This window comes from Aristolochia californica, unplaced genomic scaffold (assembly GCF_029961685.1).
Source record: "Aristolochia californica isolate CCGP_79_NKW_82.1479 unplaced genomic scaffold, dmAriCali1.0.hap1 SCAF_6, whole genome shotgun sequence".
Lineage (NCBI taxonomy): Eukaryota > Viridiplantae > Streptophyta > Magnoliopsida > Piperales > Aristolochiaceae > Aristolochia > Aristolochia californica.
In genome coordinates, this window is record NW_027182257.1 from 1468727 (window position 1) to 1538256 (window position 69530).

At 38.3% G+C, this 69530-nt stretch overlaps 8 protein-coding genes across 14 annotated transcripts in view; 1 reads left to right on the forward strand and 7 right to left on the reverse strand.

Annotated features, from left to right (window-relative positions):
- LOC137934247 (geraniol 8-hydroxylase-like) overlaps positions 1 to 907 on the reverse strand; it is a 1660-nt gene extending 753 nt beyond the window's left edge. Inside the window, exon 1 of the mRNA XM_068778524.1 lies at positions 1 to 907. This exon is cut by the window's left edge and continues 23 nt beyond it. Within this exon, the coding sequence (XP_068634625.1) occupies positions 1 to 907 (907 nt within the window).
- Positions 908 to 18973: 18066 nt separating this feature from the next.
- On the reverse strand, positions 18974 to 21296 carry LOC137967176 (geraniol 8-hydroxylase-like). The gene is made up of 2 exons (XM_068813650.1): positions 20162 to 21296; positions 18974 to 19699 (listed from the first exon to the last, which is right to left on the reverse strand). The coding sequence occupies exons 1-2, from the start codon at positions 21086 to 21088 to the stop codon at positions 19073 to 19075; spliced, it is 1554 nt and encodes a 517-aa protein (XP_068669751.1). The 5' UTR covers positions 21089 to 21296; the 3' UTR covers positions 18974 to 19072.
- Positions 21297 to 21571: 275 nt separating this feature from the next.
- Positions 21572 to 25908, reverse strand: LOC137967175 (uncharacterized). 3 transcript variants are annotated; one of them, XM_068813648.1, is made up of 3 exons: positions 25790 to 25908; positions 22254 to 23926; positions 21572 to 22119 (listed from the first exon to the last, which is right to left on the reverse strand). In XM_068813648.1, the coding sequence occupies exons 2-3, from the start codon at positions 23920 to 23922 to the stop codon at positions 21752 to 21754; spliced, it is 2037 nt and encodes a 678-aa protein (XP_068669749.1). In that variant the 5' UTR covers positions 23923 to 23926; positions 25790 to 25908; the 3' UTR covers positions 21572 to 21751. The 3 variants fall into 3 exon arrangements, with proteins under 3 accessions (XP_068669749.1, XP_068669748.1, XP_068669750.1); XM_068813647.1 differs by having other exon boundaries at positions 25134 to 25908; XM_068813649.1 differs by lacking the exon at positions 25790 to 25908 and adding an exon at positions 24012 to 24050.
- A 3089-nt stretch (positions 25909 to 28997) lies between these two features.
- Positions 28998 to 32341, reverse strand: LOC137934250 (protein NRT1/ PTR FAMILY 7.2-like). Its single transcript, XM_068778527.1, has 6 exons — positions 32282 to 32341; positions 31982 to 32073; positions 31825 to 31889; positions 31304 to 31521; positions 30146 to 30708; positions 28998 to 30041 (listed from the first exon to the last, which is right to left on the reverse strand). The coding sequence occupies exons 1-6, from the start codon at positions 32339 to 32341 to the stop codon at positions 29180 to 29182; spliced, it is 1860 nt and encodes a 619-aa protein (XP_068634628.1). The 3' UTR covers positions 28998 to 29179.
- Positions 32342 to 36225: 3884 nt separating this feature from the next.
- LOC137934414 (mitochondrial intermediate peptidase, mitochondrial) lies at positions 36226 to 50114 on the forward strand. The gene is made up of 17 exons (XM_068778727.1): positions 36226 to 36449; positions 36540 to 36621; positions 36710 to 36762; positions 36870 to 36924; positions 37287 to 37425; positions 37522 to 37576; positions 37719 to 37923; positions 44459 to 44554; positions 44727 to 44846; positions 44988 to 45113; positions 45226 to 45381; positions 47302 to 47418; positions 48153 to 48278; positions 48366 to 48433; positions 48907 to 49042; positions 49481 to 49646; positions 49752 to 50114. The coding sequence occupies exons 1-17, from the start codon at positions 36262 to 36264 to the stop codon at positions 49988 to 49990; spliced, it is 2127 nt and encodes a 708-aa protein (XP_068634828.1). The 5' UTR covers positions 36226 to 36261; the 3' UTR covers positions 49991 to 50114.
- A 1674-nt stretch (positions 50115 to 51788) lies between these two features.
- On the reverse strand, positions 51789 to 57225 carry LOC137934590 (arginase 1, mitochondrial). Of its 5 annotated transcripts, none has more exons than XM_068779022.1 (8): positions 57128 to 57225; positions 56919 to 56990; positions 55954 to 56194; positions 55309 to 55468; positions 53865 to 53998; positions 53258 to 53467; positions 52634 to 52744; positions 51789 to 52231 (listed from the first exon to the last, which is right to left on the reverse strand). In XM_068779022.1, the coding sequence occupies exons 3-8, from the start codon at positions 56092 to 56094 to the stop codon at positions 51971 to 51973; spliced, it is 1017 nt and encodes a 338-aa protein (XP_068635123.1). In that variant the 5' UTR covers positions 56095 to 56194; positions 56919 to 56990; positions 57128 to 57225; the 3' UTR covers positions 51789 to 51970. The 5 variants fall into 5 exon arrangements, with proteins under 5 accessions (XP_068635123.1, XP_068635125.1, XP_068635124.1 ...); XM_068779024.1 differs by having other exon boundaries at positions 57139 to 57210; XM_068779023.1 differs by having other exon boundaries at positions 57108 to 57209.
- Positions 57226 to 62091: 4866 nt separating this feature from the next.
- LOC137935105 (MYB-like transcription factor ODO1) lies at positions 62092 to 64128 on the reverse strand. Its single transcript, XM_068779766.1, has 2 exons — positions 63026 to 64128; positions 62092 to 62936 (listed from the first exon to the last, which is right to left on the reverse strand). Exons 1-2 carry the CDS (start codon positions 63286 to 63288, stop codon positions 62432 to 62434), a joined length of 768 nt encoding a protein of 255 aa, XP_068635867.1. The 5' UTR covers positions 63289 to 64128; the 3' UTR covers positions 62092 to 62431.
- A 1210-nt stretch (positions 64129 to 65338) lies between these two features.
- Positions 65339 to 69530, reverse strand: part of LOC137935104 (FAM10 family protein At4g22670) — a 4801-nt gene continuing 609 nt past the window's right edge. The window contains exons 3-11 of the mRNA XM_068779765.1: positions 68537 to 68701; positions 68350 to 68437; positions 68020 to 68100; positions 67813 to 67877; positions 67340 to 67480; positions 67143 to 67259; positions 66824 to 67063; positions 66620 to 66677; positions 65339 to 65741 (exon numbers count right to left, since the gene is read on the reverse strand). Of these exons, the coding sequence (XP_068635866.1) occupies positions 65644 to 65741; positions 66620 to 66677; positions 66824 to 67063; positions 67143 to 67259; positions 67340 to 67480; positions 67813 to 67877; positions 68020 to 68100; positions 68350 to 68437; positions 68537 to 68701 (1053 nt within the window). The 3' untranslated portion in view covers positions 65339 to 65643. The remainder of the gene's footprint in view (positions 65742 to 66619; positions 66678 to 66823; positions 67064 to 67142; positions 67260 to 67339; positions 67481 to 67812; positions 67878 to 68019; positions 68101 to 68349; positions 68438 to 68536; positions 68702 to 69530) is intronic.

A 69530-nucleotide genomic window follows, 5' to 3' on the forward strand; every position in this document is an offset into this window, starting at 1 on the left:
TTAAACTCAAAGCCGTGTCAGCATCTCCTCCCTCTTTGTAGGTCCTTAAAAGCGTTTGCAGAATATCTTCGTTTCCTCGGCTCTTGCTGTCGCCCTCGTCGGTCTTCAACCTCTCATTTATCATTGGATCAAAGATCCTATCGAACCACTGTAGATTACCCTTTGCTTTCAAAGAAAAACCCTGCAAATCGAACCTGGCTAGCAGTGGAAAAAAATCTGAAACATTGGGCTTCCCCAGCTGCTCTACCACGTCATCTACTACCCGTCGAAACTCGGCACCGATTCGATCCTTCTCCTCTCCGTGAAGCTTACCACCCCATATCGTGCTGGATATCACGTTGAGAGCCGCAACAAATGCCTTCTCTGCAACATCAACTCGAGTCCCTACCTTGAGATACACATCATGGACCAACTCACGAACCTCTAGTCTTCTAATACCGGAGGTGGCATTGAGTTTGGAAGTAGCCATTACTTCCCGGACGCAAGTCTTTCTCACGAGACGCCATAGTGGGCCGTTTGGGGACCAAACCATATCTGAACCTCCAGAAGCCATGATCCAGCCGAACTGCGGGGGGTCGTGGTTGGCGAAGATGGTGTCCTGGTCTTTAAAAATCTCTTTGGCCAGAGATGGAGACGACAACACGACGCAGAGTTTACTACCAAGTCGAAGAGAAAAGATGGGTCCGTAGGTCCGTGCAAGCTCCGCATAGAAGCGATGGAGGTCCGGACGAACAAAAGGAAGGTAGCCAACCAGAGGCAAGCCTCGTGGTCCTGGAGGCAACGGCAAGATCCCCTTCTCCCGTTTCTTCCACGCCCAAGCGAACCACCACCAGATCACGAGGCTGAGCATGGAGATCATGAGTTCATATTTTACGATTGTAATGACAGAACCATGATCTGCAGCCATAGTCACCAGGATGGATTCAGAACGCTCTCGTATGTTATGTATATATAAGCAATCTAGTAAACGGCACGACGTCCTCAGGGATGAAAATTCCTTTTCTTTCTTCTGAAATCCTCCTAGTAGTCGTCGATAGCTGCTAAGGATAACTCGAAATTCCTCCCGCCGGTGGAAATTTATCATTGCAGGCCCAGATTTTCCTATATGAGATTTTTTAGTTGACTTCCAAGGAAGAGCAACTCCGTAGATCCTCTGATTTTCTCCTGCCAAAATTCCTTTTTGAAAGTTCTTCCGTGGAACTTTTTTTTTTTTCCCACTATGTCATTATCAATCGCAATACTACACCTGCTTTATAGACGGAATTTAAGACCTGATGCAACGTAAAGGCTGCTCGATTGTTTATCAATATTTACTGTAGACAGTCAAAATAAGTTTTGATAGAAGGAAAGGAGAATGATAGAATACCAAAATCAATTGTGGATAGTTTTTCTCTCCTAGGTTGAATCTGTTTACATGATGAGGTATTTATACATTGCAGAGTGTATTCTAGACCCTTCTGGAATACATGGTAGGGAATACAGTATTCTAGACTTTTCTAGGAATACATTACCCATTGACACCTTCTGGATTCTTCTGGAGGTGCTGCTGAGGTGTGGAAGTCTCTTTACTGCTGATACCCCCCGGCGAGCCCAGCAGGCCTGGCAGGACTGTGAGGCTCGATCGAAGTGTGCAAAACCTGGTGATGGATAGGGGCTTGGTGAAGACATCGGCGATCTGATCTTTACTGGAAAGGAAGGAAACTTGAAGAGTCTTGTTATGGACACGATCGCGAACAAAATGATAATCAATGTCGACATGTTTGGTTCGAGAATGCATCACAGGATTCACAGATAAGTAAGTGGCCCCCAGATTATCACAATAGAGAATGGGTGGCTGAGATAAGTAGATTCCCAATTCAGACAATAAGGATTGGACCCAAACTAGCTCACACGTAGCATGAGCCAAGGCCTTGTATTCAGCCTCCGTGCTGGACCGAGCGATAGTAGTTTGTTTTTTTGAACTCCAGCAGATGAGATTTGTGCCATAGAATAAACAATAGCCACTGGTAGATTTTCGGTCGTCGGGGCATCCTGCCCAGTCGGCATCAGAGAAGGCAGCCAAAACAGGGGCCGGAGAAGAAGTGAGAGTCAGACCATAATCCAGAGTCTGTTTCAAATACCGTAAGATCCGTTTCACAGATTGCCAATGAGAAAGACAAGGAGCATGCATAAATTGACAGACACGATTGACTGAGAAGGCTAAATCAGGTCGAGTGAAGAGAAGATATTGGAGGCTGCCCACCACACTCCTGTACAGAGAAGGATCTTCCATAGATGTAGAATCAAAAGCAGAAAGTTTAGTGGAGGGAGACATAGGAGTGCCAACAGGATTACAATTAGTCATATTGGTCTTGTGCAGTAAATCAAGGATATATTTTCGTTGGGACAGAAAAATCCCATGCGGAGTTCTGTGACACTCAATACCCAGGAAATAATGAAGATCACCAAGATCTTTGACGGGAAAATCAACACTGAGCAATTGAACAAGTTGAGTAATGGTAAAGCTATCGGAGCCAGTAAGGAGAATGTCATCAACATAAACTAAGAGATACAAGACAATAGACTGATGGCGGTAGATGAATAAAGAAGTGTCAGATTTGGAGATGACAAAGCCAAATTCAAGGAGTTTGCTGCTCAAACGGGCATACCACGCACGAGGGGCCTGTTTAAGGCCATAGAGAGCACGATTGAGCTTGCAGACATAAGTGGGAAATTGAGGGTGAACAAAGCCACTGGGCTGAGACATAAAGACCGTTTCATCCAACGTGCCATGAAGAAAAACATTTTGAATATCTAATTGATGAACCGACCAACTGTTAGAGAGGGCAATGGAAAGAACTAACCTGATGGTTGTCGGTTTGACAACTGGACTGAAAGTTTCAGAATAGTCCAAACCCTCGAGTTGACTGTATCCCTTGGCAACAAGTCGCGCTTTCCGCCGCTCGACCGAGCCATTTGAGAGGTATTTTGTTTTGAAGATCCAGCGGCAGCCCACAACATGCTGAGAGGGGGAGGGAGGAACTAAGGTCCAGGTATTGTTGGAGAGAAGGGCTTCGAATTCGAGTTGCATCGCACGACGCCATTCTGGGTATTTTGAGGCTTCAGTGACAGAGGAGGGTTCATCGGGAGTGACACGGGATGTGAGGAGGGCTTGAGGGGGTGGCCAGGCAACAGTACCGTCGGTCCGGATTTTGGGAAAATGGAGGTTGGATTTGGATCGGGTTTGCATGGGATGAGGACGGGAAATGGGGGAAGAGGAGATGACGGAAGACTCGGGAAGTGCAGGCTCACGAGGGGGAGATGAGGGCAATGGTAATAGTGGGGAAGAGGGTCTAGTGGGTGGGGTCAGAGGCGGAGGGGAAGGTGCAGTGGAACCAGGGGAGGAAGGAGGAGTAATGGGAGTGGGGATGGTAGTGGTAGAGGGTTGTAGAGGGAGAGACGAGGAGGGCAGAGGAGTAGTTACTGGAGAAGAGGGGAGGGATGGGGAGGATTGAAAGGGAAAAACAGTTTCATCAAACAGAACATCACGGGAGACATACATACGAGAGGTAGGGATATGATAGCATAAGTAGCCATGATGATTAGGGCTGTAACCAAGAAAGACACAAGGAAGAGACCGATAATCCATTTTATGCCGATTATAAGGACGAAGATTAGGCCAACAGAGACAGCCAAAAGTTTTCAAGAAATTGTAATCGGGCTGACGGTTCCACAATTTTTCAAACGGAGATTTGTGGTCTAACACCAAAGTGGGTAAGCGATTAATTAGGTAGGCAGCAGTAAGGAAGGCATCAGACCAATATTTCTGAGGGGCGAAGGAATGGGCAAGAAGAGCAAGACCGGTTTCGACAATGTGTCGATGCTTCCTCTCAACAGAACCATTTTGAGAGTGGGCATAAGGACAAGCCAAGCGATGAGAAATTCCAAGAGACTGTAGCACAGTATGAAGGGAACGAAATTCGCCACCCCAATCAGATTGTAGGGCACGTATTTTGGTATGAAATGAATTTTCGACTTGAGACTTGAAGGATAAAAATACATTAACAACATCGGATTTACACTGTAATGGAAAAATCCACGTAAATCGACTGTAATCATCAACAAAAGAGAGGTAGTATCGAAAACCACCCCTGGACACAGTGGGGGCAGGACCCCATACATCAGCAAACAAAAGTTGGAGAGGGGCGGTGGTCCAAGACGGAGAGGATGAATATGGTAGTTGATGAAGTTTAGCTTGACAGCAGGAAGAGCATAACCCAGGTTGTGGAAAGCGCTTGACTGGGAGAGAGAGCTTGGAGATGATGCGGTGGACTAATTGCATGGAAGGATGACCCAAACGAGCGTGCCACTGGAATGGAGAGACTCTGGACCCAGTATGAGCTTGATAGGAAGAGGTGGCGGGAGGGAAGACATACAAGCCTTGACTAGTAGGACCGCGCAGAAGTGTTTTCTTGGTACGGCAATCCTTCACAAAGAAACAAGATGAATGAAATTCAAAAAATACAGAATTATCTTCACAAAATTTTCTAACAGAAATTAAATTCTTAGAAATAGACGGAACATGATAAAGTTGAGGAAGGAGAAGATTGCCAGAAGTTGAAGGAAGAACAGAACTGCCAACATGATGAATAGGGAGAGAATTACCGTCACCAACACGAACTTGATCATCGCCTTTATACTCAGTAGGATTGATGGATAAGTTGGAAAAATTATGAGTAAAGTGATGAGTCGCAGCCGAGTCAGGATACCAGTTAGGGTCACCAGGAGGACTAGGAGCAGGGGATGGAGGAGCGTGAGAAAAAGGGGCAGAAGTGAGATGGGCAGCTAAGGAAGGAGGTGGGGCCGCCTGGTAGGAATGATCAAACCGGTGGTAGCATTGAAGGGCCATATGGCCGGGACGGTGACAAATTTGACAAGGAGGGCGATTTGGGGAAAAAGGGGAAGAAGGGGCTCGACCGCCGAAGCGACCACGCCCATGACTGCGGGTGCCCCCTCTGTCGCGATACCCTTGCCTGTCGAAACCCCTGCCTCTGGTGCTGGGGTTTGATGGGAGAGAGGCAGTGGTGTTTGCCAAAAATTCGGGGGAGGCCGGGAGGAGGGTTTGGTGATGGAGGAGTCGGGATTCGTGGCTGAGGAGGTGGCTGTAGACCTGGGAGGGCGAAAGAGGAGCTATACAGGTGGTGAGGGAGGTCACGACCGAATCGAAATCGGTTCCGAGACCAGCGAGCAGGTAGGCGATGAAATCCGAGGAGGAGAGGACCTTGCCTGCCGCCGCGAGCGTATCGCAAAGGATTTTAGCTTTTTGATAATAGTCGGTGATCCTTTTTTCAGGGTCGTGAGTTGGTATTGTAGCTGCATCACGCGAGCTTGGGATTTGGAGGCGAAAAGGCTTTCGAGGATGAGCCAGATTTCTCTGGAGGTCGAGGCTTCGACGACATGGGCGATGAGAGGCTCGGTGAGGGAAGAAATGAGGACGGACATGAGGGCTTGATCTTGTTGTTTCCAAATGGAATAGGGGGAAAGGTGATCGGTGGGGGTGTCGACGAGAGATTTGGGGGCAACGATGGAATCGTCGATGTAACCGAAAGCATTCTGACTGTGGAGGTAAGGCAGGAGTTGAGCCTTCCACAGCAGATAGCTTTCGTGATTGAGTTTGACAGTGAGGAAATGGGAGGGAGATGGGAGGGAGAATGTGGGGAGGTTTGAGGATTCAGCCATTGGTGAAGACGGACGTGAGTCCTTACACGGCTCTGGATACCATGATAGAAGGAAAGGAGAATGATAGAATACCAAAATCAATTGTGGATAGTTTTTCTCTCCTAGGTTGAATCTGTTTACATGATGAGGTATTTATACATTGCAGAGTGTATTCTAGACCCTTCTGGAATACATGGTAGGGAATACAGTATTCTAGACTTTTCTAGGAATACATTACCCATTGACACCTTCTGGATTCTTCTGGAGGTGCTGCAGAGGTGTGGAAGTCTCTTTACTGCTGATAAGTTTAAATAAGTTCTTTTAAAAATGGATAATTTAGTAAAAAACCTTTTATTATACGAACCCATCCTTGACTCTAAAAAAATAAAAATTAAAACCATCCTCATAACCTTCATTCTCATCCGACCTTTTCCGGCATTTTGAAGGGAGAAGAGTGGGAGGAAGTCCTCCCCTACCCCATATTCTTTGTCTTCAACGTTAAGGAATAAAGGATCACTGGAGAGTCATCACCCCTCCTTCCAATTTCTTTCTTGTAAAAGGAAAAGGGAGAGGACAGGAATGGGTCCTCCCCCTCTCATCTCTGTCCACGTATTTGAAGCAAACAGAGGTCGGAGACGTACCTATCCCCCTCTATCGACAACTTTGTTGTTAATAATCCATGTTCTTGTAGCGTTTCAGTCATTTACGCCCACTTAGTTGCTTAACTAGAATTTGACTCCTCTGATTGTTAAGCCCTACCACTCTATTCTTTATTATTCACTGTAATAAATTTTGACATATTATTGATTTTGTATTATGTTATGCTGGAATTTTTCATATATTTACTCAATCATAGAGCTTTGTGTCGGAAAGCCATGGTGTGGATGTTATGCTTAATTCCCTGTGGTAGTTGCCAATCAAAAGTATATAGTAGGGAAGCCAATTATACTCAAGAGGAATCTAAATGTCAAATGTCAAAGAGGAATTTAAAAATTGTTGATTTCAGGATTTCATGCTATTAAGATCTTCAACTTAAGGTAATGGAAAAGAGAAGGAAGAAGGAGAAGAGAAGAGGAGGAGAGAAGAAAGGACGGCTGAGAGACAAAGGGAGAGAAGAGATCATGTTGGGAAGAAAATAGTGGAATAGAATTAAGGTTGTAGACTTATGTCATAATGCTCCCCCTTAAGCTATATTTATAAGTTATATTTATAGATGTCAATAATACAAAAATTACAAGTGTACCCTTCTCTCTAGTAGGAGTGAATAAGGGACACAGATAATATAATAATTACATCAATTATACTCAAGCTTATCTATATCTTCTAACAAAAATTCCTTGAATTTTTTTATCACACAAATCACTTATACTAAAGAGATTGTAACTTAGTCCTTCAAAAGATAGAACATCATGTATAGTAGGGTGGGGGATCATACCTATAGTCCCCTAACTTTGATATAGTCTTTCCCACTTCCAAAATTGATTATTCCTCCTTCCTTGATGTCTAGGTGGATGCATAGGCTCTTATCCTCAGTGACATACCTTGAACATCCATTATCTAGAAACCATTTCCCTTGTTTCCCATGATTCTTGAGATATTAACTTGGCTTACATTCGTAACTTCTCTAGGTTGGTGTGATATCCTTTGAGATGGTTCAAAAACGTTAGCCTTTTTCTCTAGCCATGAACGTTGGCTGTCATCTTTTCTTCCAATAACAACAATTTAGATTTGTGTGCCCTTTTTTTTCCACCATAGAAGCACATAACAGGTTTAATCTTGGTAAATTTTGTACCACTTGGTGATGTCTTAGAGCCTTGTGGGGTTGTCCAAGGGTTCTTGAATCCTTTTGTTGCCTATTTTAGGAGTTGGGTTCCTCATTTGGGTCACCACATATATCAAAGACCTCTATAATGTTAAATCATATAAAATAATTATTTAAATTTCCAAGAATGACATTTTCATCATAACCTAAGCCCTTTCTGTTTTGGTCAACCTTTTGTGATTGGATGAGGGTATCTGATCTATCATGACTAAAGGAAAACTTCTCGAGATCCCTCCTTAAACAATCCTTTTCACTTTCTAGAGAGGCATAATTGGCCTCAAGGCCTCAAGGCCTCATACTCATCCGTGCTAACACATGCATTGAGCAGATTTCTATACATAGGTACTCATTTCCTTTTATGCTATTATTGTGTACTTTGACCAAGATTTCATGCTCGACACATAAGGCATCTAGTCTAAAGACTACCTCAACGTGAATTACATTCAGATTCAACCTTTAGTGTTTCCCAATAAGATATTTACGTTTCTCAATTAAATTGTCTACATCAAATTCATTATTTTCAACTTCTAACAGCACCTCATCTTCGAAAGCCATGAGAGCAAGGTTGGCAACTTCTACAACTTCACTAAAATTTTTAGATCAAGAAAGAGTGTCATCCCATGTCTCAACTCTTAGTGTCTTCTTTTTGGGTTTTTTTAGCTTCTTTCTTCTTGATTAGACAATTTACAATGGAATGATCTTTGCTCCTACATATGAATCATTTTTTCTTGTCCTTATGATTTGCCCTCCTTTTATTTGTTGCCATTTTCCTTTTCCTTTCATATACCTAATATTTTTTTGGATTTTTCTAACAAACAAGGCTACTACTTCATCATCCAAATTTGAGTTATGAATTATGAATATCATTTATAAGCAAGGTATTACCTATTTTCTTTTGTTTGATATTTTCTTTCTCAAATACACAAAGGCTCATTTTTTATTCAAGAAGATTTCCAATTAATTCATCAACGGTCAAAGATTTTGTGGCTCTAGCTTCATTTGTGGTTGTGACCTTGGACATCCATTCTTTGGTTAAAGCCCCTAAAAAAATTATTTACTTTTTTTTATCGGTGAAAGTAGTATCTAATAGTGCAAGTTTTCTAAGAATTCCATTAAATCTTTATCAAAGACTTTCAATTGATCCCTTAGGCTTCGTCCTAAAGTTTTCATATTCATTTGTAAGGATGTTTAATTTGGCTTATTTTTCTTAATCGCTTCATCGGTTACACGAAACTTGTTCAAAACTTCCTTACTCTAGTTGCATCAGTAACTCTTAAATGCTCGATAGAACTTAGAGAACATACAAGCAAGTTTAAGACGTTGTGATTCAAGGATACTCACTTTTTCTCTTCATTGGTGCATTCCTTTGGAGATTTATTTATTTATTTCTTTGTCACTTTCCCAATAGGAATGTAGGACCTAGAGTAGTGATTTTTCATAAATCAAACACATATCCTAGAAGAAAATTGTTTCATTCTAAATCAAATAGATGAAGTTTTATCAAAAGTTTGGGAGGAGGTGTTACTAGCCATTTTGTGGATCTTTGACACTCCACCTGAAATTCGACCAGGCTTAAAGAGTACATGTTCTCTGATACCACTTGAAGGTCCTATAAGGATAAACCTATAAGGAAGGGGGGAGATTGGGTTCGAATAGGTTTATCAAATTCAAATGGTTAAATTAAAATTGATGCATTCAAAACAAAAAAAAACAAAAAAATAGAGAAAAAATAATCAACCCTACACCAAGAATTTTTGTAGTGGTTCACAATTAATTTTTTAAATTGCTACTGGACTACAAGAGAGTCCTTTCCCTAGAGTTAAAATTTCCACTATGATCAACCAAATGATATCTATAGTAAAGAGCCTTAAGAGACTCAATTACAACATATCTCAAACACTTCGGGACTTATAGTCCGCAACTCCTAGGTACATGCTCCTAGACCAAATTAAAGGAATTTTCACAACTTCCAATCAGTGTATACAAGTCTAGACTAGTTTATATGCAAGGTTGGCTTGTGTTTCTAGTTAAAGCACAAATAAGCACAATCAAGCATATAAAAATGATACCTAATCCTAAGGTGAATCTATCGACAATTCATTAGCTCTACTAATTTAAATTTTAAACCAATATAATTGAGAACTTTGCTCAAGCAGGTTATACGAAAGGTTTCCAAATCTAACCAATAATGTGAAAGTAAAAGCTTTTAATGATATGTCAATGTAAGAACAAACTTTCACAAATCAAAAACAAAATATTCTATATTGGTATTAAAATCAATGCTCATAAATACTTAGTTCTGAATGAGAATTTTTGCCAAAAGTACTTCCTCGTGAACTCTTAATAGCACTATCACTAGAGAAACACTTTAGCAACGCTTAGAAGTTTTAAATTTCATGTGAACAAGTATGTCTTGAAGTTTAGGTCAAGTTTAATATATGTATCACATTTTCCAATATTTTGAAAACTAGTGGTTATGGCAGGATAAGATTGTTTCTAGTATTTTAAAAAATAGGTAATTATAAGTTTCAAAAATAATAAATAAATCCTAATTTTTTTTTTATCAAGTTAGTAGGTCATTTAAAAAAAATTGAAGACCAATAGCCTCTAGATATGCCTATAACATTCTAAAAAGTTGAATTTATGTTGTTTGGGGTCAACTTATTTTCCTAAGGTTAAATCTCTTTTGCTTCCAACAGCTCTTTCTATGGTTGAATCTTTCTCTTTGCTCAACCACTGGCTTCTACTTTCTATGGGGGTCAACTTCTTATTTTAATCCAAAACTTACTATTAGCTGGATTAGACTCCATTTTTTTGCTCTCCTCGTATGGGGTTGATTCCTTCCTATGTGGTCGACTCCTATTGTTTCCTCCTCCCTATAGGGATCAACCCCTTTATGAGGTTGACTCCTTTCGTAAATTCAATTAGGGATTGACTCCTCCCTTAAGTACTCAAATCTTTCATTTTTTATTGGCAAGGTTTGATATTTTTTTCTTCATATGATGGGGTCGATCCCTTCTTTGTGTGGTCAACTCCTTCAGTAGCTTCAGTACAAGGGTCGACTCCTTATTTAAATTCAAAACTTACTATAAGCAGGGTTTGACTCCTTTCTTTGTATTTGCTTGTTGTTGTGCTCGACTTCTTATTAAGGAATCATATCCTTTTTCAAAAATTACTCACTTGCTTTGGTTTTCTACAAATATTTCACTCAAAGACCAAGGTTAAGTATCTTGGTTTGTTATCATCAAAATTTGGGGTCTTAGAAGAATCTTGAGCCACAATTCCCACGTTCCTTCAATCACAAAACCCTTAGGCTAATGCATCTAAATCTATTCTTCCAATTCATCATGCAGGAATTTAGTTTTAGCTCAAGTTTCTCTAAATTTAAATCAAGCATAGCTACACATGTAAGTAAAATGTATATGGATGAATGTTTAACAACAGATGAAAAAACATCATTATAATCAACATTAGGTACTTGACTACTAACCATGCTTGATAACCTGCATCTTCTTCTTCTTCTTCTTCTTCTTCTTCTTCTTCTTCTTCTTCTTCATCATCATCATCATCAAAAGAAACATCTCTACTAATATAAAATCTTGATGATTTCGGATTAGAACACTACAACCTGTTGATAGGAAATAAGTTTATTTATGAAATTTTTAAATTTTATTTGAATGTTCATGTAAGGAAGCTAAGCTTTGAAAGCTGGCTATGTTTTTAATGAACTCTATAAGTAATGAGAATGCAAGTAAGAGGGGCACATTAGATAGCCCCTCCTCTCTTTCTCATTTTTCATCTGCTCTAACTCTCTCACTCCTTCTCCTTTTTGTTCTCTTTTTTTCCTCCTCCCTACTCTTGATTTCCTAACCCCCTCTCAATTTGATCTACTTCATTTCTTCAAGTTAGGATGAACGTCAAGGTTCTTATCATAGGTATCAAAGCAGTTCCCTCTTGGAAAAATTTCGTTGTTCCATACCATGTTCAACACACAAGCAATGGAAAGGGAACAAGAAGAAATTGAAGTTTGATAGGAAATCTCTCGTGAGCATTGGGAGGCTCTTTGTGTTAATCAATTTCCCCAGTTGTACCTCCATCTTTCCAACCTTACATTCCACGTTATTACCACTTTGAAATCCCCCACTCCACATCATTCATACCCATACTCATCTATGATGCCTCCTACAATTCCAAATTTATAGCCTTCGCTCCACAATCCTAACCATTATGTGAGCCCACCAATTGTTCATGAAAATGCCAATCGCCAAGGAACCATTGGACCTCGCATGGCCAAGCTAGATATTCCTCAATACAAAATTGAGGATGATCCTACAAAGTGGACTTACATGGCGGAGCAATTTTTTGCCTACCATGGACTGGAGAAGACCAAAAAACTCTCTTGGCCTCATTCCATCAAGAATGAGATGCATGTAGGTGGTTTCAATGGCATAATCGGACCAAACCCTTCCTATCTTGGTTGAGCTTTATTCAAGCTTTTTGTGTCATATTCAAACCTACTAAATATCAGGACTTTGATTCCCTTCTTGCAAAGTTGAACCAAACCTGGTTTGTAAAGGAGTACCAAGCCGAGTTTGAAAGAATTGCCAATTGAGTATAATGGCCGGAACACATCCAGGTGGGCAATTTAATTGGTAGTCTCAAACCAGAATTGGCTACAGTAGTACAAGTATTTCATCCAAAATTTCTTGTGGATGCTATTTACCATGCTCCGGTACAAGAGGAAAAGTTAGTATTGCTTCGGCATCTCATCCTATAGACAGTGCCTCCACTCCAGTGAAACCTGCTCCATGGATGGATCAACTTCTAGACAACCTTTCAAGAAGCTCACACTCGAGAAGATGGATAAATGCTGAAATAAAGGAATGTGTTTTAACAGTGACGAAATTTTTTCTCTGAACCATGTTGTAGAGGTATTCAAATGCACTCATATGAGGAGGAGGAAGAAGATGAGGAAGCATTACCATGCCTTGTAGCTGAGCATTCGAGCACTCAGGTAGGCGTGGCATCGAACCTAGCCGGTTAGTGAGCGACTCGAGCTCGGCTTGGTTTGATTCGATTTACCTGGATCTCAAACATGTAAGGATTGTTTGAGTTAACGAGACGAATTTGACTGAACCATGGTTTTGTTCGAAAACTTGCAACCGGCTTGTTAACCTAACAAGGGCTCGAGATTCGAAGAGTCGAGGAGGGACTTGGGGTCCTGAGACATGGTGACCGGATCGACAAAGCGGAACCTCTCTGGGTAGCCAACGCCACCCGTCCCTGGGACCCTCCCCTCACCGACGCTGGCAAGATACGAGCTTGGTGCACCGGAAAAAAGATTCGGAGACTCAATTTCTGCATCTCCAGAGTCTTCGTCTCTCTTTTTCGGTGTATACAGACCGCCTCGGAGGCCGTTGCTGCTCTCTGTGCAGTTGATGACGATAGTAAGGCTGAGACTAGCCAGAACGCCGTCATCGACCCGTCCAAAGTTAAGGTACTTATTGGTGTGGGATCCTTCTTTTCTTTTTTCTTTTCCTCCTCTGCGACATGCAAGTAGTTGTCTTCTTCTTTCCCTTCAATCTGATATGAGATCTGTATGCGTAGTCTAGATTGAAGATTCTTTAGTCGCTGTGAAGCTGGTGTCTAAATCTTAAACCAAATGATTGGGTTATTTGGATTCCCCTTTAGTCTCCATGAATTTGAGAGAATTTAGTAATTATATAAGAAATTTAGTGTGGGTGCTAGGTGAGGCAATTTGTTTGATGGTCATCGTTCTTAACTCGATCTAGTCAATGATGGGTGCATGGAGTGATTAAGAAAAGTTCGTTGCTTTATCATTTCGCTTACTGACTAACTTCACTCTATCATCTTCTTCATCCTTGAAGATAAGCTGTGAACTAGAGCGGAATTGTTGATCTAATCATCGTCTTCACCATCACTAGGGGATTGCCCCAACTTTACTGTTGTCTTATGATTGCCTTATATGCTTGAACTTTAGTTTCTTCATCCTTTTAAAGATGTTTTAAGCAGGGGGAAATTTAATCAGTTTTGGGAATCGTTTCAGATACCTAAAATCCAATACGCTGGCCGGTACAATCCATATATGAAGATGTGTCGAGCCTGTATTGTCTTTCAGGGCTGTAATGTTAATATGAAATCTAACATGGATATCCCGATATGTGACATATATTGGTGATTCCACCACCCCTATTTTTAGATTGTGTTATAGACTATTCATACCATCATGTAAAGGTCACAGGTGAAGGAGTTGGAGTTGCAATCTCTTCACTTCTCAAGAATGTCTTCGTTTATGATGTGGAATACTGCGCCTACTTTCTTGAGAAATTGTGCATTTATGCATTAGTTCGAGCATAAGGAAAGTAAACATCCGGGACATTTCAATTTTGGTTCAAATCTATGGCCAAGATATAGCATCATGCCTCTTTACAGTCAAACTTTCTTTATATAAAGTGAAATCACCTTTTGTTGAGTTGCTCACTTTACTTTAGCACAAGAGAGAAAAACAGAAGGAGAGAGAGAGAGAGAGAGGTGAATTCCCTCTCACTCCCCATGGCAAACTCATTTTTACCCAATTCTCTAAAGAAAGTGAATCCCCTAGTAGGCAGGAAAGGTAGGAGAGGAGTCCACTTGAGTTAGAGTATTTAGTGTCTTTTCAAGTCTAAATGAAGGGAAGCGACAAATACCATATAAAGACATTGTTTACCATCTCCAGATATTAGAAATTAAGGGATTGCTTCAAGTACTAACTCTATGGGTGTTTCCATTAGTTGTAAGTCATATTCTTCATCAAGTTTAGGTTGGTCAAAGTTAATGACTTATGTGAAACAAGTGGAAATAGTTTATTCACCAAGGTCATAATTGGAAAATTATCTTGAAGAAAGTGTATATATTTGTGAAGAAACTTCACAATATGATTTTAATGTTTTAGAATGGTGGAAAGTGAATCATATGAAATTTAGGGTATTATTTAAGATGGTAGCAGACATCATTAAAATTCTTATATCCATAGTAGTTTAAGAGTCTACCTTTAGTACTAGTGGTGGAGTAATACTCATATTGTTCTTCCTTGGCACCAAATACAGTTCAAGCTTTGATTTGTCGCAGTGATTGGGTTTGGGCTCTTCAAGGTGTCAAGAAAAATCAAAAGGTGAATTTCTTTTGAATAGCTATTTATTATGATATTTTTTAGTATATTTTTTAGTTTTGTTTATTAAAATTTTATTTTATGATTAGAGCATGTGAAGAAGACTGTGGAGATAATGCTACCAATTACATGATTTTTTATGTTTTCTCATCATGGTAATTTTAATATTTTTAACTACATTAAGTAACTAGTAGTGGAAGGGTATTTTTTTATCTAACAATAATAAGTTTTATTTTTTTTGTTTTTGTCATAGATGGAGATTTTGCTCTTGCGGGGACTTAGTATATTGTTTTCTAGCATGAAGAGAAAGAGTTATAGTTTATAAATTTATACTGGATTTATAGTTTTTATTTGGGTGATTGTAAATTGATATTGATATTTAATTTAATTTTTTTGTGTTTGATTATTGTATAAAGTTTATTCATAATATTATGCAGTGTTTAAGGAGTATATAGACAATTTTATGCAGGAATTATGTACATTAGGTTATGCATAATTTTTAAGTAGAGGTCATGCCCAATTTTATGTAAAATGTATACATAATTTTATATACAATTTATTTGAAAAGTTTTAAATGTATGTTGGAGCTCGAGTTCAAGCTAGAACTCGATTAAAATTATTGGGCTCGAGCTCTATAACAATTTTAGGCTCGAGGTTGGGCTCTGCTCGGCTCGAGATCAAGTTTAAAATATTTCAATCAAGCTCGGCTTGAACATAGGAAGGTTCGGGCTCAGTTCGGCTCAATGTCACCCCTTACTCTCAATTGTCGCTCCATGCTCCCTTTGGAGTCCTTCAACCACGTACATTATGATTTGAAGGGTAGTGATAGACCACAAGGTGTGCAATCTCATGATGGTGGCAGAATGCACAATTTTATATGTGGTAAGATAGCCAAGACTGTGGGTTTCCTTTGTGTCAGATTGCTAATTTCTCAGTCATGGTGGGAAAAGGGACAAAAATTCAATGTTCCTCCCAGACAATAGACATTTCAATCATGAGACAAGGATCGCAAAAAACCTCAGACTTCTTTGTCTTACCTATAGAAGATGTCGACATGGTGCTAGGCATGCAGTTGGTGCACACAATTGGCCACGTGAAATGGGATTTTAATAAGATGACCAATATGGAGTTCATGAATAACTAGTAGGTTGTTCGGCAACTCGTATGGCTGGAGAATTATAGATGCTTACCGATAGCTCTGCTAGTAAATGGATAGGTTGTGTTATTCTAGATGCTTAGTCCCACTATGAATGCCATGGAACATTGGATCCACCATGGCTTCCCATGAAGTTATGGATGCAATGAACTACTAGCCAATTGAAGAAGCTACATGGGCACCTAAAGATGCAATTTTCCAACAGTTTTGTTTTTTTAACATTGAGGACAAGGTTGTTTTTCTAAAGAGGGTGGAATGATACAAAATAGGTTTACTTATGGAATTGTTAATTTTATTTGAATGTTCATGTAAGGGAGTTAAGCTTTGAATGCTAAGATATGTTTGTAATAAACTCTATAAGTAATGAGTACACAAATGAGAGGGGCACATTGGATAGCACTCTCTTTCTCATTTTTTGTCTCTAACTCTCCCACTCCCTCTCCTTCTCATTCTATTCTTTGCCTCCTTCCTACTCTCAATTACCTAACCCCTTCTCAATTTGATCCACTGCCTTCCTTCAAATTTGGATGAACTTCAAGATTCTTATCACTTGTATCCCTTAACTCGAGAAACATAACATCTTTCCTCTAGGTTCTAACTTTCCTTCACTAAGATGCATATATAGAGGGCAACCAAATTTTTCAAATTTTAATAATCAACAGGAGTCCAGACCATTCTTCTTTCGGAGTTTTATACTCAATGGCTATAGATGCAGACTGGTTTACTAAAACAGCATGTCATGCTAGTAGCCTCTCCCCAAAACTCCTTCCCAATCCTACATTAGACAACATGCATCATGCTTTCTCAATAAGAGTTTTATTCATGCTCTCTGCAACTCCATTCTATTGTGGTGTATGATGAATTGTATGATGCCTCACAATGCTTTCATCTTCACAAAAGTTATTGTACTTCCCACTACAACACTCAAGGTCATTGTTATTTCTAAGCCTCTTAATAAGCTTTTCTATTTACTTCTCAATGATGCACTTCTAGTGCTTAAAGATAGAAAATACATCACTTTTTTCCTTTCAGAAAATAAACTCATACTTTCCTTGAGGAATCATCAATGAAAATTAAGCATATGCCTCCCTTAGAGACAACTTGTGAGGATCCCAAAAGATCTGAATCCATATAATCTAAAGCGTCTTTACTTGGATGTATTGTTGTGCTATATGCAACTCTATTCTATTTGCCAAAGACACAATGCTCACAAAAGTCCATTTTTCATGAACTTTACCCACATAACAGACCTCTTTTCAAAATATATTCAACCCTCTCTCACTCATATGGCCCAATCTCATGGGTCATAATTTGGTGGTTCACTCTCTGCAATAGATGATGAAGCAACATCTGCAGAACCTATAATTGTGATATTGTCAAGAACATAAAAAGTTGCAACCTTCTTTCCGATCCCTTCTTCACAAAAAAGAGCGCATGTATTGATTTTCATAACTTCACCTTCAATTGTATACTTGCACCCAACATCATATGTGGTACCTCAAGAGATAAGATCTCACTTCAATTCAAGAATATATTCCACATTTGTCAATGTTTTTACAACACTATCTTGCATCTTCAAGTGGATTGTACCTATTCCAATGACTTTACAAGTCACATTGTTGGCCATCATGACTACTCCACCCTCAATGATGAACCGGTCTCTATTGCAACACATGATAGGAAAACCCAAACCCATAATTCATTCATCCTTTCATTTGGCTCTAATTTCACCATAATTGAAGAAAATACTTTCATCAAATTCTGCAATAGTTGCCTCTACAGAATTCTAATTCATTTTATTTTGATCTTTACCATCATTCTTTTATTACTTGCTTTTCAATTTTTAGCAATCAACCTTAATATGCTCTTGTTTCTTAGAATATTTACAAATCAGGTTCTTATGTCTCGATTTTGATCTAGACCTTTGTTTGTTTCTATGAAATTCTTCTCCTTGGACCTTCCGCTCGCAAGTAAAGCATCTCTTTGACTAGAGTTCTCAGTCTCAAGCACAAATCATATCCTTGTTCAATAAAAGAGTCTTAACACCTTCAAGGAAAATTGTTTCTCTGCCGTAAAGAATTATTTATCTAAAGTGTGTATAGGACAAAGGTAATGAACACGGCATCAATAAAGTCTGATCTTTGTCTTTAATATCAACCTCTATGGTTGAAAGATAAAAAATAATTGAATTAAACTCACTAATATGAGATTTAATTGATGTACCTTCTATCATACGAAGTGTACATAGTCACTCCCTCAAAGTCAAAAGGTTTGTGAGTGATTTGGTTACATATAGTGTTCCCAATGTAAGCCACAAACTCACAAAAATCTTATGTACCAGAATTTCCTTCGAGATAACATCAATCAAATACAATTAACCGTCAAAGTTTTTTTGTCCAACAAATCCCAATCGCGTCACTCATATCTGTTGGTTTCTTCTCCTCACCCTTCAAAGCAATTTTTCACTTGTTTTGTGTCAACACGGCAAGCATCTTGATACACCATAGGCCAAAACTAATGTTGTCATCGAATTTCTCAATTTAAACTTGGTAACAGTCATCCTTGTTCTAAAACCGGTAATTTGGTACGATAATAGGATCAAGCACACATGCAAAGTAGAACAAATAAAAGCCACACACAAAATAGGAAACCAGATATTTAACATGGTTTGGCCATTTGTGACTACTTCCACATGTGAGGAGAGAGGAAGAGTTTCCACAATGCAAAGAGTCAAAGTTATAGGGAACAAATAAAAGCCACACAAAAATTAGGAACCAAGATATTTAACATGGTTCGGCCATTTGTGGCTACTTTCACATGTGAGGAGAGGGCTAGTTTCCACAATGCAAAGAGTCAAAGTTATAGCAGTATGGCCTGTTGGGCATTGTTTTCACACCGGATATAAAACCCTAGCTACCACCCAAGATCAAAATTACATCCAAAATGAGATCCAAACATAAATAGATCTAAAAAAAAATCCATGATAAATCTTATCATTTTTTGAGTTTTGATTCTTGAACCTACCTCCATTTAATGGTCACCCTCTCCTTTTTATCTTAATCTTTAATCTTTTTCTCCTGTAATACGAGTTCATATATCTACATTATCTAGAATTATAAGACACAAATCGCACTGTTCAAGTGTTCATGATAGAAAATTTAGATTTTATTACATCGATTGGTTCGTAAACACGCACCGTCTGCCATGGTCTGAAACCTCCCCGTAACTTCTATTTGTACAGGTCTAGGTTGAATGATCTCGGCGTGGGGACTGCAACCAGAGGGATCGCCTTCTTGATCACAATCCCAAACTTCTCCGAAAGATCAAGCTTCTCCCCTTGCGGCAGACTCCAGTCGAAGGAGTGAACCAACGAAGCCAACGCATACATCATCATTCTCTGTGCCATGGTTATCCCAGCGCAGATCCTCCGACCGGACCCGAACGGAAAGTAGTGGAAATCGTTGCCGCTGTAATCCCATTTGGCCGTTGGCTGTGTGAACCTCTCAGGGTCGAATTCCAAGGGGCTCGGCCAGATGGAAGGGTCACGATGTATGGCCCATACGTTCACGAAGACACGCGAGCCTTCGGGGATAGTGTAGCCACCGACTGTGCAGGACTGGCTGGGGCAGTGTGGAACGAGGAGGGGCAGCGCCGGGTGCAGGCGGAGGACTTCCTTTACAACGGCGTCGAGGTAATGCAGCTTGGAGACGTGGGACTCTTCGACGATGTTGCCTCTCCCCACCACCCTTTCCAGTTCATCTTGGACCTTCTTCATCACAACCGGCTTGTCCACCATGTGAGCCATTGCCCACTCTATCATGTTGGATGTAGTGTCCGTCCCGCCCACGACCATGTCCTGTTAGAAATTAACCAGACAGATTTTCGCTTTTTCACTCTCTTAAGAAATAATTAACAGTAAAGGGTGATGATTAGCACAAGAATTTTAAGGACTGGTTCATCTGTTTCGATTTTTCTGTTCAAGCTTTATTGGCCACTACTATGCTGTCTTGTTCATCAATTTGATCTTCAGAAGAACAGATACAGTTGATAATGGGCACAAATAAGTGGCTTCTCAACCTCTGAAGGGTATCAATCTCTAAGATGCTTCGGGCTTCAATTATGATCAGAGGTTGTTGTCTCGTGACTCATGTCCACAGTATAATAACATTATCAAGATGTCCTGTTGAAAGCTAAGTAAAAAATGTGCTCCAGATCAGACCTGATTCGAACTGGGCACAATGGTAGTGCGTTTGACTCCAGATCAGAATATAACTTTAAACGGAAGAAGAAGAAGAAGAAGAAGAAGAGCTGGACATACCATGAGAAGGGCCTTGAGATGAACCATGGTGAAAGGCGTCTTTTGGTCTCCTTCATCCTTGAGCTTCAGCATAAACTGCAGAAAATCTTTACTTTTTTCCTCATCCACCTTTCCCCCCTCCCGATCCTTCTTCAATCTATGCTCTATGATACTGTTAAAGATCCCGTCGAACCTCAGGAACAGCCCCTTCATTTGTCTCTGCAGTCCCTGTACATCAAATTTGGCCAAACCCGGGAAGAAGTCCGACAAATTGGGCTTCCCCAACAACTCCGTAATCTCCCCCACCACCTGCCGGAACTCCGACCCGATGCTGGTCCGCTCCTCCCCTTCCACCGTCCCACCCCACAACATGCTCGTAATCACGTTGAGAATGGTAAGAAACATCTGCTCCCCGACGTTCACAGTACCTCCAACCTTGGAGTAGATGTGCGAGACGGTGGCCCGCATCTCCCGCCGGCGGAGGTAGTACACGGAGTCGAGGCTGGCGGTGCCGAGCATCTCACGGACGCAGACCTTCCGAAGCATGCGCCACTCGGGGCCGTGAGGGGTCCAGGCGATGTCGGAGCCGCCGTAGGAGATTACGCGGGCGGCGGCTGGGACGTCTCGGTTGGCGAAGGTGGTGTCGTGGTCTCGTAGGACCTCCTTGGCGAGCGAGGAGGAGGTCACCACGATGCCCAGTTTGTTGCCGAGTTTGAGGCTCAGAATGGGGCCATAGGTTTTGGCCAATTCGGCGAAGCCGGAGTGGAGCTCTGGATCGAGGAAAGGGAGGTAGCCCAGCAAGGGAACCCCGCGGGGACCCGGGGGTACTCGCAAGGATCCGTTCTTCCATCTCACCAGGAGTTTAAGGTAGAGGACGATGAATACCGCTGCAAGAGAACATGTAACGAGAGAGGCAGGAGAGAAGAGCTCAGACCACAGCTCCGCCATTTCGTTGGTGGGAGGACAGACAGATATCTCAAGAGGAGAAGTCCCCAAGGCAGAATCAGGCCTAGAAGAGAACGAAATCCAGGAAATTTATCCTTCCCTCGGAGAAATGAATTTAAATTGGTTGCTTGGAATTTCAGGACTCCTCGTTTGCCAAGATTCTTGCAATGGCCGTCTTGTTTTTTTCTTCAGGCGCGCCTCTGAGAAATAGTAAGAACCTTATTATAGAGAATGAGGATCGACTTTCAACTAGAACTAAAAGACAAAAAGAAGCCCACTCTAAAATGGAATCTTAACTATAAGTCTCCGGCTTATGCTGTGACAGTGTGACATCATGAAGTGCTAGGCCAACCGCTAATTTCTCATCTTCTCCTTATGCATCATCACTACCATTCTTATATTTCATTTCATGCACCAATTTCAATTCATTCTTGACCGGGTCTCTCTTCATTCTGCAAAGTAGATCAAAGCATCGAGACCCCCACTTGAGCAGGACGAATTGGAAAAGATGGAAATCTAACAACAGTCTATTGGGTTAACAGAACACCGGATGTCTTTAAAGCAAGAGCTCGCATTGCAGACTCAAAATCAAACACCGGATCCCTTCAGTACCAAGATTGATCGAGTGCAAATATCATACAGAACCGATCCAATTTTCAATCATTATTATTGGTAAGTTGAAGGGCTACCTCTGCATTCAAATGAGAGATTATCTAACCATGAATCATCCAATAGATGGAAGGGAGATTCAGATTCTCTGGGCCATTCAGAACTAACATCTATTTCATCATAAATAACAGGTTCACATTTTCCATCCCTGTTTTGGCTGATAGCCTGTAATCGAAGATTGCAATGCACAAAAACCAAATCACTGAACTTTTCATGCTCCATCCTGTTGCGTTTCTTGGCATGTAGGTTCTCAAAGGTGCTCCAGTTCCACTTGCACCAGTCAGAACTACAAGGTTGGCTCAGTACTCGAATTGCTGCCCTCTGTAAAGTGGGGACTTCATAACCATACCCAGCCCACCAGTCACCTACACATGATCAATGAAAAATGTCTATTAGGTGTGTTATTGCTCAGAAACAAAACAAATAGAGTTCACAATTTCAAAAAATTAAAATTCAAAGCCCCAAAAGTAAATTTGAAGCACACAGAAAGGCAGCATACCTGGAGAGTTCAATGTCCTGCCCATCATAGCAAATTCACTCCCTAATGCACCCTGTGCATTCACATACACTGGATGTTCTTTAGTCAGTTCAATCTTGTCTTTTTCTCCACTAATCATTTTCATCATGGTTTCCTGAAACCCATTTCTGATCTTCGCATCACCTTTAAAACTAGGACTGTAGTAAACAGATGGGTTCAGAAAAGCTGCAGCAGCATGTAGTGGAGAGTGAAGTTGCATATTCCATCTCCTATCAATAATTTCCCAAACTGGCATGTATTTTTCTTCAATTCCTTTGTACAATGCCTTGATTGCAACTTTTGCTCTCTCAATACCCTCATATATATAGCCCATAGCTGGCATATCCCCATCTACAATCCTCGGGACTTTTACAAGTGGCTCTGAGATACTTACAGCTTCATGTGCCGACTTCCAGAATCTATCGATGTACAGCAAAGACTTAATAACTTGGGCATCAGGTCTTCTACTGTAAAGTGATGATAGGTATTCAGTGTGGGAGAACATATGCTTCAAGTTGTCCTCTTGGATCACAATAGCCCTCAAAGAGAGGAAATTTGTCACACATCTATTCGTTCTTGGTCGAGTCAACTCCCTTCCACCAGTAAATTTTCTCATTAGATTTAGTATCCATGCATGACTGTATATGTACTGTGTGATGGTCCTTGCCTCCTCAATGACAGTACTGACTCCCTCCTGCTTACTGATATCCTCCAACATTTTATCAATGCAATATGATGCACATGGGCACCAAAATAGCGACAGGTACTTGGACATGAGAAGCCTACCTGCATAAACATAACTAGCAGCACTATCTGTGATAACTTGTACTACATTTTCCACTCCCACCTCCAAAACAATTGACTCAAGCAACTCAAATAAGTAATGGGAATCATCAGCGCGGGATGATACATCAACTGATTTGAGAAATAGTGTACCCTTAGGACATGTGACAGAAAAAACTACAATTGACCTGGACCGACCATCCGACCAGCTATCCAACAATATTGTGCAACCAGTTTCTTTCCACTCTTCTCTAAATTTCTTGTAGGTGTCACAGATATCCCCTTTCACTGTCTCCAACAGGCTAGATCTCAGTTGTTCATAACATGGAGGTTTGTAGCCTACCCCACACTCAGCAACAGCATCCACCATTGCTTGATAATAGATGGATTTAGAAGCACCAAAGGGAATTGAGTTGTGAAAGAAGAATCGAGCAATCTTTTTGTCGGCATCGTTCTGCTTTAAGTTCTGGGCATCATCCACAGGTGGCTGAGCACTTGGTGAAGGACGTGGAAATAATAGAGAAGGACAAGTGCTGCCGTGCTGCCCGCTAGTTTCAGGATTGGGATGAAAACCACCACTTGCAGATGAACTGTTTTGGGGGCCATTTTGTGCCCTTTCAATCACCTTTGGTTTCTTAGGAGTCTTCTGCTTTTTTGAGGTGCTTAAGATGCTATGGATCATGTCCCGTACTTCATTAGGTACCTCAGTGCATGGAACAATGTCTTTGTTCTTGATTTGAGCAAGATGAAATTTCATTCTGTAGACACCACCATTAAATTCCCTATGGCAGTAATTACATCTAACTTTCTGCCTTGTTGCATCAACCAAGACACAGTGTTCCCAACAGGCATCTCTTCCTCGCACCATTTTCCTGTATACAATATATGATGTTAGAACGATAATAAAATATGACAGAGACCAAAAAAAGCACCAAATAATAAGATAAAACAAAACACCTTAAAACTCAGAGACTTGAGCTGTTTCTCAATGGTGTTTTGGGTGGTCTTTTAGCAGGAGATCTCACAATTCGAGCCTCACTATGCCTGTGGTTCCATTATTAAACTTATTGTAATAGAATGACCAAAACACAAACACTCCGAAATATAAAGAATACAAGAGATTCGTTTTTTACCAACAGATAGTCCAAAGCTGAAATAGAACCTCAAAGCGCAAAGCACTCTTATAACCTAATGACTTTGAATCCTAAATGAAGACCAAAAAAAAAAAAAGAAAGGCATACAGTGCACAAGTTAAAATGCATGAGATAAAGTGTTATTCACTCCAGCTAGAAGAAGTATCATCTAGGTACAGTTTAACAATGAAGACTATTTTCTTGTCAATGTTAGAGGCATTTCTCAATGTCAAACTGAAGGCAAGCACTCTTGCTACATCTCCAATATAAAAATAGGTTCCTATGCCCTTTATCATCTCAATGTCAAACGCCTAAGACATTGTCAACAGTTGCAAAGCAAAGAGACACTATAAAATCATACAACAATGCGGTTCTAAGTTCAAAAAGTAGTAATCACAATTTCTTGGAGATGATTCCATGTAATAGCTCTAAACCTGATAAAAGAAGTTGTGTTCACAAGGGCACAGAGATAGGCAAGAAACATAATTAACATAGGCTACCACTAAAAGTGCCGACTTCATTTTCCTCATGACCAAAGCTGAAATTGTGAGTACTTTTTGAACTTTATGCACCCCAACACCATTAATATATGATGACAAAGAAATGATCCATTTGAAATGTAAATGATAAAACCAGACAACTAAGTCATAAACTTCACCTCACAGGCAATCAGCAACTCCCACAGGCAGTATCTGTGGTATTAAAATTTTAATTAAAAGAATAAAATCAACTACGAAATCTTGGCAAACTCTAGCATCCATACTCCTCAATGAGTTGTGATCCTAGAATGTAAGAACAATGTATCTGCTCAAATGCCACAAGGCATTCCTTGAAAGGATTATTTTTGTATGTGTATTGAAGTGCCCTTATTGCAAGTTAGAAAGATTGAGCTATGAAAACCAGAATTAATAATTTGGATGGAGCAAAACTTTGATATTGCATATACCTTTCAGATATTGCAAAAGAAAGTCATGGGACTTGTTGGAATTAATATAACAGGCTATGCATCGGCTTTGTTTCTTTGAATGGTTAACAGCAGACATTTCCTCTTCTCCGTACTCCATAAGTCCCATAGTGATGCAACTGGATGACAATATTGATGTCATTTTAAATGTTCAAAAGGCGCCCACCTTATGTTCTTCACTTGGTTATATTTACGATGCTCTGAAATGTTTTCCAACACATTTTCTACAGATTCCATGAAGAAGATAACTTCTGTTTCCAGATAACAAAACAGGTGACTATTGACTAGCTCCGCTTGCATATTCGTGAAAAACCCAGAAGACGGTCACATTCCTAGAGTCAAATTAGAAATAGAAAATCCCAAGACGAGTTTAAAAGTCCCAGCGCAAACGGGATGCCTCTCTCCTTTCGAAGAAGCCCACTAAGAGGGCCAACATTTTTTCATCGTTCAAAAAATGGAAACTTTTCAGCTGAATTAATGGTTGAACAGAGCGAAACATGAAACTAGCCAACTTTAAAGTTGCAACAATTAGGAGACGAATCGTGAAAAAACGGGTAATTAACACTAGGAAAAATTTTAGGGGGAAAGACAAGGAAAGGGCGAAAAGAGGAACTTCCGAAGAGGGGTCATCTAGGTACCTGGATCGTAGGGATCTTATTTCTCGGGCATTTGATGCAGAGAGGTCGGCGAGTCACCGACAAATCCGCGACGGGGAGATGGGTGACGGCGAAGCCCCGAGGAAATGAAACTCCGCGCCGATAATTTGTTGACCCTCGCGTGGTTCTCCAACAGCCCCGACGAGGTGCCGTGGAAATCGTCATGTGAAACTGTTTCCTCACGGTTGGGTCCCGCCATGATTCTTCAAGAATTTTCTCTTTTTTTTTTTTTTTGTTTGGTTAAAATTTTTAAAATATATTTTCTTGTACACAGATATTTGTTATATTGTTAATAAAAAAGGAAAATTAGTTCCTCTTATGTGTAGTGTTAGACGACCACATTGGTAAGAGTTCACATGGACTTTGGTCTCCAACAATCTACAACATGAGGTCCATGATGGCTTGTCCTAAATATTTCAATTTGATTAACACTTTCACCCTAAAAATTTAACTTATAAGAGTTAGTTTAACTACAATTAATATAAAATGTAAGTGGAGATCCCCCACAAAGAACCTTTTGCCTAGTAGTATGTTAGATTCTTTGTTCGATAACATTTATGATGTCATTACAAGAAAATAAACTTCTGTCAGCGATCTTTTTGTTAATGAAAGTCCAAAATTTGTTGGGAGAAGTTTTCCCAATAAAAAAAATCACTGACTTGTGTTTTCATTGTAGAACTTTTGTCAGCGAAATTGTAAATTCACTGACATAAATTAAAATCTTTGCCAACGAATCTGTATATTTGATGGCAGAGAATTTAAACCTTGAGTTTATACATCCGATCTCGGTCAATGAAATTGTAAATTCACTGTCATAAATTAAAATCTTTGCCAACGAGTCTGTAAATTCAATGGTAGAGAATTTAAACCTCTGCCAATGAATTTATATATCCGCTTAAAATTTTCTAGGGATAAAATGTCTTATTTATCGATGATTTGAAAATCCACTGGCAGAGGTATTTTATTAATTTTTATTTTATTTGAAGTTTTTCCAACAAAAAATTGAATTTCTAGGAAAACATAAAATTATAATTTTTAAATTTATATGCTAAAGTTGATATTTTTCCTATTTAATACAAATTTAATAAAAATATTAAAATATTCAATTGAATTATATAGTCAAATGTGTCTAACAAGAAAATTATATATAATAGTCCCAAAAATGTTTACAAGTTATATAAAAATTATAATTTATATAAAATATATATATATATATATATACACACCATCTGTTGGAGGATCTGAAAGAGGATGAAGTTCAATCTATCCCTTTTTCATCTTCCCAAAGGATGAAAGAAACTATAATCATTCAACTTCAAAATAACATAATCACACAAACTACCCATTTAACACAGAAAAATTCATCATGGAGGAAAAAGAAAGAAAGAAAGAAAGAAAAAAAGAAAAAAGAAGAAGGGAAGAAAGAAAATGAATGGACTGATAAATGAATGAATGAACACAAAAAGAAAGAGAAAGAAAGAAATAAGAAAAAAAGGGGAAAAGAAAAGATAAAGAAAGAAAAAAAAGGAGCATGGAAGAAGAAGAAGAGAATGAAAAAAATCAAATAGAAAAAGGAAAAGAATGAAAGAATGAATGAAGAAGTAAACAAAAGAGAAATAAAGAAAACGATAAAACAAGAAAAACAAAAGGTAAAAAGGGAAAGAAGAAGAAAAGAAAGACAAAAGAAAGGAAAGATAAAGAATAAAGAATAAATAATGAATGAATGAAGAAGAAATAAGAAAGAGAAAGAAAGAAATAAGAAACAATGGAAAAAGAAGTAAGTAAGAAAGATAGACTAAAAAAGGACAAGGGATGAAAGAAGAAGAGAAAAAATGAATGAAAGAAATAAAAAAGAAAAAGAAGGAGAAGAGAAGAATGAAAGAAATAAGAAAGAAAGAAGAAAGAAGAAAGAATGAATGAAGAAGAAAAAAGAAAGAAAAGAGAAAGAAGAAAGAAGAATAAAAGAATGAATGAAGAAGAAAAAAGAAAGAGAAGGAAAGAGATAAGAAAGAATGGAATAAGAAGAAAGAATGAAAGAAATAAGAAAGAAAAAAAAAGGAGAAAAGAAGAAAGAAGAAGAGAAATAAAAGAGAAAAAAGAAAGAAGAATAAAAGAATGAATGAAGAAGAAAAAAGAAAGAAGAATAAAAGAATGAATGAAGAAGAAAAAAGAAAGAGAATGAAAGAAATAAGAAAGAATGGAATAAGAAGAAAGAATGAAAGAAATAAGAAAGAAAAAGAAGGAGAAGGGAAGAAAGAAGAAGATAAAGTAAAAAGAAAGAAGAAGAGAAAGAAAGAATAAAAGAGATAAAGAAAGAAAGGAGAAGAGAAGAAAGAAAAAGAGAATGAAAGAATGAAAGAAATAAGAAAGGAAAAGAGAAAGAAAAGAGAAAGAAAAAGAAGGAGAAGGGAAGAAAGAAAAGGAGAATGAAAGAAATAAGAAAGAAAAAAAAAGGAGAAAGGAAGAAAGAAGAAGAGAAAGAAAGAATGAAAGAAATAAGAAAGAAAAAAAGGAGAAAGGAAGAAAGAAGAAGAGAAAGAAAGAATGAAAGAAAAAAGAAAGAAAAAAAGGAGACAGGAAGAAAGAAGAAAGAAGAAGAGAAAGAAAGAATAAAAGAGATAAGAAAGAAAAAGAAGGAAAAGGGAAGAAAGAAAAGGAGAATGAAAGAAACAAGAAAGGAAAAAAGAAAGAACGAACCAAGGAAAAATAAGAAAAATAAAAGGGAGAACGGGAAAGAAGAAGGAAAAATACGAGAAAAGAAAGATAGAAACAAGAAAGAAACAAATGAAGAAGAAAGAGAAAGAAAAAAAGAAATATAAAAGAAAGGATGAACGAGGAAAGAAAGAACGAAACAAGAAATAAGAAGGAGAAAAAAATAAAAGAAGAAAGAAGAAGAAAGCGAAAAAAAAGAAAACAAAATTCTTCGACACATTAAAAATATTTCAATATCACAAAAAGAAAACAACATGCTGACGGATTATCATTAACCCCCAAAGCTCCTAATTGCATACAAACCACACCCATTGCACTCCACTAGTAAAGACCACATCAAAGGAACCTAACAAGAACAAGGGTTTTTAGCAAGAGCCAGGATTCATACCAAGGGTTTGAAGGTATTCATACCATCATCCAGGGCTATGAAGGTATTCATACCATTTTACATGTATATGCATATAACTAATGATAAAGATCCTATGCTGGTAGATTAAGGTAGTACAAATTACACTTTGCCCTCATCCGGAGGAAAGAGAGAAATAATATAATTCACCACCCAACAAAACAAAAAGATTATTGATAGAAAATCAACACTGGCACTGGCTTCATATCGTGCCCTCTCATCTTTCTTTTATGTAAGAGACTTTGAATCACATTTCATGTGTTACCCTGTGCTGTTTCAGGACTTCTCTCCTCCACCACAATAGCCTTAAATCGCCTAGCACACCATATCAACATGAGCAGATCAGCAGCTGAAATGCCGGCCAACATGAAGAAGAACCAGTTCAAATGTCCATGGTTCAGGTTGGGCGGAATCCAACCTTGCCGACCACCTTTCGTCGTGATATCCATCGTCACCTTAATCAGCAAATCACTGAAGAAACTACCAATGGAGATGGACGACATGCTGAGAGCGATTCCTAAGCTTTTCAGAGCTTCTGGGGTTTGCTTCCCAAAGAAATCCATCTGCCCCACGTAGACCAATGCCTCTGAAAAGCCTACCAGGACGTATTGTGGGACTTGCCAGAAGAGGTTCAGAGAGCTGGACTGCTTTCCATCTTTTGTTACATATCTCAGTCTCTGCGTTTCGACCAGTCCTGCTGATAACAGAGAGAGTATGTTGAAGACTAAGCCGATTGCCATCCTTTGCATCTCGGTTAATTCTATGGGTTTTCTTTTGGTTATTTTGGCGTATAGAGGAGCTAACAGGGTCTGGTTGAAGATGATGAAGAAAGCGGTGCTGAGGATGTCGAAGACTGTCATGCTTGCTGGAGGCATGCGGAAGCTCCCAATGCGATTGTTCATACTCGCTCCTTGTTCTAAGAAGAGGGCTAGGATCAACATGAAGACGGTAGCATAGCAGATGATGCAGAACCAGATTGGAAGCAGCCGCAGCACACATTTCACCTCTTCTACTTGAGTGACTGTACATAGACGCCATGGGTTACGCGGCTCGATGTTGCTTGCATCCGAGATGGCTTCGTCTCCACTGGTGATGACTGCTGCCCGATCAAGGAACCTAATTTTTTAAGAAAAAGAAAAAAAAAGAAGAATCTGCTTAGTAATTAAATCTCCATTGCCAAAGTGGTTCTAGAATTGAGAACATGAAAGCAAGTTTTTTACTTGAAGTCTTCAGTATGGAGTATCTTTCTAACACCATTGTTTGGAGTTTCCATCCCATGGACCTCGTAGAGACCGAGTCCATTCTGAGGAAGCCGAAAGTTTATTTTCTTCAGAGCAGCCACGATCACTTGACAAAATCTAGGAAGAGGGTTTCCACAGGGCCTCATATACCGATATTTGAATGTCCCACTCAAGAAAAAACTGGCTGCAAGAAAACTGCTAGAAGCAGAGACCCAGAAACTCAAAACCCATTTGCCCGAATCCTCGAGGTATGCTAAAATGGTTTCGGAAAAGAGGGAACCTAAATTGGTCGCTACGTAGTAGAAACCATAGAATGATTCCCTCGAGGGTTTCTCCTTCGAATCGCTCTCTTCGAATTGATTTGACCCCAACGTGGCTAGGGATGGTTCATATCCGCCATTTCCAAGAGCAATCAGGTACAAAGAAATGTAGAATACTACAAGCTCCATTGATGAATGGGGTTGGCAGAAGAATTCAACTTTGCCACACCCAGAAGGTTGAAGAAGAAAGAAGTAGGATGAAGACGATAACAGTGCCAGACCCTGTGAACAACCAAGGGATGATAATAGAGTAAGAAACATATACATAGAAATAAAGAAGAGGAAGTAAGCTTTTTTAACAACTGAAGTGTATTTTGATATTCTCAAAAGGCATTCAGGAAAAATGTATTTGATTTGTCTCTTGGAACATGTCAAATCATGTTGGGGATACCTTAGAAAGAATAAAAATGTTCATTACAAGCGTGCAAAAATTAGATAACTGTTATAAATTTACTGTATAACAAAGGCATCAAATTAGTAAAGAAAATTAAAATCTTTTAGGGTCTGTTTGGAACCCCTAGAAAAGAAAAAAAAATGAAAATTTGACCATTAATATTCCCAAAAATAGTTTGTGAAAACGAAAACTTTTCACTGACTATGGGATAATGATGATCAAATTCTCAGTTTTTTTTCTTTTTTTTCTTTTCTTTTCCATGGGATTCCAAACTGACCCTAAAAGTCTAAAAAAAACTGGCCTGGAGTGGAAAAATTCCAGTCAAGAAGTATTAAATAGAGGTTGAATCATTGAAGTTTCTTCTACTTTGCATCAAAGTTCTCAATTATCAAAACCAAATAAAAGAGAGTGTAGACAGCTGACCAACAATAAGATCGACTGGAATACTAAACAGGTCTTGTACATTCCCCAGTAAGAGTCGCTCAAGAACGCTCCAACTAGAGAGAAAAGATGCACTGAACCCATCCACCTCGTGAAAGTGGTGGCAGCTTCTGCATTCGTTTGCCTCAACACCCGAGTAGAGAAAAGCACCAAATTCACTTCTACTCCCACAAACGCAAGAGCAGCAAATCCATGACTCACTGTTCAATTGAAACAAAAACAAAAACAAAAGAAAAAGAAAGGATGAGTTTGATGAAAGATTTGCGTGAACAATTATTCAAACTGCGAAAAACTTCTGAAGAAAGCTATGAATGTTCCGATGTTAATGGGTTAGAAGAGAAGACTTTCAGTCGTTTAAGCACTCTGCAACGTATTTACAGTCATCCATCTAAAATGGGGTTCTTCAATAAAGATTGGCTGGTTGAGGGAATGCGTCCAAATGAATATCTGGAGAAGACGACGAAGCAGACTAGGAGACAAGAGTCATGAAAACGATTCCTTACATACAGCCATGGCAGATAACTTTCGTGTACTGTAACCAGATGAATGGAAATGTGAAAAAGCTTTCCTATCAAACAGATTCTACGTGAAAGAATACCTAACAGATAGATCACTGATCTCCACCTTCCTACTTTTGCTTTAAGGCAGGGCTTGCCATACCAGTCAAAAGTGCCGTCTCTGGTATATCTGTCGCCATGAGTAACTGTTTCAATAGCCATGCTCGCACCAATTTCCGGGCCGTTCTCCAACTCCTGCAGCAATGAATCCTTCCACCGATTCAACAGAGAGATTCATCAAGAAAACAACCCAAAATCATTCGAAGCAATGCTATCTTCACAAGCATTTGCCCTTAAACAGCAAGAATTTAAAGATACTATACACCTAACAGTCAAAGAAGTGATATACTGTTTACAGCAAGTGGAGTTAAATAAAACAAGCCAACGAGGTGTTTGCTATTACCATTTCGACGCTTTGGCCGATATTTGAGGCTTCACGATTGGGCTCTTTTAACATCGCCATGGAGATCGAAGTAAACCGGTAGAAACAGGAAGAGAGATTTGTTTCCGCACAATGAAGAAGAAGAAATACTCGGGGGTTTTTATAAAGCAGGAGTGGAGTCGGTGGGATTTGATGCGGCCCTATGAGACCGCCATTCGTCCAGAGGAGCTGTAACCGCGGCATATCCCCCCTCCACTTTGCTCTTGCATTCACTGCATGCGAGCTGCCTGAGCAAATGCAATAATAAGGTTTCCACATTTGAGATTACAGGAAATTTCCGCTAAGGAAAAAGACAAGGAGGGAGATATCTGTAGATTTTGAACGTTGTCTCTCGTTATTTAAGCTTTTACTTAATACAGAGAGATTCAGTAAGGATGAATTGAATGCCTGTTCAATGTGGCGTTTCTGGGTCCCGAGACTGCGCTGGCATGGCGGACTGAACAATGCTGGACTTTTTTTTCTGCTTAAGCTCTCCGTTAACTGTTGTTGCTTTAAGTTTTTGAAGTTTTTTTTATAAAAAAACCAATTTTTGCCTTCACATTGTTACAAAGATATATAGTTCTTAAGAAGAAGAAAAGTATCATTTCGCTTCAGATTTATTCTTTTATATAGTTCTTCCGCAATACATTAACTACGACGATAACTCTCTAGGAGATTACATAAAGACATCAACTGAAGTGTTTCGATATCACCTTTCACATTGCTGCAAAGACATATAAGTTGCAAGGGATAGAAAAGAAATAGGTAGCATCTGTAAACTAATCTCAAGGAGATCATCCCCGACCATTGACCAAACCATGCATACCAGAGCCTAAAATCTTGTTTCAGACTTAAGTCACAAGTTAATTTCAGGTACATTAGTTGAAGAAAATTTAATGACAAGAAAGCAATTTACTATCAATGTTGTTATTTAGTGGAATATTTTCTTTCTCCAACTCAATCTCAAAAATCTGAGTGTTTGGAGTCTTTGTTTTGGCTCCTACAAGTAAAAAGATAATTTTGGGAAAATAAAATGATGAACCCTAGAACTGTACCAATCCAAAGTTGCATTGCTTTTAAAATCTTCAAGTCCTTTACTTGAAAAAACATAAATGAAACTTAATGAAAAGATAGAGGAATGTAAAATGAATGATGTTACTACTTATGAACATTTTCTTTTATGCATGGAGACAGATAAAAAGAATATCTTGGAAATATAAGTGAATTTCTTGAACACGAATCTTAATTTTTATTTTGTTTATTTTAAGTTTTTTTATAAAGAAAGAAAACAAGTATTTCCAAAATAAATGCATTAATGATTACAAAGATCTTGAGTTGATTAGTTAGGAAACTAGTTTCTTAGCTTGAGTAGTCATTTTAAATGGATTTTGGCCCTAACTTCACATGGTATTTGAACAGGTATTCATACGTAGGTCTCCATCCAAATTGTCCACATGTAGGAACTACAAAATAAGGCATACATATGAGGGAGTCTTAAAGAATAGTCTCATATGGATCTGTGAGTACAAATTATCTTAGGTTTATTAGTTGGCATAGAGGTTTCCTAACTTGGCGACTCATGTTCAAATTGACCTTGGATCCGACTTCATAAACTTCACAGTAGGAGTCGACCCCATCAAGTAAATAGAAAGAAAAAGTGAATTGAACTTTAGTTACAATACCTTTTAATAATAATAAAAAAAAAGTGAACCCTTGTACTGAAGAACATATAGTAGGAGTCGAGTACATGGGAGGAGTTGACCTCATCTGAGTGAAATACAACAAAAAGGACTCGACTCCACCTAACAGTAAGTTTTGAAATGAAAAAAAAAAAGTCAACTCTTGTATGGCACAAAAGCAAGAGTCAAATCCTGGGGAGGATTCGAGTACAAAAGTCGTTGGAACAAACAAGACTCTATCCCAAACATAGAACCTAACAGCATGCTAGAAAAGAATTCAAATCTTTGAATGTATGACTCAAATCTGAAAGTTGTAGGTCTTCAAATATTGTAAGTGGCCTAATAAAAAGTTCAGCAGTAAAAATATGATTTATTATTTTTTATTATTTTTGGACCTAATTTATACCTATCATGCTAAACTCCAAAATATTTATATCCATTTATATAATGACTAATTTTTTGAACGTTGAAAATTGTGCTATATAAACGAAACTCGCCCAAATTTTTTGAAATATTGGTGCCTACATGAATTTCAAAGCTCCCAAGTGCTTCCACTATTATTTTCAAGTCATAGCTTTCTCAAAAATTCGATTTGAATACTTAGTTTCTTGATTGTTGAGTGATTATCAACTGATCTTCATATCATATTAGGTTCAGAATCTTCATATTAATAGTTTTATAGTTGGCTCTCTCATAACCAACTTAATATTGTTTTTAAATGTCATTCACTTTAATTTTAATCATTAGAGCTATTGAATTGCTAATAGATTTACCTAAAGATTGGGTGTAATTTTATTTTGAGTTTGATTATTATATTTGCCTATCAAAAGGCACAATTGTGCTTTAACTAGATCAAGACTTGTATAAATTGCTTAACAACTATTAAAAACCCTTAATTGGGTCTAGGTGCACGTACCTAGTAGTTGTTAAACATAAATCCCCGAGCATTGTACATGTGTTGTAATTAACGTCTTTACTGTGAATGTCTTAATTAGGTTAATTTTAGTGGATATTTTAGTAATAGGGTAAGGGCAACTTGGGAGTACTAGAGTAGCAATCTGAATTATTGATTTTGAACCACTACAAAAATTGAGGTGTAGTGAGTGATTGATTGTCTACACAATTAAAAAGCTTATTGGTTGTTGCTTTAGTTATGAAATTAATATCTAGGTGAACTGAAGTTTAAAGTTAGCCTTAGAAACTCGATAAACTTATTTGCCTCTACCTCTAAGTTTATTCTAACTTTATAGTTGAAGTGTGATGATTACAATATCAATAATGCCCTTAGGGCTACACCTTTTACGAGAAAGAAGACATAAAAGGATAGATGTCAACTTGTATAATTACAAAGTTGTGCCACCTCTTATCGAGGAGTTATTCTATTTACCATAATACCACCCTACACATGTGGGTATCTTTAAATACTCTCAACCATAAAGAGAGATGCTATTATTTTTCCAATTACCAACCTTATACAATCTTAATGAGTTTACATTGAATTCCTAGCCTTATGTTATAGTTGTTTAAAAATTAATAATAATACACAATAATAAAAATTGATAATTAAAACACCATAACTTAAAAATAATTTATTTGAATTGTAATTCCAATAGAGATATACATGTTACTGATCGAGCTCAATCACATATTTGATGAGGTGACTACATATAATTGATGTAGAATGATAACATAAATTTTTTTAAAGAATAGGTAGAATAGCCTTCCTAGATCTTGTCAGAGTGTGGATAGATTTTTGCTTCTCCACTTCCATTTGTTGGCAAGAGAAGATCCTTTTATCTTGTCCTCCATTGTGTGGACTGAGCTCTCTTGTTCTCATGAGGGGAGGGGGTGGAGCCTTGCCCTCCCCCTTCTATACAATGTTAGGGGAGAGCCCTCACTCTCACTCTTCTCCATCATCCAAACTTGCCCCCCAATTCTATGGAGGGGGTAGAGCACCCTCTCCCTCTCTTCCATTTCTTGGTAGGGTAAGACCCTTACCCTCTCCTTTGTTGGATTAAAGGGACATTATGATACATTATAATATAGAAAGAAGCATCCGAGCCGAATCCCTCCCCTTGACTCAACTCATCTTGTCTAAAATCCGGTGAGTCGGAAAACCATGATTTGTGACGTGGCAGCCATATAGATTTCCAATGCCCCAGCTCAAGTAAGGTAAGTACGAATCGTACAAGTGCATTTTGATAATCACGGCCCCCGTTCATCGACCTGAAGGCGGGAACTACTGAGGACTGCAGCTTTGGTTCAGATAACTTTCTCCTGCTCATGTCTGCTCTCCTCCGCCGACGCGTGCCCGCCTTCTGGTTTTCAAGGTCCATCTCCCGCCGATTCGCCTCGCGAAGCGTATTTGAGCCGTCTGTAGCAGCGGAAAGTGCAGAAACAGGCCTGTATGGATTCGAACTTTTGAAGACCCCAAAAGGCTTCCGGTGGTTTGCTGATGAAGCTATCCAGAGGTGGATTGTATGTCTTTTAACTTTTTGTTTTCTGGTATTCTACCAAAGTCATTGCATCTCAATATCTGTGCTTCTGATCATGGTTCTCAGGTCAGGGGAACTTGTTTCTTATATTTCTCGACTGCCACCGTCGGCAGAAATTGTTCGTGCCATGGATGAGATATCGGATACAGTATGCTTCCGCCGACTTTCACATTTAGTTTTTCTCTTTTTCATTGTTTTAGGTAGTTTACAGTGTGGTCAGTGGATTACTTTGTTAGGTATGCTCTGTAGTCGACTCTGCCGAACTCTGTAGAAACACTCACCCTAACAGGTAACTAAATCTGCGACCTAGTGCATCTCAAGATTGTTGCTCCACATTGATGTTCTTTTTTTCTTTTGTTGTTTAAGTTGTTTCTAATGAGTCCTATTATCTTATAGAGAATTCGTTGAGGAGGCTAACAACGCATGTACAAAGATGTACGACTATTTACATGTAAGATGACTTTTAAAAAAATATTTATATATATCTTTGAAGTTCTCATTTGTGATTGTCTTTTTATCGTCTTAAAAATGGTGGCTAAAGATTCGAGATTCAGGCTTTCAGAAATATTTGTAGCATTTGCACTAGCAATTGTGCTAAATGGTGAGCTTTTGATATTCTATCTATGGAAAGATTAGGTGTGTCTGGAAGCAACCTTCTTCTGTAATGAATCCCAAAAATATTTTTTTTCTTCTTTTCTTTGTTCTGTTCATTACAATTGTTTTCTTTCGTGGCTGATATCGCTTAAATCTAATTAATTTAAGCACCGATGACATGTATCATGTCCTGTTGCTAATGTTGATTTAGCTTGGCAGACTTTAAATACCAAGCATGATTTGTATAATGCTGTCATAAGAGCTGAGCAAAGTGGAAATCTTCAGACAGAAGAAGCTCAAAAGGCAGCCCATACTCTTCGTATTGACTTTGAAAAAGGAGGCATTCATCTTTGTGCTGGTATATCTGTTTTCTGTTGAAACCATCTTGTAACTTATGAAAGTGAGAACACCCTCATGTGATTGTTTTTAAATATAAAATGTCTCATCCCTGCAGAAAAATTGGATCGAGTTAATCAGCTTAACAATGAGATAGCTCGGTTAGGCAGAGAGTATGTGCTTCATACTTTTGAAGAAAGTCAAATTCAATGTTATTTCTTTCTGTCATGTTTTGGATATCTCTCGTATTATTGACCGTGTATGAATCTGGGACTTTTTTATGTATTATATCTCATTTCTATACTGTTCTCTCAGGTTCAGTGAAAATATTGCCATTGATCCAGGTTCTGTGGATGTCTATCCAGCTTCACATATTCCCAAAAGTATACAACATCTTCTTCGACCAATTCATCGTAACACATCGGGTACAGTGAACCACCAGTCCAAAGAAAAGGGATTTCGGATAAGAACTGACCCTGGTACTCTATCTACCGTATTGAAATGGACAGCAGATGATGATGTAAGTTTTACAATTTGGTTTAGTTTGTCAAAGAATATTTCAGTTTTCTATGTTCACATTTTATTTATATATTTATTTGCCTTGTTATCATTGCCATAATGAGTGGCTACCTCTTTAAACAGTCAATATATGGATGTATGCAACTTTCTGCTAGACAACAAAACAGTGTAGCAGTTTTTTTTGTTTTTTTATTATCAATTACACAGTTTTATTTATCAAAGTTTATTGTGTTGGTAACTGCTATTATTGTTTATTTAGTTTAGGAATGATATTAATCATACAAGCTGAATAAATGACAAAAAGGTCAAGTTTTTTGTTGAGAGACGTGAGGTTAAGGACATACTTGTATCGCCCTTAGTTAATACCCTTTATAAGATTTGGGGATAGATTAGAAAATTCATTAAAGTGCTTTTTAAGTTTTTTGGTTTACAAAGGGGCCATATTATATTTTAGCCCTAACTGATGTACTTGAGGAGGGATAGGTTATTCCCTAATCTCCTCTTTTCTTCTAATTGAAGTTGACTGCTTCTGCTGGTTTTCTCCCCAGTTTACTCTTATCTCCTTTTTCAAGATTTGATTTTTACCACTTTACATTGTATCAAAGCAAGCCTCGATCTAATCTAGGCCTTCATTTTCGTCTTTTTGTTTCTTCTTTCCATTTTCTATCTCTTCTCCAGCACCTGCAGTGGCCACTTTCCTCTTGTTTTCTGGTCTGTGCAGCCTCTAGGTTGTAGTATTAGATTCAAAACCATATGGTAATGATTTAAATGCCTATTTTTTCAGCCTTTTTTCATGGTACCAGCCTGCTGCCTACTGCCTGTGAATGGTCTTTGAGGTAAAAGGAAGGATTTTTATGCCTTACATTTGTTTAACTAAAGCATACAATTGTTTGAAAGTTTACAGGTTTTAAAACCTAGAACCCTATTTGCATTGTGCTGCACTCCAGATTGGTATTTGGAGGATGATTGATCTAAACTGAAGGCTGAAGTGTGCTTCTGTATCGGATACTCTTATATCATTCTGTATGGCTGAATCTTCAGACATTAAACCAATAAAGGTATATGACAAAGATGGAAATATCACCCAGATTACTCCAATTTCCTTTTGGAGCCAAGGAAAATTTGGATTGCTTGGGCCCACACTACATTTCGTTACTGAAGCTCCTCCAAATCCTAGGACAGAACAATGGGATCAAGAAAACTATACTATTATGACATGACTTTTAAATGGAATCAGAGATTGTGAATCAAGTGATTTATAATATGACTGCAAAAGGAATTTGGGATGATGTGGAGAAGAGATCTAAAATCCAATAATATGTTCTCGTATCTTTGATCTTTATGTTAATACAAAAAGGGGTGATAAGCCGCTTGTTGAGGTGATTGGGGGTGTTGATTGTATGTGGCAAGAGGTTCTTTTATATCATATCAACAAGAGCTGGATAAGCAAAGGGAGGTGGAGACTCTCAATGTGGTTAGTTTACATAGTACCTTGGGTCCAGAGTTTGATTCAGTTTGAGCACAACGACTGGTCAGCACCACTACTCCTTCGTTTGAGGGGACTTCTGCTGCCTTGTTGGGGGCAAAATCTATAGTTACTCAACCCTCTAAGACTACTTCAAAAGGGGATTCATGGCTGCCTTAAACATAAGTATACAGTCTAGTAGAGGCTGAGAAGGACATCGGAGAGGTAGAGACAGGAATCAAGTAGTGGGAAGAGGCAGAGACAGGAATCAAGTAGTGGGAAGAGGCAGATGAAGGGAGGGGGGATGCATCATCCCTTTCTGCCATATATACATTGTGGTTGGGGGGGTGCATCATCCCTTTCTGCCATATATACATTGTGGTTGAACTAAATCATGAAGTGTTGGGATAAATTCAGCAAACCTGAATGGTCACATCGGGTCATACAAGAATCTGGGACCTCCTCTAGAAATAGTCAAGGATTAGAGGAGTTTATGGTTACAAAAGATCAACTACAAAAAGTTAGTCAATCAATTTGTGCAATCTAGCGGTCTTCAAGCCACTAGTTTCTCCCTTGCAAGTGCAACCATTGCCCATACAGGTATAACATCTAATGCTTTGATTGCCTCTACTAGTTATTTGTGGGTTACAAATTTCGGGGCCTCTGCTCACATGATAGGTTACTCTAATCTTTTAATCTTTTTGGATCATAAGAGTCCATAGGATTTGTTTCATTACCAGATGACTCAGAGTCAAAGATTTGTCGTTGTGGTGTAGTTAAGGCGACTAAGTATCCATCATTGTCATCTGTGTTTTGTGTTCCTAAATTCCTTATTAGTTTAATGTTTAATAGTGAGCTTACGAAATCCCTTAATTGCTCCATAACCTTCTCTCCTTGCATGTGTGTATTTTAAGACCAAGAGGAAGTAGACAATTGGTTGAGGGCTCGAAAGAAATGGATTTTACTACTTAGATTGATGTGGAAGGCCATCAATTACATGTTGTTAAATCTGTGCCAGACGTTTATTAGCGGCACTTACGGCTTGGTCATCCTTCATCTACTAAGTTGTGTCTTTTTCTTCCTTTCCTTGGACAAGATGTCTTGTTTGAGTGTGAAGCTTGTCAGTTGGGAAAGCATCACCGGATTGTCTTTCCTTCTAAAGTCAATAGACAAAGTTCTTCTCCATTTGTTGTAGATCATTCAAATATATAGGGTCTAGTTAGAATTAAGAGTTTACTTACTTTAAAGTATTTTGTTACTTTTGTGGAAGACTTTAGAAGAGTCACACGGTCATTTCTTCTCAAAAACAAGTCAAAAAAATTGGATGTATTCAAATATTTCTACATGGAATTAAAAGTTCAATTTTCTTCTCAAATTGGTATCTTGGGTTCAAACAATGCAAAAGAATATTTGAATATTGCATTTCAATCTTTTTGTTGCCTCAAATGGAATTATTCATCATACCTCTTGTCCCTACAACCCACAACAAAATGGGATTGCTGAATAAAAAAATAGACATTTACTTGAGGTAGATCAGGCTTAGCTTTTACATACGAATGTTCCTAAACTGTATTGGGGAGAAGCGGTTTTGTCTGCTTGTTACTTGATTAATCAGCGTTCATCTACCGTCTTGCAAGATGCTATTACCTTTCAACTTTTGTGTCCTGATCAACTACTAAGTGTTCACTTGTGTGTGCTACGTTCATTCCTTTTCTCCCTTTTGAGATAAAGTGTCTCCTTGTATAGTGAAGTGTCTTTGTTGGGTATTCTCGAGTTCAAAAAAGATATAAATGCTATGCTTATTAAATAAGAAATTGGATGTTTCTGTTGATGTCACATTTTTTTAGTAGGCAACCTACTTTTTGGTCCTGCTAAGTCCCTCGATGATTCTCTTGTTCTTGCTCCTCTTCCCATTATGTGTGATATTGGTCCTTCTATGTCTTCCCCTCCATTGTCTAAGCCACTACAGGTCTACAAATGCAGGCCAAGCAACCTGCTGTAGTTTCACTGCCTCCTACACTGACAGAAATAATTACTCCTACAAAACCCTCTACATCATGTGATTTGTCTGGAGATCCATGATCTGATCCCACTTTTGATCTGCTTGTTACCCTATGGAAAGGTAAAAGGTCTTGTACCCCACATCCTATTTCTGATTTTGTTACATATAGCTCTTGTACCTAACATTCTATTTATGATTTTGTTACATATAGATCTTGTACTCATGATCCCATGTCTAATTTTGTTACATGTAAATTCTTGTCTCCTTCCAATGCCAAGTTTGCTTACGCATTGTCTGCCTTGACTTTTCCTTCTACATATTTGATGGCTCTGGGTGACACTAAGTGGTTGTGGGCCATGGAAGATGAAACAACTACTCTACAATCATAGAGGATGTAGGAGTGTTGTGATTGTCCTCCAAATGTGATCCATGTTGGTTTTAGGTTGGTTTATGATATTAAATATCATGCAGATGGTTTACTAGAGAAAGTATAAGGCTCGGCTAGTTGATAAGGGCTACAGATAGACATACAAAGTTGATTACTTTGGTACTTTCTCTCCAGTGGGTCGATTGAATTCCATCTGTATCCTCTCCTACTTTCCATTGCTATAAATAAGGGGTAGTCTTTGCACCAATTGGGCATTAAAAATACTTTCTTATATGGAGATCTCACTAAAGAGATATACATGGAGCAACTTCTAGGGTTTGTTGCTCAGGGAGAGGTGTATAAGGTGTGTAGGCTAAGGAAAGCAATCTATGGGCTGAAATAAAGCCCTCTTGTGTGGTTTAGGAAGTTTAACAATATTGTGATGGAGTTTCGGTTTAGGAGAAGTTATTTTGATCACTTCATATTTAGCTGGAAGTTTTATTTTGATAGTATATGTTGATGATATTGTCATATCAGGAAGTGATTCCAAGAGTGTTGATATACAAAGGCCTATTTGAAGACAAAATTCCCGACCCAGGGTTTGGGTAGATTAATTTTTTTTTTGGGCATTGAAGTTGCTCGAAACAAAGGAGGCATGGTTCTTACCCAGAGGAAGTATATTCTTGATTTGTTGATGGAAACTGGTCTGTTGGGGGCAAAACCAGTAGAGTCTCCTATCGATGTGAGCTTGGACTTACGTGATGTAAGTAGTCCAAAAGTAAAGGATAAGGCTATGTATAGAAGGCTTGTTAGGAAGTTGTTATATGCTGCCATTACTCACCTAGACATCTTCTATGCTATAGATGTGGTAAGTCAACTTATGGAAGACCTGAGGTCTGCTCATCTTGATACTGTTATGAGAATTGTTAGATACCTTAAAGAGCTTGAAGTAAAGGATTGAAGTATGTGACTCATCATCGCTTAGATGTGATAGGGTACTCAAATGATGATTATGCATGTTCAAAACTTGATAGAAGAAGGTCTGTTACTGGTTATTGCTACTTTGTTGGAGGTAATCTGGTCATTCAGAAAAGTAAAAAACAGACCTAGTCGCTCAGCCTAGTGCTAAAGTAGAATACCAGACAATGGCACATATAACATGCAAATTAATGTCAGTTAAAGCTTTTATGGTAGAAATTGGTTTTCCAATTAAGGAACCAATTGAGATGTTATGTGATAATAGAGCTACCCTTTTTCATCGCCAGCAATTCTGTCTTTAAGGAATGCACGAAGCTTATTAAAGTGAATTGCCATTTCATCAGAGAATTTGTAAGAAATGGAGTCATAGCTACTCATAATGACAAGTCCTCTGAGCAACTGGCTGACATCTTTACGTACACACTGATAAGAAGAATTTTTGGATATTATTTAATAAGCTGGGGTTATTTGACTTGTATGCCCCAGCTTGAGGAAGTGTGTTGAGAGGTGTGAGGTTAAGGGCATATTGTAATTAGCCCATAGTGATTCACTGTATAAGACTTGGGGGTAGATTAGGAAGTTAATTTAAAGTGCTTTAAGTATAGTAGTTTATAAAGGGGCAATATTGTCTTTTAGCTTTAACTGATGTACTTGAGGGGAGGGATCAATTTATCCCTAATCTTCTCTGTTCTTTTAATTCTTCTTGCCAATTTCCTTTATCCCCTTCTTCAAATATTGGTTTTTACCACATATGTATAGATCTCAAACACTTGGAAGTTGTTTGTCAGAGTTCTCTATTTTTTTTTGTTTATCCTTTTAGGCTTTAGTATAAAGTTTACTCTCATTTCTCCCTTCTCTAAGTAGTACAGCCAGAAGATTCGAAGCATTTGAATGAAGATTCATTTGGCAGGGTCCTTCAAATGAATTCAAAATCCAGTGTCAACTGGAGGACATATTTATTCAAAAGAATATGAGAGAATTGGGGATACAACACTTCTGGACCATGAGCATAGCTCTTCTTGTGATGTGGTTGTGTGAGTGGGGCTTGAGAGCATGTCCACTGGTTAGACCTATACTCCCCCCATCTGGTCTGTCCAGTTCTCACACCACTGATTTTAGTTGGCTCTACAAGTGGATAATTTTGTACTCACTAATCTACGTGGGACTATTCCTTAACAGCTATCATGCGATAACATATAACTATTCGCTGACATGATAATTATTAAAATGATATTTTCTAGTTGAGCAAGATCGTTGCTCCTCTAAGTGAGCTTGACTGCCTCTGGTTTCATAACTGAAACCGCTAAATGAGCTTGAATGCCAATGGTTTCATTACTCAAACCAAGTATTAATTTGCAGCTCCTGTAGAAGGAGCTTACCAAAAAATAGTTATCTTAGTTTCCTTTAACGTTGGCATGTTCGGTGATGAATTATTTATTTTTTTAAGTGAGAAACTTAATCCCTATGTTCTGAAGGACATGCTGTGGAAGTTTCTAATTTTCATCTTGATCTTTCAAGAAGGAACTGTTACTTTTTTGTGATTTATGTCGACACCCAAAAATGACTCTAAGATGTCCTGAATCCTTCTTGTTTTCCCCCTCCAATGTGGTGCAGCATCTGTACTGTTCTTTAATTTTTTTATTCTTGTTCCCTTTAACTTCTTTTTGCAGCTCTTTTTTGGTTGTGTTTAATTCAGCTTCAATATCTGGTGAACATGTGTACAGATTCGGAAGCTGTCATACATTTCAGGCAACTCTGTTCCAAAAGCAAACCTTAAGGTTCTCGATCGACTGATTGCAGCTCGTGATGAGCTTGCTCAGGTGAAAGATATGCATGTTGACTTCTTTTATTTTAGATTTGGCATGCTTTTAGCATGCACCACTCAGCAATTTGTGTTACTGGCAGAATGTTCTAAGAAATTCTGATTGGGTTCAGGACAAATGCTACGCTTTATCATATGCCATTGACATTCTTTGTTGAAGATTCATGCAGATAATGGGCTATAAATCTTATGCGGAATTTTCAGTTCACCCAAACATGGCATCATCTCCAGATGTAATCATGTCCTTTCTCAAAGACTTAAGCAAGGTTGTCGAAGCTAAGGCTGATGAGGTATTCTAGCTTGCCAAACCATTTTTGTCTGCTTCAGAATATTGCCTCTCTGCATTTAAAATTCATTATTCAATTTTACTTGTCTGAATTTAAAATTAATATTTCAATTTTATGTACTTTTTCCCATCTTTTAATCACTAGGAATTTAAGGCCATTAGAGATTTCAAGAGGAAAATATGTAATGAGAAAAGTGTGGATTTGGAGCCATGGGATGAAGCATACTTCACAGAAATGATGAAATCCTCTTCCTTCAACTTAGATTCCTCTGTAAGTTGGCCAATGCTGTTTGGTGGTGTCAAGTATTCTTCTATGGAATTGTTCCCGTATGGATCAATGAGATAATTTGTTCTTATACTCAGTTCCTTTGTACTATGAGCAGGTTGTGGCATCGTATTTTCCCCTTACTCAATGCATTGAAGGTTTAAAGGTGTTAGTAGAGTCATTGTTTGGTGCAACGTTCCGCACAGTTCCTCTTGCTCCAGGTGAATCATGGCATAGTGATGTGCTTAAGTTGTCACTTCATCATCCAGAAGAGGTAAATTTGTTAGTTAATATAGTCTTCAGTTACAGAATCCATGACTTGTTTCTTGCAAGATAAATGCCAATATTGGAAAAAGAAAGAGGGACTCATGGATATGGATAGAAACCCCTTTTTTATGACAATGAGAAAAGAGTATGCAATAAAGAAACTCCTGAAGGAGGAAAGGTACAACTAGGAGGTTTAATAGATACAATTGAACTCTAAAAACAGAGAGAAACAAGACTCAAGGGGGAGAGAGGTGCCGACAGCAAGGTGTTGTTGGTGATCCCTTCCCTGGCCAATGCATTAGCAATGCTATTGGCACTGCAAGGAGTAGTAGAAAAAAAAGGTTTGATGCCTACATGCCCTTCAAAGGGGTTTGATACTTGATGGCTAGTGGAATTGTAACGTGTTGTTAAATCAGCAAGCAGCTTGCCTGACCAGTTAGCTGAAGGACGTCTCTCTCCTATCATAATCTAAGGGTCATCCTTGTTGTATCATTCAAGTGTACTAAGGCTCTACACTCTAGCTTGTATTTAAGCCATCATTAATAAAACAAACCACAATTTCTGTAAAAAAAAAAAACTGTATACCCTTGAAATATCACATTAATACCAGTTTACCACTGTTATGTCACCAAAAATATCTATACATCTCTGTAATTACATTTTATTAGTTAACTATAATTGTGGCACAAAAGAGCAACATACGTCTCACAAAAATTACATTATGATGCTCTTATGATGTGCTCTCATTCAGTGTTTGGTTATACAACTGATGAAAGGACATTCCCATAAAAAAACATTGTAGTGGGTGGAAACAGTTACTTTGCCTCCACCATCTCTTCATCTGAGGCATCATAAGCAATAGATTGTTCTTGACTAAAGGCTGTCATTATGCTTGCTGATAAGGCATCACAAGAGATGTGAAAGACCTATAAAAAATCTGTTAGCCAAAACATGGTTGCTTGTGTCATCCTTTATTTCATTGAAGGCTAGTCATTGCCTTGTGCCAGTACTTCCTTTCTTGATGTGATTTGTCCTAAGAGTGGTAATGGTGTTGAGACCACCAATAAACCTCTGTGGGAAATTTACTAGACTCTGGAAACCCCAACCTCATACTCCTTAGAAGGTTGAGGCCAATAACCTTAGTCATCTAGAGAACAGCAAATACATCCTTATTATGGTTACAAGATTTTTTCTATTTTCTTATATAGCATCTAAAAAATATTTATTATGGTTAAGAAGCCTCAGCTGTTTCACAGCTTGGTTTGCTGACTTAATTTTGGTCCACAACCACAAAGAACCATGTTTTCATGATCTCTTGTAGCTTTTGTATCATGTCCTTTAACAAATTTTTATTCTCTTTGCAACAATCATTGTTAATTCAAGTTCAGAGTTGTTGCAGGGCTTTTTGGTCATTTCAATTTGTGATTTTATTTAGAGTTTCTTTGCTTTCTAATTTTGGTGCCCATGCTATTTCCAATTGGTTTTTATACTAGTAGGTAAATCAAATTCACATGCTTAGAGAGATATCTTGTTACGGAGGTCTCCTGGAAACACTGGTAATATGGTGATTGCGGGTTACGTAAAGCCAAATTGCTTACGCCTCTCTCATCTCTTTGAGCTTTTTATAAGTGACTTTCCTCCTGCTTCATGTTTTAAATTCATTGGAATTGAATCTGGATTACAGACCTTAGACAAGTAGATCAGTTGTAGCTTAGGCAATTCTTGGTGAAAATTGATGTAAAAAGGAATATAAATATTATGCATGGAAGGGAACTAAATAATTGTGGTTGTCTTAACTTAGGATCTTATATTTTAAGCTTTTTCCTTGTAATAATGCTTGTTATTCTTTTGCTGTGTTGATTTATTAGCTAACTGTATTTACAGCTGCCTGTTTTCTTAAGAGTTCTTCATTATCAAACTGATGCAGGGAGATTTAGGGTATTTATACCTTGATTTATATTCCAGGCCGGGAAAATATCCCATTTGTGCTCACTTTGCCATTAAAGGTGCGCGTCGACTATCTGCGACAGAATACCAACTTCCTGTATGTTCAAATCCTTTCTTTATGCTAAATTAGGACAGATTGGTCCATGTTTGGTGTTCTTTATGTAGCTTCTATATTATAAACTTTGTTAATTTCTATGCATTTTGCAAATAAGTGGTTGACCTGGTGAAGCACCAGCAGAATGTGCTCTTGCAAAGAAAGGTCACCGATTTCTTTCGATTGGTCTTCCTATTGAATCTTGTCTCTGTTCATGTAGCAGTAAGGTTCAACTTATCCAGTTGTCCTAAGATTCTGATATGATGCATTGTTTACTATAGATATGCCTGTGTATCTGGTCAATGCTACTAGAAAGGATGGAATTGCAATACCTCTACCTCTGATTAGTTATAACACCTTGCGCTGAACTGTCTCTTGATCACAGTAAACTTCCCTTGGCTGGAATCTGTATCCAACCATATTCCTAATATGCCCAGATAGAAGCAGGGGTGCTTCTTCATGGTGCAAAGGCACTCCTAGTGTTAACCCCAATTATATTAGAGAATGGAAGGCTTTCATTGCATCGTAGTTTTTTGTTGTTCACTTCTATTAGTTACTGTAAATTTCTCATGTTGGAAGACACGCAGGATGTGGTTAATTCTTTTTCCTCTGGTGGAGAGGTGATTCAGTTTGTGTTTAAGATCTTCTTGTAGGATTAGAGTGTTTTTTGTAGGATTAGAGTGTTTTTCTTTTTTGTTTCTTTTGGCACCTGGCTTGACTTGTTATGGATGTTCTAGGTTGTTGCCCTTGTCTGCAACTTCTCTGCTTCACCTGGGTCATCAACTGCTAGGCTCCACCACTGGGAATTAGAAACTCTTTTTCATGAGTTTGGACATGCTCTTCATTCTTTGCTTTCAAGAACGGTAATCTCTCTTTTCTTTATCCATGTTATCAAACAGTAGTAATCTTAGTGTTTGGTTTGTTGATCTAACTTTCATTCTCTCATCCAGGATTATCAGCATTTTTCAGGAACCAGAGTGGTTCTTGACTTAGCTGAAACTCCTGCAAACCTATTTGAGTGAGTATTGGCCTCTCGTGTCATTGTTGTCTAAATTTGTTACACACTTGTCATAAGATGCAGTCTGGCAGGAAAGTAGTTGTTTTGCCTAGTAATTTCCAATATATACTTTGAGATGGATAATGATCAATCTAAGCTGTAAAGAGGAAAAAGGAACCCACTAGTTTTAAAAGTATGTGATGACTCTGCCATTTGATAAGAATTGCAGCCATTTGGGAGTTATCACTTTCAAAGATAATCTCATGTTTTTTGCTCCAATGCATCATTTTACCTTTTTCTGTGAGTTTCTCTTAGTTCATGCTAAAAATTCTATATTTGTTCTCAGATTATCTAAATGAAGCTGATACTCGTTTGTAATTTCTTTTTCAAGCTTTGGATAAATCAGAAAGGGTCGTACTTAATTCTCAACTGAGTTAGATAATATATTTGCTTTATATGTTCGGACAGTATACTCATGGATTATGGTCTTAAAGGTACTATGCGTGGGACTACAGGGTTCTAAGGAAGTTTGCTAGGCATGTTTCTACTGGTGATGTAATACCTGAAGCTTTGGTAAAATCGATGAATGATGCAAAAAGGATGTTTGCAGCAACTGAGCTGCAACGCCAGGTACATTCCAAACTCATTGCCTTGAGCTTTGTCTTTATATTTTTCTTTTTAGACTTTGAGAATATACATAATTGGGAGAAGATAGTGAATGCAACTGAAATAGAAGCAGCAAAAGAATTAACGTTGGTTTGTAATAGTAGAAAATCTGTACAACAAGATGTTATTGGGTTATGTGATGAACTCTTATACTGTATTTGAGGAAACCTAAAACTCAAAATTCTTCTTTTTTCTCTTCTGTTTTTTACTGCAATGCTTTTCTTTTCTTTTTTAAACTTAATTAAGTGAATGCAACATGAGTGGCTCAATGTCACCTTCTTTCAAGTAGACTAAATAAATTCGATGAGATCATAAAATATCTAGAATCAGTTTAAAAATAAAAATGAACTAGGTTAGATTTTCTATGCACCACGAGACCTGACTGTTTATTAATGTTTTCAGATACTCTATTCATCGATAGATCAGACACTTTTTGGAGAACAGGTATCTCCAGCGCGAGACACGGTTTCTATCGTTGCTGACTTGAAAAGTCAGTACACTAGATGGAATAATGTGGAGGGTACACACTGGCATACCAGATTCAATCACCTAATTAATTATGGTGGTGGTAAGTAAAAGCCATAACTAGAAACTGTATGGGTCGTCATGATTGGTAAATTCTTCTTTTCTTTTCTTTTCTTTCTTACTTCTAACTTAAAAGTGGTGATTCCAGGGTATTACAGCTATCTTTACGCGAAAAGTTTTGCAGCAACCATATGGCACCAGGTTTGTATTGAGGAGCCACTTTCCTCGACCACAGGCTTTGCTCTTAGAACAAAATTCTTGCAGCATGGAGGGGCTAAAGATGCAGCTCAGTTATTAAAAGATATTGTTGGTGATGATGTTTTAATATATCATAACCAGGGGATTATACCCAACATTAGCAGCCTGTGTAAAGAGATGAATTTATGAGCCGAAAACCTAGACGTCTCCTAACACCCCTAATAATATCCTGGGTTTTGGGACTAGTTTTCTTTTCTTTCATGTGACACTAAATCTCTTTAATTTAAACCCGTTGATGTGATGAATTAGTTGACAAGCAATCTCAAACTAGATTTCCAGTTAATTGGAAAGTCCAACTGACCTGGATCACCCAACTTTCTGTGGCTAGGTTTGCTGTGGATTTGCCTTGCTGCTCAGTCTAGGTCAAGTCACCTGAGCCAACTGGCCCCATATTCTCGCTTCTCAAACTTAAGCCCAGAGAACCGTAATATTTCTGACCTTCATTCGACCCACTTTTTTATTTTTTCCCATTTCATGAAAACCCCACCCTATTTTTAAGTGTATTTTCCTGCATTTTGGGGGTAAGCTCAGGTTGGTCTTATCAGATTTTGACTAGACCAGTTCTAGAATGATGTTTTTTTAGCTGGGATGGTCTGGATTATGAATAAACCCTTTATTTATGACACTGACTGTAGTTTATAAATAACTTTATTGTACATAATTTCTTCGAAAACAAAAACTTCTTAGTCAAAAATAACTTCAAAAACAAAAACTGGGACACGCACGGTCAAAAGGTGATACGAATAGACATTATCTAATGTTGTGATCAACAATTGACAACTGATGGTCAAAGTATAAAAATTAAAGAAAAAATAAAACTGCTGATTATCAACTCTTGTTTATGCTGCTTTCATTTCCATCTGCTGATGCCTATAGTACGAGTTGCTTTGCGAGACGTCATATGTAGAATCCAGCAGATGAAGATGTGCTTGCATCTGCTTATGATTATGCTGACAAGTTTGACTCATCTACCTTTAGTTGCAGCAGCAGCTGTCCACGCAGCTATGAGACTGATGAAGAGGTAGAGTGGGGTTTATCATAGTTGGATTACGAATGCTTGTACCATATAATCAATATTGAATGTGCATAAAAGCTGGTCACAACATAGTTATATTAACAATCAGACATTAATCCAACTTCCGGAGCAAGACATCAAATCTTTTTTTTTTTTTTTTGGGAAATGATAGACTTCCAACCTCATTTAAGCCAATTTTCTGAAACAGGTAGACACTTGTGGTCATGTAGCAGATTTTGGTGGAACAAACTTTCAAATGAAGTACTCCGTCAGCAATTTGTCGTTCACACCTTTCTATCTGCTCAAATATTATAATCCCTACGACTTCAACAGCTTCTTTCCTTATTCCCTTGATTTTTTGTTCAAAACTTTGTCTCTGCTGGTTTCCATAACCTGTCTCAGCTGGCTTCCATAAATTATCTCTACGAATTCTGCTTGCTCAGGCCTGCCCGTAGAACGCATTGCCACTCCGTTCTCTTTTAAGAAACATTAAGCTTCATATTTTTTTTTTCTTCAAAAAATGATAGTTATGGCAAGTGGGTCAACCATTTCAGAACGAGTTATTTAAGTCTATCAGCTGCTACTGATCATTGCAACAAGTTATGCCAACAAATAAATTTGAATTGGGATATTGGGTCCTATAACACAACCACAGAAGATACATAGCAATTCCATTTGCTAACTAAAGGATAAGCAACTCTTGGATGTGAGTCTACAGTTCATTGATTATCATGAAGAAACACAACAGTTTGCCGTATTGAGGAAAGGCAAAAAATACCAATTCTTATGGCAATGGAAACTATCATATATAAATTTGAAAACACGAGGACAGGATAGAAAATCTCAGAATTAATGGCCAGCAGATTTTTACAACAGACAGGAAGAAAGGCAGCCACTCAGTGTGCCCCTAAATTGAAGACAGGAATCGATCATGTAGATTTAGCAAGAAAGAGAGAAACATGTAAAAGACATGAAGTTCACCTTTGGATTTTCATTTCTTTATTATTCATGTACGCTATTACTGACAACAAGAACATTATAATTACTTTTTGGGTAATTCAAACAAATAGGTTTGGTTGGAAATTTTGGTCAATTCACTTGGATATTTTTGCTGCAAGTTCTCTTACCAGCTTCGCAGCAACCATAGCAGTCATTCCATCAACGGTGTCACGTTGTGGGTTAAATTCAACAACATCGGCAGCTACAACATCAGCTTGGAGATTTTGGAGTATGTTAAGGACATCTCGGAAGGAGAGGCCTCCTGGTTCAATATGTGAAACACCAGGTGCAAATGCAGGGTCAAGACAGTCGACATCTACAGAAATGTAAACACCCTTAACACCTTCTCCTAGTTTCTGCACAGAGAACAACAGAGAATCACATTGTAACAGTTTTTCCATGAATTAGCAGTCGCCTGAAAATGGATTATATTGTTTGATCGAAAATTAAGATCCAGCTTGTCAACATGTCAAGACTAATGAGTGCAGATAGAACAGAATTATTTGAAGGGTTCCACTTTCAACCATGCAGGGTTGGAAGAGAATATCAATAATAGACTTCTCGATGTGTTTAAAAGTATGCAAATATGTGCTCAACAATATCAGCATTCCACAATTTAATGACCCCGTAGTTAATTGCTTTATGATGAAACACTAAAATTAGTTTGATATGCAGATAGGGAATAAATATATAGATACTTTGATAGATAAGTAGCAGGTAGATAGATAAATAGATATAAAGAGTAGAAAGAGAGAGACCAAATTCTCTAACAGTTCCCGATCTCTTGAGAAGGTACGCATCTCAAACTGCTCCACCCCGAATCTTTTCCCTTGCTCACGTCCTTCACTTGTTAGTGATCTTATACCAACCTTAAATTCAGCAAAGAAAGAAAGTTCTGTGACTACTTTGAATACTCTTCAAGATTTTTGTCAAAAGAAAGCAGGCTTGCCAAATTAAAGCTTGGATAAAAGTTAATATCAACTTCAAAATAAGTTTTAAAAGATCCAAGAACCAAGGAAGAAAATAATTTGAAAGAGTGACATGGGCTGATAGTTCACATAAAACTTTGGTCAATATTTTATTCTTCAAACCAAATACACACACTTACTGTGGCTAAATCTTTTCAAAACCGAAAGTTCTTTGTTTTATTGAAATGGTTTGAAATCATAACTGATAGCACCCCTGGACAACTCTGATGCAACCTACTTTTTAAAAATGATAACATAATTAAAAATGCAAAGATTGAAATAACTTTCATCACGTAGAAATGCGGAAGAAAGGTAGTAAAAGATTCTACTACCACAGAAATTCTAGGACTAAATTTTTTTTCAGCATCCTGGAATTAACTTTCGGTTATTAATAATGAGATATTGTAAAATTACTTGCAGAAGCCGCCGAGCATAACCACCCTCCATTATTCTTGCAAAAGAAGAAGCATGTGAATATTTATTTCCTTCAAAAGCATGATATATATCTGGATGAGCATCCAAATGAAGAATATCCACAGGTCCTCCAAGCTTCTCTGAGACAGCTCTTACAACAGGGAAAGATATAGAGTGGTCACCTCCCAAAACCAAAGGACGCAGAGGATACTGGATAACGTGAGCATAAATTAGCAATTATTTTGAAACTCGAAAGAAAAAAGTTGAAAATAAAATGATGCAGCTAGTGTTCTGAACAGATTACTGTTTGCATGTTATTTAGCTTCAAAAGATAACTGCAGGCCCTCCCATACAATATTAACAATAATTGATAAATAGGCCAGCAATGTGAAAAACTTGATCACTTTATACAAGTGATTCAATACTAAGGGTCCTTGAGAAAGTTCACCTGTGAAACCTTTGTCACCATTCAGGCAACCATTTTGTAAACACATTACTTGACATTTGGAAGATGCTCTCAATGCAGAGTTCAACGAACAAAAATACTAATGTATTCATGTATCAGATGGAAATATCCAAATAATAGTGTAAGAACAAGTCTACTTACTTCTTCCATTACTAGCTTGACAGATTCACTGACAATGTTCATCAATTTGTCATCATCTACTCCACAATCTCGAAGTTCTTGTATGGGGACATCTCCGACATCAGTTAGCACTCGTGGATCATTTAATTCTTTCCCTGCATTTCACCAAAATGTAATTAATCAAAATTCTGAAGTTAAATAAGAATAAAGAAAAAGCAGTATATCTCATATAAAGTTATGATATGACATATAATTTTTTTAAAACGAAGATAATTTAGCCAAGAAATGTTTACTGCTTAAGTAATATATACAAATATTTTCTTACGCTTTCAATAAAGTTCAGGAATCTGCCACCTTTTCTAATACATTAGATATTTCTTTTCTTATTCTCTTTCTATAATGAAAAAACAATAATTATACAGTCTCTAGCAACTTATTTTCCCCATGATGATCCAGTAATTAAATATATAGCATTTCACAATAACGATTGTATCATAACTGAAGCACCAAGAACCCACTTTTCATTCTTTTAAATAAGACATAAGATAATTATGAAGAATAGGAACACAAGATAGAAAAGCTGCTCCAAAATCACATAATCAGTGACTTGTTCCAGCAAGTGTGAGAAGCTCGCATGTATCCCAACAACTAGCTGAAACCCAAATGACCTAGCATATGTAAATAAAGTTTAAAGACTAATTGTGCTAAGCAGTTACATCCAACCCCTAAAATCATGTCAATCAAAGGTTCCTACAACCCAGAAAACAGCTGTCAAACATGTTTCAAAATAACCTGAACTTGCCGCTGTGATCTAGTGATTTACTTAATGTTACTGGAACAAAAGAAGAGTCAAATAAGTGTTATCTAGAGTAGAAATTTCTGTTCCACATCCCAAAATGGACAAGACCATTACACATTAATCAGGCATGCCCGTGTTGGTATTGAGTACTGAATCAAGACCATTAAAATCTGATTTGATATATGCTGATATATATTGCATATCCGGTGCATGTTATAACAGTATTTGTATGGTATCGACTACCTCATAATCCAATACATAGTACCAAAAATGCAACATGAATCAGCAATATGAGTTCCACTTCATTTACTGTCATTGCATCAGAATTAGTTGGTAACTTAATTCAATCGCAAACAGTTTTGACAACAGTGTATTAATAAATCAGAACTATTTCCAAAAAAACAGTGTATTAATAAACTTGAGCTGTCAAGTGGAAAAAAATTGTCACTCTTATTAGTGAATGTGAAACAAACATGCAGCCGCAGAAAGTCCGTTTAGTTGGAAATGTCTAAACAGTTGAATGCTAGATGCAAGTAGAGGAAACCAGTTTTTGCTTTACAGTAAACAAAACAGGAAATGTTTTAGCACCACTTACATTATAAATATGAAAGCAGCAACATCCCTCAATGGAGGACAGGTGTTAATTTAAGATTTTCAGCAGCATACCTTCTTCTGTTGTGGAGTTCGTGCTATCACACCAGATGGCCTCCCTAATTCGGGGAGGAGCAAATGCAGGTCCTTGGAGAAAAGAAGAATTATGACCCAGGGGAACGCCAAGAAGTGATGCAGATGCCACAGAACCTCCTAAAGCTCTTAAAAGCTCTCCCTGACAAAGAAGAGACAGTACACTTGAAATACAATCATACATTGTAAACCAAGATGGCAGGAGGGTATAGTTAAGCATAAACTGCAGTAACCTGCTCAATATTGGAACTGAGGTGAACAACCAACTATAGAGGACCACATTTATAGTTGTATTAAGGTTTTCTATGCATATCTATCGACATGCATTTCATGAATCGGTGTCTGTACTCGTGTACTAATGCAGAGAGAGATCCTGAGATATTTAACATTTGCCATCTAGAATGAGGTCATTTCCCATGGCAAATGGTATGCTACGTCTAGTGTTACAACCAAGATACAGAGATTTCTACTACATGTCTGAATCATGAACAGTTCATGAAGTATTTGCTCAAACTTGACATATATCACACTTGAACAATCAACCTGGTCCAAGACAAGCTCACGTTCCAACTACCCCAAAAAGAGGAGCCATCTGATGTTCTAAATAGAAAAAGCATTGAGGCATACCTTAAGCTTTGCTCTCTCACGTATAAGAGTAAGGGAAGCATCTATAACACGCTTTTGGCCATTTTCTAGCAAAGAGGCAGGGACATTTGCAGCATTTAGTTTTTGCAAGTAGTGGACTCCTCTCCTAGCTATGATTGACATTCTGCAAAGTAAGCTTCTCCACTTGTATTAAGTCTTGGATACTGCTTTGCCAAAAAAGCAGGGAATAGATTGCAACAGCGATTACTTTCCAGGCCTCAGACTGAAAAGGTTGAGGAAGAATTCAGATAGGATATTCATCATAAAGTGGTATTCAAAAATATTTCCCTAATAACAAATGATCCTAATGAGCTGATATGGTAGAAAATAATCCTTGCATGATTTGGACGAAAAAACAACTATAACAAAAGGTGGCCATAGGCTTCACATTGGAAACAAGGGCCGAGTACAGAGCATGGGAACTCCTCATAGATGCCAACCTTACAGCTATCTGAATCCTAGGACACTTTCATGAAAATTCATTTCCTAAACCTTGATGAACCATAAGCTCTTCATCGAGAAAGAAAATAGAATTCTGCATTGGTTTTCATCCATGTAAAATTCGTCAGGGTTTCATCATTCGCCAAAAGTTACTCCATGTCTCTAAGCAAACAACAGAATGTTTTAACCGCCCAAAGATCAAACAGAGATCCTAGGTACTCAAAGTACAGATTTATAATACAAGGTCATTTAACCTTCACGGGTTTTCCAGTTTCCAGAATTCGTACGGAGAAATCAAGTTCAATCAGAAAAAGGAAAAAACTGCACGTTAGTAAAGCAACAGCAACTCAAAAAGGCAGGACGTAATATTCTACAGAAACAATCTCGACTCTCACCAGACATACAAGCCGCAGGCACAAATAGATCAAAATGAGAAAATGGAAACTAATCAAAACTGGCTGCAGCTATCTACTACTTTTTCAAGACAAGAAACACAAAAACTTCACCTGAAAAATCACGCCCACCACTTAACCCACGTCGATAAATTGAGATACGGCAACGGAATTCGGTTGAGGAAACTGGAAGAGAAAGATAAGCGTCGAGTTGCGTATCAACTTCAAAGTTAACAAAACAAGAAACGCATTTGTTTTATATAGAAATTAACCGTGATCTTTCTATGTCAAGAAACAACAAACCACTGAAAAAGTGAACAAACCATGCGAGTACTTTTAATCTCGCGGTGCTGATCCAGATGATAAATTAATATTTTCGTGTCCATTAACGGGGTAATGAGGTTACGCAAATCAAGTAAGCCGCCCAGGGTTCTATTTCCCATGAGCTCAGAGCTCCGCCCGAGGCCGCTCGTGATTTCTCGATTCTTCCGTATCGCGGCATAGCGGGGTTCATGGGCTGGCCCGTAAATGGATCTATTAAAAAGCATATTGGGCCTTTATGTTTTTCAATTTTTTCGATCTTTTAAAATTCAACTAAGTATCTTGGGAGAATATTGTCTTTTCAAATCTATTGCTCAGACTGTACCAAAGTTGTCCTTGGTCCATGTTAGTGATAAGTACATTAGAGAAAATGACACATGAATTTCCTCTATAGGGACATGAGGAAATTAAGCCAAGTTTAATGAGTATAAGAATAAGCATCCAACTTTACCTAACCTTTATTGATAACATTTTGTATCTCATTAAAATTGAGATGCAATTAAGGCCAGTTATGAGGTCTATAGTGCATTAAAATTGGAAGAAGATTGGCCAAATGGTTAGGGCATCAAAATCTCAAAGTTTCTCCTCAGATAAACTTTTTTGCTAGGGAGTTCACTTTCTTAATAATTGAACAATAACTTGATCATATGAGGAAAGTGAGAAAGGAATTCATTTGCCTAAAGCAATATTATTAAAATCGAATCGGCCATTTAACCGGTAGAATGACGGGGTTTGGTCCAATCAGGTTAGACCAGTCCGATCGGGCAACCTTCTTATTTTCTGTATAGATATTATTTTGTTAAAGTTAGACATGAATCAGTCTTTGGTTGATACTACCTTCTCTTTATAGGTACTTGGTCATGGCTTTGAGTTCTCTCTCTGGTGATAATTTTTTCGCCATTTCTGCATAAGAAATTGATTAAACTAGACCAAAACTAACTAATCCGATTCAGGTTCAAATCAGACCAACCAACCGGGTATTCATGTTTTAAGCCAAAAACCATTTTCTTTATGTGAGAACCGAAAAAAGGTCCAATTCCAGTTCATTCATTGATCCATGCCAACTCCAGCAAAGTAACCGGAGTTTCGATTTGATAAAACCTAAGGTTGAGATTGAGGATCAAAACTTATCATTTTATCATATGAACCTTTTTTTTTAGAAGAGTAGCATGATTCTTTGAATCCCCTTGAAAAACAAAGCCAGGATCAGCTTGAAAGTAGGAAAGAATTGCATTAAGGATGACCATGATGCTTCAAACATCTTTTGTTAATAAGCAATTAAAATTTAAAAACTAAACTGTTTATTGTCAAATGACAGATTAAAGATCCATTTAGTGAAGTGGATTGATGCATTCCAACTTCATAAAAAGTGTGGAATGAGAACCTACCTGTTGAAAGGCCATTTCATTTGTTCAAGTTGTCTGAAGGTCAAACAAGAACACTAAATTATGGGTACAAAATCAATGGATCTAATAAATGAAAATAAAAATAAAAATTAATGACATGATATGAGAGGAAACAGTAAAACAGATTCAACATGGGTTTCCCACAAGATAGTCTCAAGAAACAAGGCAAGCAATTTTTTGTTCATTAAAATATCTGAAGAAACAAAAGCCACTTTGGTTACTCTGAGAGGAGCAGTTTTGCTTCACAAGGAATAGAATATTACTGAACAAACAATTCACAGAGAAATTGCAACATGAACTTCCAGGAATAAGATTCACCCATGTGTAGGGCTGAAGATCCATCTTAACTATCTTGAAACAGTTCAGAAATTATGCAAATTCAATAAAGTCATCGAGTTCTTCTCACACTTGGCTGTTGAGTTTTTAGTGAAGTAGGTTATCAGCAACAGAGGCCACCCCACCACCACTCACTTGATCATGCTGAAACTCTCCATATCCTCATCAAAACGTCATCAAGTCTCAAGCAAACAGAAAGGGACATAACCAACCCAGCTATCAATTGAAAAGGAAAAAAAACGATTGGTGTTTCTTGTATTCCTTTTTTCTTGGGCCTCCTATTTTAACATGTTCGTATTAGGGGCTAGGATCAGGACAACAACCCAGAAAAGCTTTCTTCACCAACCTGAAAGAGGAACCGACGCACGATGACAAAATTCCATATCGAAATCAATTGCTTTTCCTTTCCAGTCTTGGGCATTGAATCCCTTGTTTTAATTTGGCCTAGCAAGGAACCCCACATGCATCTCATGGTAGAGCTGTAGACTGCAGCTTGCTTGGGTTAGAGAATGTAGAACAGTTAGCATTGCTTTTTTGAGTGACAAAATGAGGAGCAGATGATGTCCGGATGACGACCCTTTGACACCAGCATGACTCACAAGCATTTCATCAAATGGTTGGAGTACTTATTCTGCAAGTCTTCCTAGGAAGAGCTCAAATCGTTGAGATTCACCAGAGAATCGTCTACCTAACCAAGGAAAACGTACCATATTACTGTTGCTCAGGTGATAATCATGCCTCTTTATGACTTATTCTGCAAAGAAACCAGACAAAGAGTAAGTCAATAGATTCTCTCACTCTCTTTGACATGGAATCACTCCTCTCCCCCTGGATCAAGTGACGCCAGTAAGCATTTCTGGGTCCTAGAGACTTCTCTAGTTCAGTAGGTGATCTGAACCCCCCCTAGTATCAGTATCCGTCAATTGTCATCTGTATAGTTAGTTTTTCTTTTCTCATTATAAAATTCAAATCTTGTTTGCGTAAAGAGAGAGTCGGCACTCTACAAACAGTGTGGCGAAAAATAGAAAGATTTCTATCGTAACCCCAAACCTTCAGCATGATGAAATCTTTGAACTGCGTACCATGTTGACACCATGGAGTAATTCATACTCAAATTTGACTTTCCGGTCTTTCTTCTTTCTCCTTTTCACTGGAAAATCAAGGAGACATCCTTTTTACCCACAGCATTCCGAGTGACATTGAAAGAGACCTAGCATTCTGTAGAACCCATTCCAGTCATCTCGTTCTTCAATTTTCATTCTTTAGACGCACTTTCAATTCCTTTCTGCCACATGTTTGCTCTGGCCTCTGAAAGTCTGACCATTTTATCTTCCTTTAAAATTCCAACAATGATGGTGCTGCTTCTTACTGAACCCGCGTGGGGAATACCCAGAAGCTACAAATATACAAGACGAGTTCCAGGTGACTCAACTTTCCACCCAGAGCTCTCTTTCATTTGGGCTCCACTGATCCACCTCAAGACATCAAGAGGAGAATCTTACCATAATCTAATCATGAACCAATCTGTCTATTGCAGGGTCCCATCCTCCCAGTCACTTTTTCTTCCACATTCTAATCTAAACACAATATCCTTTCCCTTTCAAGCTTACAATGGGAGAGACGATTCGCCTCCATCCCGTTGTTCATCGCTAATCTCTGCGTAATCGTTTGTCAGTATCAATGCCATTTTCGGGTTGAATTATGAATGATATACTAACCACTGAATCCCAGTTTGTATACCCATCTAATCCACCTCTTTTAGTTTAATCTCTTTCATTTTAGTTGCAGTTTTAGTATCTTTATAAATGCAAGGGAGCTTTTATGTTAAGCTAACCAGTGAAGTCGAACCATGACCTAAAACAATCGTCACCTCTGTACTTACTTGGGGAATGAATTATTCAAAGGGTGTGTGAGAGATAGGATTTATTTAACCATTCTCAGCCGACGATTAAGGCTGCCATTGATGGTTAGGTGTGAGCACAACATCATGCAGACTGCTTTGAATAATAAAAAGGACTTAAGCACTTTGTTCAAAACAAGAGGACCCCATTTGATAGTTGAGTCCATTAAGCTAACGAGTGCCGACAGTTTGCTAAAAACATCTTTCACCAGGATCATTTTACAAGTTGTTGGAGATCAATTCAGATTTTGACGAGTACTTTCACTAAACCTGTGATTACTTGTTCATCCAGTCCTATTTTCTTGCTGATAAGCTCCTCTGAAAATGCGTAGACGCCACATGGCTTTTGGCGGCAATACGCATGAACTGTTAAAGTTAAGAACAATCATCAAACACCCATTTTCCCCCACTCTGAATCTTCTGCTCTCCTGGGTGAATTTCAAATGGTCCCCCTCTTATTCAGGAGTCTTCCACGCTCCTGGTTGGGTAAAGCCACCTATGCAACTAAGGTTTCTTGTACTTAACCTATACCTAGTGGCTTGATGAGCTTCTTAATTATACGAAAGACAGCACTGAAACATTTCTTACACGGAACTTTTTAAGCTAAAATCTCTAAGAATCTTGAATAATTCTTAAGAATTAGCTGAGTTTATGATTAACTTATATGAGCTCATGTATTATTTATGTGAGAAAGCTTACCCATCATGGCCAATCTCCGGAGGAACTGACACAGTTAAAGCTGGGTCCAGAGCTGTGAGTTCCAGATTCTGTGATTGCTGTTCCAGCTATATGCACTGATAGTAAATTCTTTGCTTGCTCTTTCCTTCTATTTTACTCAAAAAACATTCTCTTTTGGGCTTCTTCTTCAGATGCATCTCCCATTTCCAAATTTCTTGTTTTGGACCCTACTGCTCTTTGGACATTTCATTGTCTCCACTGGCATCAGAAAGCAAACATTCAGGAGAAGGGGGCTTTCTTTGAGCAAAAGAAAAGGCAATTTTTAGAATAAGAAACTGCAGGATGATGCTTACTCAAATACAGGAAAAGTTGAAGTTCCAACAAGAAATTGGATTGCCGGCATATTCTGTTTCAGGAGAATAAGATAAAGAAATTAAGATTTTATGTGTCACTTTTATCCATGAGGAAATGATGTACGAACCTGAAAATCCTGAGAAATGAAAAGAGAGCTCTGAACTGTTGCTGGATGCTTTAAAAAATGATGGATATATATGGGTTTTGCTTTACCAGAAATTTGAATTGAATAGGAAACGAATCCACCCCTTTACACACAAAATCTTAACATAAAAACTATCTTGCATTGATTTCTTGATAACTTACAAATTTACGATTTCAACAGTCTAATCACAAGAAGCACTGAGACATTTGAGCCTGGGAACTATAGTAACCTTTTTTCATTTTGCACGATTATTACAGATATTAATTTACCCTTTTGCAAGTTGCAACACCACCCATGCAATCAATTGGGTGCTATAGCCAGCATCAATATGTGATCAGCTTTTGTTACTTCAATCTTAATCTTTTTCTTTTATTTTCTCTGTTCTCTAACTATATAAATGAAAGGAAAAATCTAAAATGAGACATGGGATCGTTTAATAACAGACACCATGTAGTTCTTGTTACCAGACGTTCCCTTGCATCACTCGTTAGAGTTTATCTGAGGATTCTGCTATATTCACACTTCCAAAAACCAACTCTTCAATCCCAAGTGCCTGGTAGTCTAAGAGCCATTCACAGTTGCCTTCCCAAGTTGTGACCCCGACGTTGCTGTAGTCATTTTCAGCACTGGGGAACTTCCAGGAAGCATCCAGCAGGGGAATCTCATCACTCCAGAGGCTGCTCATTAATGGGTCTTCATCACTGTAAACCCCCTGGACTCGGAGCTCATCACTGGATGAATTTTCAGGTGGGCTTGAGTTTTCTTCAGAAGTGAGTTGCCTATCAGTTTCCACGGACTGGTATCCAAGTTGGTCAGATTCCGGCAAGACTGTAACTGTGGAGGACGAATCTTGACTGACTTGTTTGTGGAGAGGTTCGTGTGTGACTGGATCTATGCCCATCTTTGTCAGCTTCTTCTTGATATGGGTGTTCCAGTGATTCTTGATCTCGTTGTCCGTTCTTCCAGGCAACCTCGCAGCAATCTTGGACCATCTGCAGAACGAGAAACGCATTAGACTGAAAAAGAAGAGAAGAGAAGAGAAGGGGAGGGGAAACAGAGTGCGTAATGGAGAAGGACAAACCGATTGCCGAGGCGAGAATGGAGATCTATAACCAATTGTTCCTCGTCTTCTGTAAGAAGGCCGCGCTTGAGGTCAGGGCGGAGGTAATTGGTCCAACGAAGGCGGCAACTCTTGCCACAGCGGAGGAGTCCGGCAAGCTTGGGAACAGCCCGCCAGCAGCATTGGCCATTGGTAAGGATGAAATTAATGAGCTTCTTGTCCTCCTCGCCAGTCCAAGGGCCCTTCTTCACACCAAGCTTGTCGCAGCAAGGTTGCCTCCCCATCACTGGCAAAGCTCTAGCGCGTACCACACCTCCAAACACTGGGAAAGCTCCTCCACCCACCTATAAATAAGAAGCAAGGGGAGCCACGATTCCCGGGTCCATCAACTCATGAAAGGAGCATCGGAACTACAATTACCCGTCCCAATGTTTTTTGCTCCTTATGATTGTGATGGTTGATGATGGGCGACCAACGACTTTGCTACCTGTGTGCAGCTCTGATCGTTACTGTTTTCCCACACTTGTCACTCCCAATTTGCACTCTTACTCAACCATTTCATCATCCATATCGTCATCACCTCACTCTCACTTTCCTTCTTCGTTTTTACATTACCTCTTCCTTTTGCTTCTCCACTAATACTGTATCATTCATATCCAGAAAACGGAATATTACAACCTCCTAACAAAGGAATATATTGGCAAACCAAGCAAGAAAGCCACTGGCATCCGTGGAAAATGTGGACATTTTGCCTCTAACGATCTTTTCCTTCCTCTTTTTTCTCTTCGTCATTTTACCGAACGGCTAGCGGTCTCACCCCTGAAATTTCTGGGTTTTGACTATTTTAGTTGCAAGAGACAAGAGGTGAACCCAAGGTGAGATGCTGGACGAAAGTTCCTGCCCCTTTCCTAAATCAATGGAAAACATATATTATCTGATTCTGGGTAAAGCTCTCCAATCTTATCGTGATACAATTTGACACGAGAACCACCCAACCAAATTGGACTCTCATCCATCATATCCATCTTGCTCACGAGCGTTCTGTTTTTTTGCCTGGACAATCATCTTTTTCAGTATATTTGCATGCGTGACTTCGTCTTCATTCTCAGTATCGGAAATTTCGCGACGCCTCTGTTTATCCAAAAAAGGAGTATCGTATCCTATGTTTTTCTATGCATCTGAGTAAATCATAACGAAGAAAAGCTGACCCCGTGACATATGAACACCTACACGAAGAAAAGCCAGTCAAGATTCACCTCCAAAGTTAGACTCTTTGCATCTGATGAAAGCTCCAGCCCGCCCGTAAATCCATCCGGGTAGTGAGCTACTACTACCTAGGCAGTTCCAGCGCCGAGAACCCATAATGAAAGCTCCTGGGCAGCGACACGGGAAGACCACTGCGATTAGTTCTTAGATTATCAGGCACTTGGGAGTGACGTATGACGAGAGCAAAGTCCTCAGACAAAGGCTTCTCCCAAGGGGACACCCCATCTGGTATTAGATAGATCCATTTGTAGATTCGATAACAGGAAAAAAGAAAGAAAGAAAGAAAAGAAATGGAGGAGAATTACTGCCTCCTTTTCTAAATAATGGAAAAAGAAAACCTCCAATTGATTGGACCCATTAACTTCAGTTCAACAAATACCTATGAAACTTCACCAGGTCACAAAAACGGTTCTCCATTTAACTTCAGTTCCTCCCGCCTGCCTGCAACAACATCTAAATCTACCTTTAGAAGCTCACATTTGCCTACGAAAGCTTGCAACGGTTGGAAGGAACAAACCATTTGTTTCTCTTGATCTCCAACCCGGACCCGAACCCTAACCCGAACCCGAACAGGCTCACCCCTGGCCATAGTTGCAGTATGTCAGCATTACATGAGCCAACGTCGGTGTCTGAGCCTTTGCTGGAATGTTTCACTCCCGAAAGCAATGGAACATTTAGGATAGATTTAAAAAAGGTAAAATCTCTCTCACGTTTTATTTGAATTATTTCCTTGTTCATTGACTGAAGCAGCAGTACAGAAATCTAAGGTCAGAACCAGTAAGCCTTCAGTACTGCTTATCATTCCAGCGAGCACGCCTTTTTCAGGCAGCAAGTAACATGCTTCACCTACGCGTCTGACACACTAGCAGCCAGCAAATATTGAAGTGTTCCAATAATTAATGCAACGTAATTGCACCCACTCAGTCAAGGAAGACGGATCCAATTAATCTTCCCCAGATGATTTACAGGCTCGACTAGATAATTTCGGCTCTCAATCAATACAAACAATGGACATCTTAAAATGCAAAATGCACCACAGGTACACTATCACAGACAGACACAACCCTCTCGAAACAAATCTAAAATTGCAGACAGGAATTGTAAACAGTCCAACAATTACAGTAATAACAATAGCTTTAGAGCAATGAGCATCAAACAGCACCAAGACAGAAGCAAGATTTGGCCAATAATGACAGTATTTTTCTTCAAAACTCAAAAAATAAAAATTCAAGATAGCTGCATTCTCGTCTAATCCTTCACTGCTTCAAATCTAAAAATATTAAATATTACTATTGGATGCTGGAAACCTACCACTATCAACTCACACAACCATTTGGTTACAATTTCAGATTGATAGCATCCATGAACTTCTATTACTTGGGTCCTGCAAAATTGCCCATCATCTTTGCAATGATGGGAGCCACTTTGGGATTTGCCTGATGCTTCGACAAGTTCGCAGGGTTCTTCATCACTGCACCAACAACCAGTATGAGGAACATGATTTCTGTATGTCCAAAGTTTCAAATTTTGAGCAGACACAGAACTTCCTAGACAAACTTTAAACTACATAACAATGACAAGAATATATGCTAAAAATGGTAACGTTAAATAGATGAATGATAACATATTAGTATAAAAGACGTACTGTGTTAAACACTTTTTCTACCGCATTACTGCAAGATTAGAAACCATGCAAAAGAAATACATCTTGTTATCAATAGTGAGAGGGGCGGGGAGGAAGGGGCTACCCTTTACCCCCTTAAATTTTGGACCATGATTGTCTATTTAAGATTTCTCTCCCTAAAAATCTGGGAATATGTAAGTTATGCTCATTTTCTTTAAGGTAGGACCCTTCCCACAAAATTATAGCCCCTTCTCTGCTCTCGCTTTCCCCTTGGTATGATTTGCCCCCTCGACCAAAATTTTCTTGCTCTGCCACTGAATGGTGACCTTTATGGTGGAAGAAAAATTGATCAAACATAAGACTGAACAGAAAAACTACTCGAAAACTCATTATTCTTGAATAAATATATATATATATATATATAATATCTCTAAACTGGAAAAAAATACTGATTTTAAGCTCTTATCAACATTATCAAACGTCAGAAAACTTTACCGTCATAAATGAAAAATTGCATTACTAGCATTACTAAAACTCTTAAGAATCCTTCACATGCAAATAGCATATCGATGATTTCTAACTGTAGTAGTCCTCTACAACTAGAATGGATATTTAGATTTTTGTCATCATTTTCCCTTTAACATTCTTAAAAATTCCTTAAGATTGTCCGAAAACAAGTAAACCTGGAGGTTTTATAGAAGAAAAAATAAAATAAATAATGTTACCATCTTGGAGAGCTGCCATGACCTCTGGGTCTTTGAATGCAGCCATCAGCTCAGGATCCTGTTCACAAGTAAAAAAGTGACAATCCACTTTTAACCAAAAATAAGGCAATAACACACATATATCAGAACAAAACCAGAGGAACTGTCTTAATTCACATAGAAGACATCTACGACCGCCTGACGTCCATAGAATTGAAAACTTACATTGAGAATTTTGCTCATGTCAATATTTCCAGGAACACCACCAGACCCTGCTCCAGGAAAAGCTCCAGGCATCCCACCACCTGGAAAACCTCCTGGCATACCACCACTAGGAAAACCTCCTGGCATACCACCACTAGGAAAACCTCCTGGCATACCACCACTGGGAAAACCTCCTGGCATGCCACCAAATGTTCTACCAGAGGATGACTGCTCTTGCTTTTTAGCTTTTTCATAAGCAGCCTAACCAAGAACAAACTAGATAAGTTCGCCATGCAAAAGTAAGTGAAAAGGCACTAATTCGAATAAAGTATTGCAGCACCTGTGCTTCAGCTCGACGGTGTTCCCTCTCACGCTGTAGTTTTTTCTCCTCTCTCTCCTTGCGCATGCGCTCATATTTTCGGTGATGCTCCTCAATCTTGTGTGCATTGGGTTCAACCTAATTACAGATCCTGTGACTGTTAGACACCAGACTGTATCCAAAGCAGTGGTCTTTTGCAAATTGTAAGAAACTAGTACCTTCTTCAGCACTGCATTGATCTCCTCATCATAATCCAGCTTTGATGCTACATGTAGATCTTTGGCAGCCTCTTCCCATTTGCCAAGCATTGCCAGGGCCATGCCACGGGACTTGTAACCTTTTGCAGAATCAGGATTAATCTGCAAAATAACAAATTCTAGAGATGCTTAGACTCACCAAAGACCAAATAAAAGCAATATCAAGGAAGTACGCATTTGTTTCCTGTTAGTCTGTAGATGCAGGTCGCAAACACAGACATATAGAAGTTGTTTCGTTCACACATAGATATAATTGAAGCAATATCTACCCATCGCCAGATACTCAGAATAATTGTATTGATCTCCAGGTGCTGGGATATGTATCCTTGCACTTTGAGTATGCCATACATAAAAATGCCTTGAGAAGACTCAAATGGTAATTTGATCCATCAAAGAAACTACAATATAGTTTTCTCCAGAAAATGAAAAGGTACCTCTAATGCAGCATTTGCATCTCGAATAGCAGCATTGGGTTTCTTCCACTTAATATACACATTGGCTGCATATGCAAAAGCAGAAAAGATAGTGAAGATTGTGGTAAATAAATACAAAAGCAAAGAGTGAAGATGGTTGGTAAATAAATACATCAAAGCACACAAGAGTATACCCTTGCATCTCAAAAATCACAAAATCCTGTATACCTCTAGTTGCATACATAATTGCTGATGTTGGATTCAGTAAGATAGCTTCGGTAAGATGTTCAATGGCCTCATCCAGCTTGCCTGATGACATTTAAAGTATTCAATATGAAGATTTTGTGCACACAAACACACATAATCGGTGAAGTTTAATCACTTTTACACAGTACATCTACATCAATCTGTGTAGAGAAAGATGGAAGCTTGATGACATCCATTCCTTTTTTTTTTTTTTTTGAGAAAGATGGGAGCTCAATGATACCCATTCCTCCACAGCTATGTGAACACGGTAGAAGAGTAACAGATTATTCTCGATGAACAAAATAGAAATACCTTCTGAGATAGCTTCCATAGCTTTCCCCTTTGCTTCTTGAGAAGAATCTCGACTTTCTTCTGTTACTTCGATTGATGAGTCCCCCATCTGCAGGAAACAAAAGATAAAAACAGTGTGGTTAAAACATCCAAGTATTCAAGCCCGTGGAGAATATTTTAATACCATCTGGAATCGTTAAGACAGTACCTTCTGTGGAGGATCATTGTCAGCTTCCACAATTTCACCTTCAAGTTCAACATCAGATTCAACGATTTCATCATCTGATTCAAGATCTTCTGGAGGGTTTTCAGGCCCCTTTGCATCATCATCTTCATCCTCAAGGCCTTCCATATCTATATCACTAGTATCTCTCTGTTGACATGAGCCACCAAAAGAAAACTTACTTACAGCAACAAGCACAAAGCAAGGGCCATCAAACAGATAAAGAAATGCTTCACACAAATAACTAGCTGAAATATTTTTACTATCTTTTGGAATATTAAGCAAGTGCAGGGCAGCCCAAGAAAGTAATTCAGAGAAGTAAAACAAAGATAATAAGATGAAAGATAACAAAAGACTGAAAACAAAAGATAACGAGTGAACTCGATCAGCAGTGAAACCTATCAGAAAAAATAATCTACAATAAACAAAATCAAGTACAGAACCCACTCCATAGAACTAATGTAGTTCCAAAGACAAGAAATAGCATAAATCGCATGTCTATTACATCATACAGACAAAGCCAGCTAGCCTTCACAGCCAAAAGCTGAAATACAATCAATACGAGTAGCAATAGTCGGCCAGTAATGCGTGGTTTAATGCTTCTAAACAGTGGATGGTGATATTCATATTACAATGCTTCACATCTGAGTGAGGAATGCTCGTTCTAAAAGAATGAACATAGGAGAGCTAGTCAGCTACAAAATTTCGTTTTGAATTTACTCCAACAACTTGACCGACGAACCAGCCAAAGCAAACACTGGGCCCCGTAGAAAAATCCACATTCTAATGCCAAGAACACATAAAGAAGCTTAGCCTCTAGTATCATACATCATGTGGAAAATCCACTAAGAAAAGCACTCTTCATTCACAACAAGAGCATTGTACTGCTTATTATTGACATTAAGAGTGTCATATAGCCATACAATACTTGTGAAATATACTATATTTACTTCAGTTCTTTCCCGAATTGAAGGACTAG

Bases quoted from the DNA above. Each gene is read 5' to 3' on its own strand.
- LOC137967176 (XM_068813650.1), bottom strand. From the start codon at position 21,088: ATGGCGGAGCTGTGGTCTGAGCTCTTCTCTCCTGCCTCTCTCGTTACA. The intron at 19,700-20,161 runs GTATGTCCAGCT...AATTTCTAACAG, and splicing joins ATCTCAAGGCCCTTCTCATG to GACATGGTCGTGGGCGGGAC.
- LOC137934590 (XM_068779022.1), bottom strand. From the start codon at position 56,094: ATGTCAATCATAGCTAGGAGAGGAGTCCACTACTTGCAAAAACTAAAT. The intron at 53,999-55,308 runs GTATGCTGCTGA...GGTGAAATGCAG, and splicing joins GAACTCCACAACAGAAGAAG to GGAAAGAATTAAATGATCCA. The intron at 53,468-53,864 runs GTAAGTAGACTT...CACGTTATCCAG, and splicing joins TCAAGCTAGTAATGGAAGAA to TATCCTCTGCGTCCTTTGGT.
- LOC137935105 (XM_068779766.1), bottom strand. From the start codon at position 63,288: ATGGGGAGGCAACCTTGCTGCGACAAGCTTGGTGTGAAGAAGGGCCCT. The intron at 62,937-63,025 runs GTTTGTCCTTCT...CTCGTTCTGCAG, and splicing joins CATTCTCGCCTCGGCAATCG to ATGGTCCAAGATTGCTGCGA.
- LOC137934414 (XM_068778727.1), top strand. From the start codon at position 36,262: ATGTCTGCTCTCCTCCGCCGACGCGTGCCCGCCTTCTGGTTTTCAAGG. The intron at 36,622-36,709 runs GTATGCTTCCGC...TTACTTTGTTAG, and splicing joins TGGATGAGATATCGGATACA to GTATGCTCTGTAGTCGACTC. The intron at 37,426-37,521 runs GTATATCTGTTT...TCATCCCTGCAG, and splicing joins AGGCATTCATCTTTGTGCTG to AAAAATTGGATCGAGTTAAT.
- LOC137967175 (XM_068813648.1), bottom strand. From the start codon at position 23,922: ATGGTGCGAGGAAGAGATGCCTGTTGGGAACACTGTGTCTTGGTTGAT. The intron at 22,120-22,253 runs GTATGCTGCCTT...GATCATGTGTAG, and splicing joins CAGGACATTGAACTCTCCAG to GTGACTGGTGGGCTGGGTAT.
- LOC137934250 (XM_068778527.1), bottom strand. From the start codon at position 32,341: ATGGCGATGTTAAAAGAGCCCAATCGTGAAGCCTCAAATATCGGCCAA. The intron at 31,890-31,981 runs GTATGGCAAGCC...TCTGTTTGATAG, and splicing joins AGAGACGGCACTTTTGACTG to GAAAGCTTTTTCACATTTCC. The intron at 30,709-31,303 runs GTCAGCTGTCTA...GGTTGTTCACAG, and splicing joins TCCAGTCGATCTTATTGTTG to GGTCTGGCACTGTTATCGTC.